The 72,089-nt window shown below is 50.0% G+C and overlaps 1 protein-coding gene across 1 annotated transcript; it reads left to right on the top strand.

Moving 5' to 3' along the window:
- The first annotated feature begins 23,744 nt into the window (after positions 1–23,744).
- LOC144951685 (myosin-7-like) lies at positions 23,745–60,383 on the top strand. Its single transcript, XM_078881980.1, has 39 exons — positions 23,745–23,939; positions 24,046–24,189; positions 25,024–25,180; positions 25,744–25,771; positions 25,969–26,065; positions 26,797–26,889; positions 27,107–27,170; positions 27,418–27,516; positions 28,105–28,208; positions 28,520–28,658; positions 30,888–31,006; positions 31,491–31,640; positions 31,938–32,108; positions 32,799–33,108; positions 33,754–33,824; positions 35,259–35,346; positions 35,521–35,638; positions 35,916–36,039; positions 37,060–37,196; positions 37,537–37,792; positions 38,552–38,794; positions 39,165–39,341; positions 40,540–40,685; positions 40,944–41,034; positions 41,215–41,358; positions 42,062–42,307; positions 42,811–42,937; positions 43,796–43,914; positions 45,211–45,407; positions 48,806–48,989; positions 50,886–51,051; positions 52,723–52,847; positions 53,918–54,226; positions 55,367–55,570; positions 57,046–57,171; positions 58,252–58,422; positions 59,086–59,190; positions 59,452–59,547; positions 60,243–60,383. The coding sequence occupies exons 1-39, from the start codon at positions 23,745–23,747 to the stop codon at positions 60,381–60,383; spliced, it is 5,781 nt and encodes a 1,926-aa protein (XP_078738106.1).
- Positions 60,384–72,089: the final 11,706 nt, after the last annotated feature.

Raw genomic sequence — 72,089 nt, 5'->3', positions numbered from 1 at the left:
AGAGAGCGAGAGATTTGTGTTGTATTATTGGGCCCTGGCAGTGCCGGACGAAGCCACTGCGGGGCTTGTAGCATGATGTTATAAAGGGGAACTAAATAAAAAACACGTAAATATTAAAACACACATTTTTTTTCACTCGCACTGCAAAATAATTGATTTTTTTTATTTGCTATACCGCCCAGATAATACGACAAATCGCTAACCTTAAACACCCGGTCGTTCGTAAGAGTGGAAGGCGGTGTAGTACTATAATAATAGAGCAAGTGCAGAATCACTGAACCGGAGTTGATAGCTTGAAAGCATTTAGCGCGGGGCCCTTGAAAGTGCGGGGCCCGTAGCTACTACATATGTAGTAGCTTCTACATGTGTAGCTACTACTTGTGTAGCTACTACATGTGTAGCTACTACATGTGTAGCTACTACATGTGTAGCTACTACTACATATGTAGTAGCTACTTTTGCTACGAGGATCATCCGGCACTGGTGATGGTGGTGGTGATGGTGGTGGTTGTGGTGGTGGTTGTGGCGGTTGTGGTTGTGGTGGTGGTTGTGGTGGTGGTGGTTGTGGTGGTTGTGGTGGTGGTTGTGGTGGTGGTGGTTATGGTGGTGGTTGTGGTGGTGGTTGTGGTGGTGGTTGTGGTTGTTGTGGTGGTGGTGGTGGTTGTGGTGGTGGTTGTGGTGGTGGTTGTGGTGGTGGTTGTTGTGGTGGTGGTGGTGGTAGTGGTTGTTGTGGTGGTGGTGGTGGTGGTAGAGGTTGTGGTGGTGGTGGTTGTGGTGGTGGTGGTGGTTGTGGTAGTGGTGGTGGTTGTGGTGGTTGTGGTGGTTGTGGTAGTGGTGGTTGTGGTTGTGGTGGTTGTGGTAGTGGTTGTGGTAGTGGTTGTGGTGGTGGTTGTTGTGGTAGTGGTGGTTGTGGTGGTGGTGGTGGTTGTAAGTAAGTCGCAGGACCGCGAGAAGAAGCTCCACACGCCTGTCCGTCAATCGCTCGCTCGGGCAACAGCGTCGCCTGAATGACGGAGCTTGCTGAGAATCACGTCAGTAACTCTCGGGGCGCGTTGCGACGATGCGATGTTTTGGGGGCGTTTTAAAAACGGTGGCAAGTTTGGTCTCGGGCCTATTATTTCGAGACGGTGACTCGGTTTCAGAGAACGCAATTAATCCCCCCGGAGATTAATGTTCCTAATTTGCGACAGTTATTTCCTTTATCTTCAAATTATAAAAATGTTTTGTGTGCGCGTGCGCGTGTGTGTGTGCGCGCGTGTGTGTGCGCGTGTGTGTGCGCGTGCGTGCGCGCGTGTGTGTGTGTGTGCGTGTGCGTGTGTGTGTAACTCGGCCTCCGACTGCGTTACCACTCGTGCCAAAGCGACACCACAAATAGAATCGAGGTGATGATGATGATGATTCGATGGGTTGGGGGAGCAGGTTGCCCGCCCCCCCCTCCATCCCCCGCTTACCCCCCCACCTCCCCGCCCCCCCCCCTCCATCCCCCGCTTACCCCCCCCACCTCCCCGCCGCCCCCCCCTCCACTCGGCCCCCCTCCCCTCCCTTGAAAGGAAACTGAAACATGACGCATCTGTTGTTCCACGAGACGAAATTATCACGCCGGATCAGAACAATAGCACGCGCTCACAATAGCGCGCGTCTGCGTGGGGGGCAAAGTGGGGCGAGGAGGGGGGGGGGCGAAATGGGGGGGGGTGGTGGAAGTGGGGGGGGGTGGAAGTGGGGGGGGGTGGAAGTGGGGGGGGGGGTGGAAGTGGGGGGGGGGTGGAAGTGGGGGGGGTAGCAGACGTAGCCCTCGAAGCATGCATACGTCCACGTACGCACAAGACAACGATCCCCGTGTTATTGTAGCTCTAGACAAGCTGTCAGCGAGCGCCTATTAAGGCCGGAAGGGCACGCGAGACAAGGCGGTGGATGGCCGGCAGCAACCACGCCCGGCCGCCTTTGTCTCCCGAGTGACGATGTGTACTACGCACCGCACCAGGTACTCATTCGAGGCTGAGTCGACCCAGGGGGAGACCCAGGACCGGTTCAGATAACACTGGTCAACAAAAAAAAAAAATTCTGGCCTGGACTTTTGCAGCTGTTCTAGACTAATTTCAGGGTGCTGATTCCAAATCTGATCTCAGATTTGCTCTATCACATCGATTGTTATGCTATCGGCTTATCCCATTTTCATTGATTTTACCCGAAATTAACTCACTTATGATTGCAAGTTGTTGCGAGTCAGTGACTGCTTAAGTATTAAAATATGGTGCTGTATTTTTTAGGATAGTGTGTTTATAATATCATGTTATGTAGATACCCACCTTTATTTAATATTTTTCTTTTGCAATTTTTTTTGAAAATGCAATATTTAACATCTCAAAAACCTGATGTGATAGACAAAAACTGATGCCAGATTTGGAATCAGCACCCCAAAATTACCTTAAAACCGTTGGAATACCTTGTGCCAGAAAAAGTGTGTTGACCAGTGTAATCGTCACCGGGTTTCTAGCGCAGCGCGCTAACCGCCCCATTCCCCGCAAAGATAAAGATCCCCCGTGTACCCTTCACAGACTGCTGGGGCAAGTGCTGCTAGCGAGTAGCAGCTATGAAGGCCGGCACGGCACACGAGGGGGTTGGGTGGCCAGCACCACGCCCGGCCGCCTTTGTCTCCCCAGTGGCGATGTTTCTACACACCGCTCCGAGTACTCATTTAAGGCTGAGTCGACCTAGGGGACGCGCAGGAGCGGTTTAAATATTCGCAACCGTTCTTGGTCCATGTGATGTGTGCCCGCATGCACACGCATGCTGGTGCATCAACCCACAACGAGCCGCATGCACACGCATGCTGGTGCATCAACCCACAACCAGCCGCATGCACACGCATGCTGGTGCATCAACCCACAACCAGCCGCATGCACACGCATGCTGGTGCATCAACCCACAACCAGCCGCATGCACACGCATGCTGGTGCATCAACCCACAACCAGCCGCATGCTACTCGTAACAAACCGCCATTCGCCACCAGCTGGCTTTGCCACGGCGTTAGTGCCAGGCTAGGTGCACTTTGAGGCTCACTGCTGGCAGGAAGAGGTCACGGGACAGACCAAGGCGCCGTGGGTTTTGCTGACCGAGATGACTTGCTGCGTTTTATACCGCCCGGCGGTCCGCTCGTTGTTGTGAGCGTGGCTGCCTCTGCCCTCCGTTGTTGTTGGAGGGCGACTGCCTCCAACTGCCCAGCAGCAGCAGCAGCAGCGTCCTTCGCGAGCCTCATTCGTCAACACACGCGCAGAGAATCGGTCCCGATATGTCTCGCCTCTGATGAGGATCCGTGACCGAGTGTCAACCCAGGTGACCACCTTGCCTGGTATGCATGAGGTTGTGGGTTTGAGCCTGACCCTGACGCCTGCTGTATCGTGCCAGATAAAGCAAGTGCGGAGCCTCTAGCATGATGTTATAAAGGGGCACTAAATAAAATAAAATAAAAACACCTTAAATAGTCAAACACACATTTTTTTACTTGCATAGTAAAGTAATTGTTTACGCAGATTTCCAATCGGGGCATCAAACAACAACACAAATAACAACAACAAACAAAAACAACAAACAACAACAGACTGTGGAAAAGTTGAACCACGGCGCTCTTTCAAAACTCAGGTCTCCGTTGTCTCACGCATCCAATGCGATGAGTTCGTTGCGGTGGAGACAAAAACGACAAAGAAAAAGGTCCCCCGTGTAGCCTGTAACAGACTGTCGGGGCAAGTGCTGTTAGCGAGTAGCGCCTATGAAGGCCGGCACAGCATAGGAGGGGGTGGGTGGACAGCACCACGCCCGGCCGCCTTTGTCTCCCCAGTGGCGATGTTTACTACACACCGCACCAGGTGCTCATTTAAGGCTAAGTCGACCTAGGGGAGGAGGCCCAGGACCGGTTCAGATAATCGTCACTAATTTTGGCCGTGAGCGGGAATCGAACTCCGGGTCGCCAGGTTCGTAGCTCAGAGTAGCGCTAACCGCTGCACCACCACTCCCTACCGCGGTAGAGACACACACGCACATACAGCCACACACACACAGACGCACAAACGCACACAGACACACACACAGGCACATACACACGCACACACGCACACACAGACAGACACACACGCTCACACACCCACAGACACATACACGCACACACAGACACAGACAGACACACACATACACAGACACACACAGACACACCAGAGACACACACAGACACACGTACACACACACACACAAACACACACACACAGACAGACACACACACGCTCACACACCCACAGACACATACACACAGACACACACAGACACACTCACACACAGACAACACACACACAGACACACACAGACACACACAGACACACACACACGTAGACACACACCACACGTAGACCGCGGTGACGACCCGGTGGTTACTGCGAGACAGGAACCACGCAGACAGCGGCGTGACGAGTCGAGACGTCTCCAGACGCCACCGATTGTTGTGGCTGCTACTGCCGCTATTTTAGTTGAGTGGATGTGGGTGGTGGGGGGGTGGTGGAGGGGGGGTGGAGGGGGGTGGTGGGGTGGAGGGGGTGGAGGGGGGGTGGAGGGGGGTGGAGGGGGGGTGGTGGGGGGGTGGAGGGGGGGGTTGAGGGGGGATGGAGGGGGATGGAGGGGGGTGGAGGGGGGGGTGGAGGGGGGTGGTGGGGGGGGGTGGTGGGGGGGGTGGAGGGGGGAGTGGTGGGGGGGTGGAGGGGGGATGGAGGGGGGGTGGAGGGGGGGTGGTGGGGGGGTGGAGGGGGGGGGTGGAGGGGGGTGGAGGGGGGATGGAGGGGGTATGGAGGGGGGTGGAGGGGGGGTGGAGGGGGGTGGAGGGGGGGTGGTGGGGGGGTGGAGGGGGGGAGGTGGAGGGGGGTGGAGGGGGGATGGAGGGGGGATGGAGGGGGGTGGAGGGGGGGGTGGAGGGGGGTGGTGGGGGGTGGAGGGGGGAGTGGTGGGGTGGAGGGGGGATGGAGGGGGGTGGAGGGGGGGTGGTGGGGGGTGGAGGGGGGGGGTGGAGGGGGGTGGAGGGGGGGTGGAGGGGGGTGGTGGGGGGGTGGTGGGGGGGGTGGAGGGGGGAGTGGTGGGGGGGTGGAGGGGGGATGGAGGGGGGTGGTGGGGGTGGTGGGGTGTGGAGGGGGTGGAGGGGGGGTGGTGGGGGGGTGGAGGGGGGGGGGTGGAGGGGGGTGGAGGGGTGTGGAGGGGGGATGGAGGGGGGGTGGGGGGGGGTGGAGGGGGGTGGTGGGGGGGTGGTGGGGGGGGTGGTGGGGGGGTGGAGGGGGGGTGGAGGGGGGGGTGGTGGGGGGGTGGTGGGGGGGTGGAGGGGGGGTTGAGGGAGGGTGGAGGGGGTGGAGGGGGGGTGGAGGGGGGGTGGAGGGGGGTGGAGGGGGGTGGAGGGGGGGGTGTCACCTTGGTGGTGGTGAACGCTCTCAGGCGCGTCACGTTGAATTTCTCACTCGAGGTCCCCTCTGCAAGACCCTTAACAGCGGGGGGGGTGTAGTGGGGAGGGGTTAGTGTGGGGCAGTGGGGGGGGCAGTGGGGAGAGGGTGAACAACTCTTTGACTTCATCTGAATGTTCGTCTCCCGCTCAACGCCCCCTCCCCCACCCTCCACTTGCCCCCCCTCTCACTCTCCTCTCACTTGTCACTTCATAGTGGTCCATAAGTGCTATGAAGAAGGGCCATTGTCCGAAACGTCGCCGATTACATCTATTTTTGTATTTTAAGGACTCAGCGTGTGATTGACGAATTGCGTTGCGTGTTTAGCAATGAATTGGACTCACTGAATGGCCGATTGCGTGCTTGTGTTATATTTTTATTTTCCAAACGGACTGAATGGCTGAATGAATGCGTGTACGATCATTCAGTGACTGCCTATTTAGACGAGTGACGGAGCGATCGAATCACGATCAGGTCGACCACATTGGGCCACGACCTCGCTCACGAACCGCACCGCAGATCAACAGAGACGGTGGCCACCGCATCGTCGTCATCGTCGTCGTCATCGTCATCATCGTCATCATCTTTGTCATCATCGTCATCAGCATCGTCATCATTGTCATCGTCGTCATCAGCGTCATCATCAGCGTCGTCATCATCGTCATCATCATCGTCATCATCATCGTCGTCATCATCGTCATCATTGTCATCGTCGTCATCATCGTCGTCGTCATCATCGTCATCATCATCGTCATCATCATCTTTGTCATCATCGTCATCAGCATCGTCATCATTGTCATCGTCGTCATCAGCGTCATCATCAGCGTCGTCATCATCGTCGTCATCATCATCGTCGTCATCGTCGTCATCATCGTCATCATTGTCATCGTCATCGTCATCATCGTCATCATCATCGTCATAATCGTCATCATCATCGTCATCATCATCGTCATCGTCGTCATCATCGTCATCATCGTCGTCATCATCGTCATAATCGTCATAATCGTCATCATCATCATCGTCATCATCATCATCGTCATCATCATCACCATCGTCATCATCGTCATCGTCGTCATCATCGTCATCATCGTCGTCGTCGTCGCGCGGCGCTCCCAGACGCGCTGCGTCTGCGGCCGTCTGGAACGCTCTCTCCTCCTTCACGACGTTGAGTAGGCCACTGGGAGCTGTGGCACCATCTAGAATCGAGATCGACGAACTCGTTTCTTTACAACTGATTTTCGTGTCTAGTTTGTTGTCCTTCCCCCGCACCTCCGATTAGCACGGTTGGCTACGTACGGCGCGAAAGAAGTTCAACACACGCACACACACACTGACTGGTGTCACATCTCTCCTTCACGTAGCGCATTCATTCGCGCCCGAGTCTATTCGAATATACGAGGTGGGGGGATGATGTTGGTGGTGGTGGATGGAGAGAGGCTCCCCATTCGGAATGGAGCCCCCCACTCCACTCCACGTTGCTCCAGCAGGGTCACGGGGGGGGGGGGGTCACGGGGGGTGGGGGGGGGTCCGCGTCCTCGACAGCTTCTGCTCGCTGAAGGCGACGGATTCGTTATCGGCGGCGCGATAATCCGCCTCTGGAATACCACGTGGTGAGGGGTCGAGAGGAGGTCGAGACTGGGGTTGAGGTGGGGGGGTGATAAAGACCTCCCCCCCACCATCACACCCCCCACCACACCCCCCACCACACTCTCCCACCATCACACCCCCCACCACCATCACACCCCCCCCACTACACCCCCCACCACACCCCCCCACCATCACACCCCCCCACCACACCCCCCTCCACACCCCCCACTACACCCCCCACGACACTCTCCACCACACCCCCCCACACTATCACACCCACCCCCCACCACCACACCCCCACCATCACACCCCCCCACCACACCCCGCCCCACCACACCCCGCCCCACCTGCCACTCAACCCCACCCCTGCCAGATCGCCTTCTTCACCAGACTATTGTGGTGGGAGCGCTGTTAGAGGGTCACCTGTTGAGGCCTCGCCCAGACGGCTGTGTGGTGGTGTGGTGTTGTGGTGTGGTGTTGTGGTGGTGTGATGGTGTAGTGGTGTGGTGGTGTGGTGGTCCGAACTCACTCCGGCCCAGTCTCTATCGCCCCCATCGTCCCCCCCACCCCCCACCCCCCCCTACCAGCAGCGCTGGTCAGAATCAAGACGTTGTATTTAGACTCAGAGCTGTCAACCCATCACGGTTTAGCCCCCGGATTGTTGTACAGGGAAATCTAACGCCCAGGTCCATACGGCGTAACAGCCGTGCCAATACGGGCAACAAATACATGTGTGTGTCTATTTGTTGGAGTTTCTCCCCCTTGTGATGGGACTTTGTAGGATGAACGTTGAGATTTATAAGCGGCACGGGGTGACCAGCAAGATCTGAATTGATCTGTACTAAGGTAGGGCACTGACAAGGGGTTGACAGGTATGCATACTGGAGGAATCCAATTAGCTATAAAGCTCTTTTTGGGTATATGTGTCGCTATGAGTCTCTGTGTGTTTCTATGAGTCTCTGTGTGTCTCTACGAGTCTCTGTGTATCTCTATGGGTCTCTGTGTGTCGCTATGAGTCTCTGTGTATCTCTATGAGTCTCTGTGTGTCGCTATGAGTCTCTGTGTATCTCTATGTGTCTGTGTGTCGCTATGAGTCTCTGTGTATCTCTATGGGTCTCTGTGTGTCGCTATGAGTCTCTGTGTATCTCTATGGGTCTCTGTGTGTCGCTATGAGTCTCTGTGTATCTCTATGGGTCTCTGTGTGTCGCTATGAGTCTCTGTGTATCTCTATGGGTCTCTGTGTGTCGCTATGAGTCTCTGTGTGTCGCTATGAGTCTCCGTGTATCTCTATGGGTCTCTGTGTGTCGCTATGAGTCTCTGTGTGTCGCTATGAGTCTCTGTGTATCTCTATGGGTCTCTGTGTGTCGCTATGAGTCTCTGTGTGTCACAATGGGCTGGACGGATCGAGTGTCGAGCGGATGATATTTCAAACACACATTCTGTCCTTGGGGGGGGGGGGCGGGGGGGTAAGAAGGACGGGGAGGGGGGGTCAGGATCGGGATAAAAGGGGTCCTGTGGGGAGAGGGTCAATAACTCGCGTTCCTCGCCACTGTCGCCACCCGCTCTGTCCTTTAACGGGAATTGGCCGATACAATGGAGAAGGGCACGTTATATATATTTAATTCTAATCGTATACACATGTTTCCACTGGGGGGTGGGGCGAGGGAGGGAGGGAGGGAGGGAGGGGGAGGCGGGGGAGAGAAGTTGGGGGGGGGGGCATCGGGGTGAGCGGAGAGTCGGGGAGAGGGTGGGGGTCGTGTGGGGAGAGGTGAGGGGTGGGGAGAGGGTGGGGGTCGTGTGGGGTGAGGGGTGGGGAGAGGTGGGGGTCGTGTGGGGAGAGGTGAGGTGTGGGGAGCGCGGTGTGGGGGGGGGAGAGAGGCGAGGGGTGCAACGGCCGGTTGAGGCTGGGAAAGTGATGGGATGGCGAGGCGCGTGTGTGGGGGAGATGTGGGGTGTGTGGGTGGCGGTGAGGGATGGTGGTGGTGTGTGTGGGGGGAGGGGAGAGATGGTGGTGGTGTGTGTGGGGGAGATGTGGTGTGTGTGGCTGGCGGTGAGTGGTGTGTGTGGGGGGAAGGGCAGAGAGGTTGAGTGGTGTGTGTGGATGGCGGTGAGGGATGGTGAGTGGTGTGTGGGTGGCGGTGAGTGGTGTGTGTGGATGGCGGCGAGGGATGGTGAGTGGTGTGTGGGGGAAAGGGCAGAGATGGTGAGTGGTGTGTGTGTGTGGGTGGGGGTGAGGGATGGTGAGTGGTGTGTGTGGCTGGCGGTGAGTGGTGTGTGTGGGGGGAAGGGCAGAGATGGTGAGTGGTGTGTGTATGTGGATGGCGGTGAGGGATGGTGAGCGGTGTGTGTGGGGGAGGTTGCAGGAATCCAGCACTCATGCCGATTTGGCACGGAGTCCACGTGGCCTCGTGTTGCAGTCATACATTAATATTAGTACGACTCTACCCACCTGCTCTCGCTCGCCCCACGTCTCCCGCACCACAGAACAATTGCTCCACTCACGCCCCCTCCATCACACACCCCCCCACCACCACCACCAACCCCCACGCCCACGAAATACAATTGTGGCTCGGAAAATATGAACGGAACGCAGACACGAAGCTCAACACAAACACACGGAGAGTGACACGTACGGCCACACATCGACATTTACGCAAAGACAACGATCCCCCCGTGTAGCCTCGAACAAACCGCAGGGGCAAGTGCTGTTAGCGAGCACCTATTGAAGGTCGGCACGGCACACGAGGGGGTGGGTGGCCAGCAGCAACCACGCCCGGCCGCCTTTGTCTCCCTAGTGGCGATGTTTTTTTTGCTACACATCGCACCAGGTACTCATTTGAGGCTGAGTCGACCAAGGGAATCGAACTCGGGTCCGCCGGGTTCGTAGCGCGGCGTAGCGCTGACCGCTGCACCACCGCTCCCCCGACATGCACAAACACCCAGAGACGGCACGGGGCATGCACACAAGACAAAGACGAGGCAGAGACGGCCCAAGTGTAGCCTTCGCAGACTGTTGGGGCAAGTGCCGCTAGCGAGCAGCACCTGCGAAGGCCGGGACAGCGCACCACGGGGTGGGTGGCCTGCACCGCACCTGCGATGAACACGATCGGCTCCGTACGGTGCAAATGAAGTTCAACATACATACGACGCCCGGCCGCCTTTGTCTCCTGAGTGGCGAAGTTTACACACCGCACCAGGTTCTATCACTGGTCAACATACTTTTTCTGGCATAAGGTATTCCAACGGTTGTAAGGTTTTTGAGATATCAAATATTTCATTTTCAATAAAAATTGCAGAAGAAAAATATTAAATAAATGTGGATATCTACATCAAATGATATTATAAACACACTATCCTAAAAATACAGCACCATATTTTAACACTAAAGCAGTCACTGACTCGCAACAACTTGCAATCATAAGTGACAGAGTTAATTTCGGGTAAAATCAATGAAAATGGGGTATGCCGATAGCATAAAAATGAGATGTGATAGAACAAATCTGAGATCAGATTTGGAATCAGCACCCTGGAATTAGTCTAAAACAGCTGCAAAAGTCCAGGCCAGAAAAAAAGCTTATTTTTTGTTGACCAGTGTATTTAGCACGAGTCGACCTCGTTAGTGGAGACACGTGACCGGTTCAGATAAATCGTCGGGCCGCTGAAGTTCGTAACTCAGCGCGCTGATACACACAACCCAACCCAACCGCTCGCCGCAATGCACACACGCATATCCTCACAGAGACACACACACATACAGGCGAGCACGGCGAGGCATGCGGGAATGACCGATAACGTTCCAAAAGGAGCGCGTGAAGATAACGCGGCAAAAAGGGTCTCCTTCAATGGATGTGGCGGTGACCGGCACATCACCACGAAGACGACCACGTCCGGCTCGAGCGAGTGTTTCTCCCGCACGGGTCCCGTGAGCACGGTGGGCTACGTGCGGTGCGAAAGAAGTTTGACGTGTGCGTAGAGAGCTCTGTGGCGGTGAGCGGGGCTCGATTAAGACCGCTCTTACGCAGGCGCGCACGCAGATTATCGCCTTGTCAAGGGGCCGCGCTCGCTGACCCTGTTTATGACATCGCCCCACGAAGGGTAATGGCCATGGATGGTAATGATGGTAAGGAACGCGCATGAAGACTTGCGTATGATGATGCACCCAGAGACATGATGATGATGATGATACATCCTGATACATGATGAGCATACGTCCAGAGAGATAATGATGATACATCCTGATACACGATGATGATACATCCAGGGATGATTACAATGATGATACACCCAGAGGCATGATAATGCACCCAGAGATGATGTTACATCCCTGTATATGATACACACCCAGATATATGATGAAGCCAGACATGGTACATCTAGAGAGATGATGATGATGCACCCAGGGATATGATGGTTTTACTGGTAGGAACCTCCTGGTTACACCAGCCCACAGGGGATTATTGTGTCCGTCCGTCCTGCAGGGATGGGCTGGGTAGGGGGAGAGGGGCTGGGTGGGGAGGGTGGGGAGGGGCTGGGTGGGGAGGGGCTCGGTGGGGAGGTGAGGGGCTGGGTGGGGAGGGTTGGGGCTGGGTGGGAAGGGGCTGGTCACCCCGTGGTGCCCTTATAAAACTCAACGTTTAACCTACTCACGCCGGCTTGCGCCCGCCCTCACAGTCGGACATATTTGTGGAATACACCACGCCACCGTTGACCCTGGCCATTGACTGAGCAACCCAACGTTCCTACCAGCTCCCTCCGCAGGAATGTGTACAGTAACTGGACACAGGGGGGCCCAAAGACCCAAGAGGCCAAGCAGCCAGCAACGAACAGCACTATTGAGCGTGTAATACACGGGTTAATGCGTTCCTTGATTCGAGCGAGGTCGTGAGGAGCCGAACGAGAAGCGTTGTGACCAGGGCCGGAGTAACCCTTAGGCCCCCGATGTTTTGGAGGCCCTCCTTTAGGCCCCGCGTTTCCTTGTTGAAGTAAACAGCTGAGCGACGCGAGCAAAACCACGTGGACATTTATTTCGTCTTTGAATTACGATGACATCGATCGGGACTCCGCCGCAGCTGAATATAGGAACAAAACACGTTTGAATGAATGGAGTGTTGCGAGTTATTTAACGTTTGATGAATGTTATCTTGAGTGGAATACATTTGTTCATTTTTCCATAGGTCAATACATACATATATTTGATGACTTCATGTAAAGTTTGCAGTATGTAATACATATGTAATGACGACTTGATGCACTTCTCTTGAGATGGCACTTTATTGAAGATGCGTTCGCTTGACATCAGGCGGAGACCCCCACTGCAACAGCCCCGAGTCTCCCGCACATCTCCCTTTTATATACCGACACGAGGCCACGCCCCCCTTCTCGATCATTCTCGCCGACTCTGGATGCTCGCTCCACCGGCAGACTCCACCGCCCTCTTCTGTCGCCTGACCACGCCCCCTTCGCGAACATTCCCGTGGCCACCAGTCCCTTCACACTCACAGCTGACTCCCCTGTCATTACCTCCCGTGGCCACCAGTCCCTTCACACTCACAGCTGACTCCCCTGTCATTACCTCCCGTAGCCACCAGTCCCTTCACACTCACAGCTGACTCCCCTGTCACTACCTCCCGTAGCCACCATTCCCTTCACATTCACAGCTGACTCCCCTGTCATTACCTCCCGTAGCCACCATTCCCTTCACATTCACAGCTGACTCCCCTGTCATTACCTCCCGTAGCCACCAGTCCCTTCACACTCACAGCTGACTCCCCTGTCATTACCTCCCGTAGCCACCAGTCCCTTCGCACTCACAGCTGACTCCCCTGTCATTACCTCCCGTGGCCACCAGTCCCTTCACACTCACAGCTGACTCCCCTGTCATTACCTCCCGTGGCCACCAGTCCCTTCACACTCACAGCTGACTCCACTGTCATTACCTCCCGTAGCCACCATTCCCTTCACATTCACAGCTGACTCCCCTGTCATTACCTCCCGTGGCCACCAGTCCCTTCACACTCACAACTTACTCCACTGTCATTACCTCCCGTGGCCACCAGTCCCTTCGCACTCACAGCTGACTCCCCTGTCATTACCTCCCGTGGCCACCAGTCCCTTCGCACTCACAACTGACTCCCCTGTCATTACCTCCCGTGGCCACCAGTCCCTTCACACTCACAACTGACTCCCCTGTCATTACCTCCCATAGCCACTAGTCCCTTCACACTCACAGCTGACTCCCCTGTCATTACCTCCCGTGGCCACCAGTCCCTTCACACTCACAGCTGACTCCCCTGTCATTACCTCCCGTAGCCACCAGTCCCTTCGCACTCACAGTTGACTCCCCTGTCATTACCTCCCGTGGCCACCAGTCCCTTCACACTCACAGCTGACTCCCCTGTCATTACCTCCCGTAGCCACCAGTCCCTTCGCACTCACAGCTGACTCCCCTGTCATTACCTCCCGTAGCCACCAGTCCCTTCACACTCACAGCTGACTCCCCTGTCATTACCTCCCGTAGCCACCAGTCCCTTCGCACTCACAGCTGACTCCCCTGTCATTACCTCCCGTAGCCACCAGTCCCTTCGCACTCACAGCTGACTCCCCTGTCATTACCTCCCGTAGCCACCAGTCCCTTCGCACTCACAGCTGACTCCCCTGTCATTACCTCCCGTAGCCACCAGTCCCTTCACACTCACAGCTGACTCCCCTGTCATTACCTCCCGTAGCCACCAGTCCCTTCACACTCACAGCTGACTCCCCTGTCATTACCTCCCGTAGCCACCAGTCCCTTCACACTCACAGCTGACTCCCCTGTCATTACCTCCCGTAGCCACCAGTCCCTTCGCACTCACAGTTGACTCCCCTGTCATTACCTCCCGTGGCCACCAGTCCCTTCACACTCACAGCTGACTCCCCTGTCATTACCTCCCGTGGCCACCAGTCCCTTCACACTCACAGCTGACTCCACTGTCATTACCTCCCGTAGCCACCATTCCCTTCACATTCACAGCTGACTCCCCTGTCATTACCTCCCGTGGCCACCAGTCCCTTCACACTCACAGCTGACTCCCCTGTCATTACCTCCCGTAGCCACCAGTCCCTTCGCACTCACAGTTGACTCCCCTGTCATTACCTCCCGTGGCCACCAGTCCCTTCACACTCACAGCTGACTCCACTGTCATTACCTCCCGTAGCCACCATTCCCTTCACATTCACAGCTGACTCCCCTGTCATTACCTCCCGTGGCCACCAGTCCCTTCACACTCACAACTTACTCCACTGTCATTACCTCGCGTGGCCACCAGTCCCTTCGCACTCACAGCTGACTCCCCTGTCATTACCTCCCGTGGCCACCAGTCCCTTCGCACTCACAACTGACTCCCCTGTCATTACCTCCCGTAGCCACCAGTCCCTTCACACTCACAGCTGACTCCCCTGTCATTACCTCCCGTAGCCACCAGTCGCTTCGCACTCACAGCTGACTCCCCTGTCATTACCTCCCGTGGCCACCAGTCCCTTCGCACTCACAACTGACTCCCCTGTCATTACCTCCCCGTAGCCACCAGTCCCTTCACACTCACAGCTGACTCCCCTGTCATTACCTCCCGTAGCCACCATTCCCTTCACACTCACAGCTGACTCCACTGTCATTACCTCCCGTAGCCACCATTCCCTTCACACTCACAGCTGACTCCCCTGTCATTACCTCCCGTGGCCACCAGTCCCTTCGCACTCACAGCTGACTCCCCTGTCATTACCTCCCGTGGCCACCAGTCCCTTCGCACTCACAGCTGACTCCCCTGTCATTACCTCCCGTGGCCACCAGTCCCTTCGCACTCACAACTGACTCCCCTGTCATTACCTCCCGTGGCTACTGGTCCCTTCGCACTCACAGCTGACTCCCCTGCCATTACCTCCCATGGCCACTAGTCCACTCACACAGCATGTAGGTTCTATTGTCATTACTCATATGTAGGCACTTCCTTCCTATCAACCTTAATCAATGAAATGGATGTCATCAATAAAAATGTTGATCAAATGTTTAGAATGATGTCATTTGTAATATTAAATTGTTGTCTTTTTTTTCTGACTTTGGCTGATCTGATGCAACCGACCTCCTGCATAACAGAAACTGATATGCAGGAGGTCCTGGCTTCGATCCCGACCCTGACGCCTGCTGCTGTATATTTGGAGTTTGCGTGTCTCTCTCTCTCATCATCACGGTGGCTAGGATATGTTAACTACCTCGCCTGGTGTACAGAAGGTCGTGGGTTTGATCCCGACCCTGACGCCTGCTGCTGTATATTTGGAGTTTGCGTGTCTCTCTCTCTCATCACCACGGTGGCTAGGAGATGTTAACTACCTCGCCTGGTGAGCAGGAGGTCGTGGCTTCGATCCCGACCCTGACGCCTGCTGTTGTATATTTGGAGTTTGCGTGTTCTCTAAGTGGTCGCATGGATTTGTTTCCCGGCCCTCCGGTTTTCCCCTTCACATTTAGAAACACGCGTTTAGATTATTTGGCTGCTATAAAGTTCCACACGATAAGCCAATTATTTGAGCGATCATTTGCGGCCAGGTCACTTCTGAAAAAGAGCCATATGGCTCAGTGGGCCTTAACTGGTGACATAAAAATAGATGGGCATGTGGGCTCATAAATGTATTGTAATAAACGATGATAAAAGTGTTTTAATAAGCGTGTGGTATGGTTTAGTAGCGAATTATAGATTTGAAATTTTCGTGACTGCAAGGATCCATACTCTTTGGTTCTTTCGGTTGTCCCACCTGATGATGATTGCTTGTGTTGCAATCGAAACGTAGTGATTTAATTTTATTTATTTGTATTTTTTCACTTACGTGGCTTTACCGAAAGATTCTAGATTTCAAGTTTTCGTGACTAGTTTTTTCGGTAAAGTCACGTAGATGATAAACTTTAATAAGAAAAAATAAGAAAACAATTATTTAATAGAGTTATTTTCATTTTATTTATTTATATTTATTTATTTTTCACCTACGTGACTTTACCGAAAGAACCAAAAAGTGTGGTTTAGTAGCCAAATTATCTTTAAATTGCGGGTGACAATCACCTCTTAGGCAGAGAATGTAAGAGATCACACATGTCCTGGATAGCTGTAACAGGAGCCCGCGGAGGATGGTAGCAGACAGCTCAATGGAAACAGTCGTTGCATGACAGCTGGACCTTGATCATTATTATTAATTCTAAATCCTTTGGATGCGATGTGTATTTAGCCACTGAACAACTGTAATTGGGGTTAGTGTATTTCAGGATATCAACTGATGGCGTGAGCCTGTTATTTCTGAAGACGTTAAATCCATCAATTTAAATGTCATGGTCAGGATTCGTTGAAGTTCTTATTAGCCGCTGCAGAAATCCTTAGAAAGTCGGAGTTAAGCACAGACATATCTAATTCGAGTACATTTTAGGTCTCGGATTTCTTACATTTAAATGCAATATGCCGACTCCTTTACAATAAGTAAACTAATTATCATCTTAGAAATTATATTCGTGGTTCTTTCGGTAAAGTCACGTAGAAGGGAAACAATAAAATAATAAAAATATAAAACAATAAAATTCTCACGACGTTTCGACTGCAACACAAGCAATCACCATCAGCTGTAAAAAAAAACCTGATGATTGAAATAGAGACTGGGTACTTCACCCCAGATATAACAGAACGTGTGCGGTGTGTGTACTAGGAAGAGGTGTTCAGTGTTAAATAATGCTTTGGTCGGGCAAAGACTGCTACTGCTGATACTGATAGTAGGAACGATACCGCTAATGATAACGGCGATGCTGCTAATGGCGACACTGATCATTACGAGCAAAGCAAAAAATGATTAAATAAGGGAGGAATGAGAGATTAGGGTGAGATTACTGATGCATCCTCCTTCTCCCACACATACATTTGACCCCTCCCCCTCGCTCATTTGTCCACATCATGAATCTTGTTTAAAATTAACAACCAATCATTCTCTCCCAGGAGGGCAGACAGGATCAGTGGAGGGGGGGGGTGAGGAATTGAGGGAGAGGGGTGGGCTCCTAATAAAATATAGACCTAGGCCAGACGCCAAACCAGGATGATTGTATTAACATGTGAAAGGCTGTGCCAAGTGTCACAGATAAACAAAGCCCTGCTCGTCAACTCATAAGGCAACAAAAGGCAGTGGAACCTCGCTTGCCCCCCACCCTCTCCCTTCCTTCATCCATCCCTTCCTCCTTCAATCCATTCCTCATTCCCTCCTTCGCTCCCTCCCTCCCTCCCTCCATGCATCCCACTCTCCTTCCCTTACTACTATCATCTAACCCTCCCTACCTCTGGGGAGCCGGAAAAGCCCTCTGTACCAGCGTGGACGGCACCCTCGTGTTCACATTCTGAAGCGCTCGCTCGTCACCGCGGCGTGCGCGATGACAACCACCACCACCACGTGACTTTTCTTCCGTGTTGTGCGCGGTGCTTTTAGCGCCACAGCGCGTGGATTTGTAGCGTTTATCTTCATTTGTTTGCTGGTGACTTTGTGTGTTTCACATCGAAATCGCCTCCAGTGCTTTTGCTGCTGGCGGCAATAAAAGTTGTTTAAAAAGTCAAAAAGTCTGTCCATCCTCCCCTCGCTCCATCCCTCCCTTCTTTCCTGCCCTCACTCCCTACCTCGAGCCCTCTCTCTCCCTACATCCATTCCTGCAACCATTCCACTCTCTCCCGTGACCTCCGCTGTTGGGAGTAAAGGTTAAGATCACTGCCGTAATGGAGATGAGTCACGTTGCCCAGAATGACTCCTGTCCAACCCCCCCCCACCACGAATACCTAACCCCCACCCAGCCGCACTCTCTACCCCGAACCTCCCACCCACCCAACACTCCCCCCCCCCACAGCCGACAGAACGATAGAGACAACAAAAAACAATGGCACTGGGAGCAGGGGCAAGGGGAGGTGACATTTGGAGGACAGTGGGAGGGGTTATTGGGTGGGAGGATGGAGGAAGGAGCATTTGGAAAGTGCCGCATGTTTACTTTTGCATGACATCTGATTTCTGAAGAGTGATACGACATTGTGCGTGCCCAAGTTTTGGTAATCAGTTCGTTGGTGGGCATCGGGCGTTCTTAGAATCTTTACTTATCTAACAATAAACTCAAAGTGTAGTGTCCGTGCCTCCAGTGTATGATGGGCATTTGGTCAGTTAGTTACGTGATGAACAGATTGCACACTTACAATAGTCGATTTAAAGCTTTCGTGACTGCAGGGATTCATCTTCTTGGTTCTTTCGGTAAAATCACGTAGAAGGGAAATAATAAAATAATATAAAATAAAACACAATAAAGTCATGTAGAAGGGAATTAATAAAATAATAAAAATAAAACATTATAAAATATTATGTTTTCTTTTTATTATTTTATTATTGTCATGCTAAAGAAAACATAAAATATTATGTTTTATTTTTAATCTTTTATTATTTCCCTTCTACGTGACTTTACCGAAAGAACCAAGAAGACTCACAATAGTGTTAATCTTTAATTTCCCCATTTGCGAAGGACATATTCGGCAGCTGCTGTGCATCGTTCGAACACACGATTGAGTGCAGCCCATTCATTGGCTTCTATGCGTGCTGAAGCCGGCTCTCGTTCCTGCGTCGGAACTTGGAGGAGTTCCTTGTTCAGGACGTCGCAAGCCACCCAGCTTTGCCACCCACCGATTGCTTTATCGTCCTTATTTGCCATCAGGGGTCTTTCCACACGAGATCAGAAGGGTTTGCTGAGACTTCTTAGTCCACGAGCCCAGACCAGATGTTTAACTTCTTGGTTAACCACCACCTGGGGTGGCAAGACTTTAGCGGTTGAAAATTATCGAGATGGAGTGAGCCATCAAACAATTCAGTCTAATTAGCCGTATAAAAACATTGGTACGAGTAAAGTTATGATATTTAGGTTGTACAAATCGCTGTTCTGGCCCAGTGACTATTCATCTGGCTTGGCAGTGCAGATTGTATCTCTTGCTGTATTGGTCGGGGACAATTTGAGGAAGGGAGGGGGCATTGAGTGGAGAGCATTTGGAGGAGAGCAATGGGAAGGCAGATTGTGGTGGGGGGGTGGGGACATTTGAGGACCCGCGAGAGGGCATTGGAAGAGAATTGGGAGAGCAATGCAGGCAATGGGAGGACACAGGGGAGGGGCATGGGAGGACAGGGGGGAGGGGGCATTGGGAGGCGAACAGGGGGGGAGGGTTATTGAGAGGACACGAGGGAAAGGGCATTCGAAGGAGGACACGGGGAGGGGGCATTAGTAGGAGGACACGGGGGAGGGGCATTGGGAGGAGGAAACGGGGGGGGAGGAGGAGGAGAGGGCATTAGGGTCATTGAGAGGGGAGGGGGGGGGGTATTTTGCTTAAAAACCGCGCTGCAGGGAGGATCACGCATTCTCAGTTCTGCCTACCTATCAGAGTGAGCGAGTTTGTGGCGTTGTGTGTGGGCGAGTGTGGGATGGGTTGAGTGTACACGGCCGCCCAGAGGTTTCGAGGGGCCTGGGGCAATACAATGTGCCACCCCCCCCCCCCCAATTTCATTATCGACGAATACATCAACAGGCCCATTGTGGGACTCTATTTTGTGTGAGGGCCGGGACAAATTGCACCCCTTTGTCCCCCCCCGCCACACTTCCCCCCTCCCCTCCCCCCTCTGGGCGGCCCCCTGATTGTGTGTGGGGGTGTGTATTTGGTGAGTGTGTATTTGGTGAGTGTGTAGGGGGGGGTGAGTGTGTGAGCGTGGTGCGTTTGGGCTGAGCGTGCGGGCTACATCGGTGTCGAGTGCGGTGCGTGTGATGGGGAAGAAGTTAGTGGGGTCGGGTGTGTGGTGGTGGTGAGTGCTTGCTTGCAGCACTTGTTAATTTGGCCAAAGTGGCATAGTTATTGATTTTAAGCTTTCGTGACTGCAGGAATCCATACTCTTTGGTTCTTTCGGTAAAGTCACGTAGGTAGAAATAACCAAATAGTATGGAATAGTTATCTTTCTATGTAAATACGCGTGTGTGCGTGTGTCCATATATTTAAAGTATATTAAGGGCGAGTTTTTTAAAATGTACTTTTTAAATCGCGTTTTCGAGGACTTTTTCAAATGTTCGGATCGTCTACACCGCGTACTAATTTAAATCGTCTGAGCGCTAACAACAGTGACACGATACAATACAATGCAACGTCACGCCACTTTTTTTCGTGACAAAAAGTGACGCAATTTTAGCGACGTCACGCTTTTAGGCCCAATTGTTCGATGCATTTATTGGAATGATTCCAAATTTTGGAACATTCCCTGACGTGTATGTTTATTATGTATGTGTTATATTCATGTGTATACATGCGCACGCGTGCGTTTGTGTATCATCACGTAACGTTGAACGATGACGACGGGCTTTCGGGAGACATTCATCGAGTCGTGGATCGAGCATAGCTCCCACGATGATGACGATGATGATGCGTTGTCTGCGCAGGCTGTTCTGGCCACGTGCCCCTCCGCTGCACATCACCTGTGACCTCATCACCAAAGAGGAAGGTAAGAACGGCCAGCGTCACAATCATCATAACTCATGATCACAGACATGCTGATGATGATGATATTGACGCCACTGATGATAACTGCTGCGGTTTTTGCTCCACTGTTGCTCTGATGCTGATATTGACTCCGCTGCTGTTGATAACAGCTGTTATTTCCAGCCTACCGATAGTAGGATCAGTCATCAGTTAGACTGATGATGAAATTAGTGCTGCTGCTATTGCTGCTGTGGGAGACGGTACTGATGACGCTGTTGAGTCTGTTGTGGCTGCTGTTGATGGTTAAGAGGTTGATCCTATTTCTGTTCTGATGCTGCTGATGACACCGATGCTGCTTTGTACCGTACGTAACTTAAACATTTATAGCACTTTGTAAATCCACGCCGTATCAATCATAAGTGTTGTTTGACTCGTATTTCAACACGCTGGCCCAGTGCGAGTTGGTGAAGTGGTGGGGAAAGAGCCACAGACACCTGTGGAAACAAGAGCTTCATGGCTCATCGGATTTCTCCAGGATAAATAACGATTCTGATTCTGAGGATCGGTTCAGATATTCTTTAGAGCGGCCTTTTGCGTTGAGTTTGATGTTCTTCCCCCGCACCTCTGATTAGCGCGGTTGGACACGTGAGGTGCGAAAGACGTCCAACATGCATACTGATGATGATGCTGATACTCGTTGGTTCTTTCGGTACAGTCACGTAGGTATAAAATAAAATAATGATTTTTTTTATTTAATTTATTTTATTTTATACCCACGTTACTTTACCGAAAGAACCAAAGAGTATGGATCCCTGCAGTCACAAAAACTTCACATCTAAAATTGATGCTGCTGATGCTTTTAATGATACTGATGCTCATCATGATGATGCTGGTTCTGCTCATGATTCTGATGATAATTTTACTGATGATCCTGCTTATGATGATGACAAGAGGGTAGCCCGTCCTACAAGCGGGGTTATCTTTCCCCATCGACTCAATCCCCTTCTCACAACTATCCCCCCCCCTTCCTAGTAATGTCTCCACCATTGGCTCTGCCCCTCCTCTGTGAGCCACTCTCAATACTCACCAGACATGGGACAATACTCACCTGCCACTGCCACTAGATACCACTCAGTGGGTATCAACGCCTGTCACCCACCACACTCACCTGACCCCTGACCCTCACCAGACTCACCTTCCCCCAATCCCACGACATCACCACCTGACCCTCACCAGACAGACCTTCCCCCAATCCCACGACATCACCACCTGACCCTCACCAGACTCACCTTCCCCCAATCCCACGACATCACCACCTAACCCTCACCAGACAGACCTTCCCCCAATCCCACAACATCACCACTTAGAAGTCGTCCACGTGACCCTCAGCAGATACACCTGGCACCTCAACCACTCAGGAGACACTCAACACACGCCGCTCTGCTGACACTACTCTCACCACACCGGTCTGTTGAAACTCCGCGCAGACATCGAACCCACCGCACATCTTGACACCGGCCACATAGTTCACACACAACCTCGACAGACCAACTGAAAGAAACACTCACCGACACCTACAGCACGACACACACTCAACACAGTACCTCAGGACACCACATCAGTAAACTACACCCTCAAATAGAACTACACAAAACTGCGCTCTGCTACACCATTGCACTGCACCACAGTACATCACACATCACAACTACACTACGCCACTACATTAATGCATTGCACCACTGCACTACACTGCACACCCCTACACTACACCCTTACACCACATCACTACACCACTTAATTCCACTACTACACCATTTCATTACTCCACTTAACGTCACTGCACACAACACCTCTCCACCAAACCGCACAATCACGTGCGACCTTAGTTCACACTCAATCACTCACTTATCCCTCATTCACTCGTTCATTTCTCAGTCACTAATTCCAATCATTCACTTAAATCCTCGCATTCATTTCACCAAATTAATCATTCCTACCTCATTCATTTATCTCATTCATTCTCACATTATTCATTCAGTCATTCCACTAATTCATTCACTCTCTCAGTCATATCATTCCTTTCATAAACTCATTTATCCCTCATTTTCTCACTCACTGTCTCATCTATGTATTCTTTCCTAATCTTTTTCACACGTGCCCCAATGCATTCTCTAATTCCTTCCTCATTCAGTAACTCATTTCACTCATTCATTCACTCCCTCAATCCTCTCATTCGTCCCTCATTTTCAGTTGCACCATGCGCTGTTCTGGCGAAGAGCAGCAAAAACCTTGGCACCGTACGTACATAAGCACTTTAGATGAAGGGTGTTGGATTTCACAGCACATATAATCAGAATTGTAACGGACTTTGACAAGAGCTTTTGAGATTAAATTTGTTTCATTCCTCAATTCTCATTCTTACCTCATTCAATCACCGGGCTCCCTGATGCTTGCTCTCCCATGACTTCCTGCAGGACCAGCTGTTACTAGGGATACCTGTTGCTAGGCTAATGCTTGATCCTTGCTGCCAGCAGAGCATTACATTTTGTCGTAACAATTTAGCGTTACGGGGGTTTGAATTTTATATTCCCATGAGCGTCTTTTTTTTTCACACCCGATAACTCGGCAGGGTCGTGGAGAAAACGTGTTTTGCTTGCACATCTACAGACGGGCTTTCCATCAATACCACATTTGTACACGTAACTTGAAAATTAAGTATGTGTACGCAGTTTGTTCAAAGTGGTACATACACATAAAGGCAAACATCTCGATACAGTATATAGATGATTTTGGTGCTGCTCATGATGATGATGTTTGTGATACTGATGCTGCTTATACCGATGACGCTGATGATGCCATTGCCCCTGTATGATTATACCACTGTGTATGATGCTTCTGCTGATGTGTATGATTATACTGCTGTGTATGATGCTGCTTCTGCTGATATGTATGATGCTTCTGCTACTGCTTAATATGATGCTTCTGCTGCTATGTATGATGATGCTTCTGCTGATGCTCATGAAGCTGCTGTTGATGGTTACGTTGCTTGCAATTATGCTCAGTTTGGAGTATCACGATGATTGCTTCTGCTGACGATACTGATAACAGTGATGCTTACGATGCTGACAACGCTGCCGCGTATGATTCTGCACATTCTAAAGGATGGCTGACCTGTCGGAGTTCGGAGAGGCGGCGCCCTTCCTGCGCAAGTCGGATAAGGAGCGTCTGGAGGCCCAGACGCGGCCCTTCGACATGAAGAAGAACGTCTACGTCCCTCACCCCAAGTGCGAGTTTGTCAAGGCCCTCGTGCAGAGCGTGGAGGGCGGCAAGTACACCGTGGAGACGGAGGAGGGCCAAGTGAGCTCTGCACAACGCGCGCACACACACCAGCGGACGTCCGCTCACACCGCTCGTGGACACGCAAAACATTCGCTTGCCCCGTCTCTGATTTGTGCGCGCGCAGACGGTCACCGTGAAAGACGCGGACGTGATGCAAATGAATCCGCCCAAGTTCGACAAGATCGAGGACATGGCCATGCTGACCTTCCTCAACGAGCCGTCCGTGCTGTTCAACCTCAAAGAGCGTTACGCGGCATGGATGATCTACGTGAGTGCCTCGATATTGGCCGTATCGTTCGTACTAGCAGAGGCACCGGAAAGTAAAACGCGCACACACAGCAAGGCTGGTGTCAAGAAGGTAACACAATTCTGGTCTCACGTAGAAACACGGCCACGCCTCCCGGATGAGCGATAAGACGACATTTCCACCAGACGTTTGCTTTAAAATAGAGGCACATTCACCTAAACCAGGGGTCGGCAACCAAAATAACAAGAAGAGCCATTTCTTTCCAATTCGGTACAAAATTCAGTATTTCAAGAGCCGCAATGCATCTATGTACATACGTACATATCGTCAAGAAGCAGCCCGTAAAGAGCCGCATGCGGCTCCGGAGCCGTAGGTTGCCGACCCATGACCTAAACGGTGCATCATAATCGGTAAGACTAGGGTACTCATTGAATATTTCAACACTCCACTCCGTTAAGAAATGGAGCCATCGCTTCTGCAAAATTAATTCAGCTGCTGAGAAGAGGTAAGTAAGGGGGTCATACGATGTAGCAAGTTAGCGATACGGATCTGCATGGTGCTCGGTAATAGAACTTGCCCAAACGGCCTGTGCAGGCTACAAGGGGGATCTTAGTCATCGTTGCGTGTGTGTAGTTGGTGCATCTGCCAGTCATCTCAGTCAGTCAACCCATGGCACCTGGGTCTCTTTCGCACCTCCGATTAGCACGGATGGCTACGTACAGCGCAAAATGAGTTCAACACACATACATACACGACCCTCCTGTCAGCGGGCCTTCGACACATCAAGGTGCACAGGTGCCGTGGTGAGGTCACCGCCACTTCCTGGTGAACAGCTGTTGTTGTTGTTGTGTGCAGACGTACTCGGGGCTGTTCTGTGTCACGGTGAACCCCTACAAGTGGCTGCCCGTGTACAGCTCGCAGTGCGTAAACGCGTACCGGGGCAAGAAACGTGCAGAGGCCCCTCCACACATCTTCTCCATCTCCGACAACGCGTACCAGTACATGCTCACGGGTACGTGTACACACAACAACAACAACCGCCATTCGCCACTAAGTGGCAGTGACGACACCACGACGCTTGTGCCAGGCCATGTGCACCTTGAGGCCACGTGAAGTGTCGAATGCCCGCTGGCAGGAGGTCACGGGGCAGACCCAGGTGCCACGGGACGACTGACTGAGATGACTGGCTGATGCACCACCTGTGCCCCCTACTGTGTCAACTTGTTGTGCTTTAGCCACCCGGCGCTCCGCTCGTTGTTGTGAGTGTTGCTCCTCCGCCCTCCGTTGTTGTTGGTGGGCGACTGCCTCTAACTGCCCAGTAGCGTCCTTCACGAGATTCCTCCACAGAGGCCGATCTTGACACCGCTGGTACCAGTCATCGGCAAGTCCACTCAGCTCCACGTCCTCCTGTACCACATCGATCCATCTCTTCTCTAGCTCGTGCCGCGCCCGTTTACACATACTCTACACATACTTGTACACAAACACCGTTTGCCTTCCTGTCTGCATACCTGCCTTACTAGCTGCATATCTGCCTTACTGACTGTCTATATATCTCTGATTTACATTCCGCAGACAGAGAAAATCAGTCCATCCTTATCACGTGAGTTTGAATCTAGCACAAAGGGCATGCTTCGAGTTCCTGACAAGTATGGGGATGCGATAAATGTCTGTCTGTATGTCTCTGCTTAACGTGTCCGATTGCCATTGTGTTTTTCTGTCGGTCTGCCTGCTTGCGCGTCTGAGTGTGTGACTGAGTGTCTGCGTCCATCTCGCTGTGTCCGTCTCTGTGATGGACAGTGGCGAGTCCGGCGCGGGGAAAACGGTGAACACGAAACGTGTCATCCAGTACTTCGCGTCCATCGCCGCGGCGGGAACCAAGCGCGACGCCAGCAAGGTGGGGGGACGCGGGGAGAAACGGAGAGACACAGGGGACACGCAGCAGGGGCATGGGGAGAGACACAGAGACGCCGAGAGACAAGAAGGGATACCAGAAGACACAGAGAGACAAGGGGAGACATAAGAGACATGGAGGGACCTGTGGAGTCATGGGGGAAAGTTGGAGGATACATGGAGGAACACCGGCTGACACGGGTAAACATGGAGAGACACGGAGGAATACTGAGACACGGGAGGACATGGGGAGACACGGGGGCCTAGAGACATACGACGAGACATGAGGTGACAAGATGGATATTGAAGACTGCCCTTTGGAAAGGAGCCTTGGGGGTAAAATCAAGTGCAGGTAAAACTTTAGTCTAGAAAAGCCTCATTGAGTCTCAATAATAATTCAGGAAGGTCCTGCTCCACTAGGATACTTGGACAATTCCAGGAACGAGAGTTGGGCTTTGTTACGGTGGGGAAACTGGAGAACATGGAGAAGAACCTGCCAGACATACAAAGGGTGAAAACTCAGAAGGTCAAAACCGGTCCAAAGTTTTCTAGGTTAATAATGGGCTACTGGATAATATTGTATAGAAAGCAAACAGGTCGAAGGACTAAACACACTTATAAGCTTTCATCCATAATTCTCCACAGCAATGCATGCGTTTTTACACATAAAAATTCCATACAGATGGATTTAATAATCCACTGCGATGAGTGCGTGAACTCGTGTGATCTTCGCAGGGAACCCTGGAGGATCAAATCGTCTCGGCCAATCCCGCGCTGGAAGCCTTCGGCAACGCGAAGACACTCAGGAACGACAACTCCTCACGCTTCGTGAGTCTCTCCGAGAGGGTTGCCACTTACCGTGACCCTTGAGTCTGACCTTGATCGTGACCTCGACTCCCGACCTCTTCCCCTCCCTGTGTCACCGTGCAACGCGTGGATGCGTCGTTTCAGCCTTCGTAGGTGCACGCTAACAGCACTTGCCCCAACAGCATGTGAAAGGCTATACGGGGGATCTTTATATTTGTCTTCGTGTGTGCGTGTCCAGGGAAAATTTATCCGCATTCACTTCGGAACGACCGGAAAACTGGCGTCCGCCGACATTGAAACCTGTGAGTCCACGCAGTTCCGTTGAAGATCGTTCTCATACTGGGTCGGGCTCAGATCTATTGATGGTGCCCAGCCATTAGGGGCATCGTTTATACCCGTTTGCCGGTTTACTTATCTGTATACCAAGACTGCCTGTCTGTATACATATCTGTATACCTGCCTATCTACCTATCTGTATCTCCACTTGTCTGTCCGTCTGTATTACCTGTTGGTCTGTGTGTATTACCTGTCTGTCTGTGTGTCCATCAGATCTGTTGGAGAAGTCTCGGGTTACGTTCCAGCTCAAGGCTGAACGCAACTACCACATCTTCTACCAGATCCTGAGCCAGAGGAAACCTGAGCTCCTGGGTACAAATGACAAGAACACCACTACCACCATCATCATCATTGTCATCATCATCATCACCATCATCAGTACCACACCACCATCATTCATAATTCCTTTATTTTGGGTTGTGTCGTGTAGGTATAATGCCCTTTTTAACTATAACCCTCCACCACCTGACAAAGCCAACCAAATGAAGTTGTCACGTGGGGAAATATGCGCATTGACTTACCATCAAGCAAATTTGTTCACTGTATATTCCACGCATCACTGGAGATCACGTTCATTATTGCCGGGCGTTAACAAGAGCACAGATTTTGACTTAAAGCTTTCGTGACTGCAGGGATTCATATTCTCTGGTTCTTTCGGTAAAGTCACGTAGATAGGTTCAAAGAAAATAACAAAAAATAACCTATCTACGTGACTTTACCGAAACACCCAAGAATACTGTACGAGTAATTCCTGCACTATATGGACGTGTTAGTATTTTCAACGTTTGTTTTATTACATTATAAAATTGACCACTACCATCATTGTTATAATTCTATCTCACCTCTCACCACCCATCTCCCCTCTCCATTTCCTTCTCTCCCTTCTCTCCCCTTGCCCAGAAATGCTACTAGTGACCTCCAACCCGTACGACTATGCGTTCATCAGCCAGGGCCAAGTCACCGTGGCTGGATTGGATGATGGAGACGAGCTCATGGCTACAGATGTGAGCTTCCTCCCATTTCTACATTTTATCCACCTGACAGAGAGGATGATGAGTTGCTCGATCTGTTCATCTGTCAGTGCTCCACCCCCTAAAATGCTTTTCCAATCTACCCAGCTCCTCCCCTCCTGCTCCTCCTGCTGATGCCTAGACGGCGCTGGTGATAATGGTCATGATGGTTGTAATGGTGTACATATTGGTGATGGCGGTGATGTCATTGATGGTGACAGTTTGGCTTTCGGTCACCGTTCTGATGGTTGTTGAGGGCGGTGATGGCGGTGTTGATGGTGGCGATGGTTGCGACCTCTCCGCAGAGTGCCTACGACATCCTGGGCTTCGTTCCAGAGGAGAAAGCGAGCGTGTACAAGCTGACGGGCGCCATCATGCACTTCGGCAACATGCACTTCAAGCAGAAGCAGCGAGAGGAGCAGGCGGAGGCAGACGGCACTGAGGGTACGGCGACGCAGAGCGATACGCGAGATGCGTGGATACATGTGGAGACACACCGAGACATATAGAAACACTGGGAGACACAGCAGCACTCATTACACACAGAGTGCTTGCCACAAATGAACCAAAATACCTTGCTGATCTCATCAAGGAGCATAAACCATCACGCAAACTCTGGTCATCCTAACGGCAGCGGCTTTTGGCTAGCCATCGAACAAAGACGGTCACTGCATCTCGCACTTTCAGATGCGCTTTTGCGGCCGTCTGGAACGCTCTAACTTCCGATATTAGGAAGCAACTTGAGCTATGCACTTTTAAATCTATAGTGAAAACGAATTTCTTTAAAACCTTTTGTGTTTAGTTTGTTGTCCATCCCCCGCACCTCCGATTAGCACCATTGGCTACATGCGGTGCGAAAGAAGTTCAACACACATACCATAGCGATCGTCTTCTCAACTACTTTTGAGGTGGTTGAGAAGACTATAAACTGGCGTTTCTGACTTACAAAAGCAGCTCACCCGGAAATCCACCATGCCTAAGTGAAAGGTACGTATTCAGAGTCGTGTGCAGCGTTCGTGTGCCGCGCCAACCCTGGAAGTGATTTTTAAAAAACACCGTCACAGCTGAGTGGCGTTTCAGTTAATCTGCGCCAGTCGTCCGGAACTCACTAAGACTGGGGGCTACCGCCTTCAAGTGGACAGGTCCACCACAGCTCCAAGTAGTCTCAAGAAACACATTCCTGCGGAGGGAGCTGGTAGGAACGTTGGGTTGCTCAGTCAATGGCCAGGGTCAACGGCGGCGTGGTGTATTCCGCAAATATGCCCGACTGTGAGGGCGGGCACAAGCCGGCGTGAGTAGGTTAAACGTTGAGTTTTATAAGGGCACCACGGGGTGACCAGACCCTCCCCACCCCTCCCACCTCTCACCCTCCCCACCCAGCCCCTCCCCCCCCTCCCCACCCTCCCCACCCAGCCCCTCCCCACCCTCCCCTCTCCACCCAGCCCCACCCCTCCCATTTTTGATGCACGACGGACGGACACAATAATCCCCTGTGGGCTGGTGGAACCAGGTTCCTACCAGTAAAACCTTTCGGAAGTGTCATTTTAAAAAATGAAATGACCAACGTGCGCCTTATAATCTCTGGAAATTATGGCCATATATACATGCTGATTATTAATTTTACTATTCCTGCAAAGGAAAATAAAAGACAGTTGTCGTGTTCACACTCTTCTCAGAATCCTCCCGTAATCGGAGCACCAACAGTAATATGCTTTTTTATGTAATAATAAAGTGGCAAGACGGTATGTATTATGATGTTTTTTTTCATGTTCTATATGATATAAATAATGGTATGATGGATTAATTACATCGATAGGAAGAGAAATTGAAATTTCAGAGCTATTTTAATTTAACGGTGTCAGTCTTCTGTATTCGTTAGTCCCACCTCTTTGGTGTCGCTATTATGCATCTTCCAAACTTCTTCTGCCGTTTATATTCAACATTTATTTGTTACACTGAAAAATCCCATGTAGGCAGTTACCCTGCTAGTTTTGATGGCAACGGCTTGCAGCAGCAGCCACCAACAAAAGAGTTTTCGTTGGGGTGGAGAGGAACCCAGCCAGCAGCCAGCCAGGAAACTTGAGCTGTAGATTTATTGTTAAAGTAGCTGCGATAATTATTAATGGGGGAAATGCGAGGATACGCTGGGGCATGTGGTGACATGCACATCGAGACACACTGGGACGTTTTTTTGGGACAAATCGAGACATGAGGACATGCGAAGGCACATGTATATACTGGGAGACATTTTGACATGTGGGAAAGCATGGTGGGGACAAACAGGGCTACATGTCGGGCACTAAAGGACAAGTCAAATTGGCAAGCAGTCAATATTTAGAAATGTTATGATACAAGTCCAGTTTAGGAACACCCAAGTCCAGTGAAGTCACCGGACAACTTCAAACTTGGCCGATTTTCTCTCGGGTAAGTCCCTAACAGCAATACAAATGTATTTTTTTAAGTTAATATTATATCATGTTGACTAGCGTTATTACAACCCTCCATTACAAACAGATATAATGTTAATAGCACGATTGGGATAAAAAAAACGGGCAGCGTCCAACAGATATGAGCTATGGGGAGTGGTGGCGCAGACAGATGGACAGGGCTAATGCACCAACGTTGGAACTTGTCAATAAAAAACGACGTGGGGGGGATCTTTGCCGTTGACAGACGCCGATAAAGCGTCGTACCTCATGGGCCTCAACTCGGCCGACCTCATCAAGGGCCTGTGCCACCCCAGGGTCAAGGTCGGCAACGAGTACGTGACCAAGGGTCAGAACGTGCAACAGGTGGGCGGCTCCTGGTGGCGACTTCCAAAGAGAGCGAAACCCCCATTCACTGTACACACCGACTGTGACATCACCATTGCCACCATTATCAGTAATCTTCGTGATCATATCCATCATCTGTTTCATGGTAATAATGTAATCGTGAAGTTCTAAATACGTATCATCTTCATCACCTGCTTTACACCATCATTGCACTCATCTTAATTATTCATCATATTTTCTTTAATTACTGCATTGGTTCATTTACATGCAGTACAATATCTGCACTACGGAACCTGTTTTTCTAGCTCATGCATTATTTTTCAATGGAAATCAATCTAACAGGGGTGTAACAGTCGAACCCGGACCCCTGCTCTGCCATACTGCGCATTCACGCATCCACACTTGTCAATTACTACACCCACCTCACAACCCCATCCTCACCTCCATGGACTTCCGTGCCCCACCAATATATTTACCCACCGGCCACCGCTGCGTCTGCCAGGTGTCCTATTCTATCGGTGCACTGGCAAAGTCCGTGTACGAGAAGATGTTCAACTGGATGGTCGTGCGCATCAACCAGTCGCTGGAGACCAAGGCCCCGCGACAGCACTTCATCGGTGTGCTGGACATCGCCGGCTTCGAGATCTTCGACGTGAGGACACCACCGTCAACAATGCCACCTGCCAGCCCTGCATTCATCACCACGACCACCACCTTTAACATTCACCACCTGCCAGAACCACCCATCACCGCCACTGTAAATGCCAACACAATCACCACCATCGCCACCACCACCACCACCCACAAATGACATCAGCACCACATTTAGCATTGCCACCACCAACACCATCACCACTACCATCACCTGCCTGTCCGTCCATCTGTCCATCCATCCACTCACCCATCCGTCTGTTTGTCCATACGTGTGTCCCTCTCCCGGTGTGCGCAGTTCAACTCATTTGAGCAGCTCTGCATCAACTTCACCAACGAGAAGTTGCAGCAGTTCTTCAACCACCACATGTTCGTGCTGGAGCAGGAGGAGTACAAGAAGGAGGGCATCGAGTGGACCTTCATTGACTTCGGCATGGACCTGCAGGCCTGCATTGAGCTCATCGAGAAGGTGGCTGCCGCCGATGATGATGCCACTGCTGATGATGCTGCTACTATTGATGCTTGTTATACTGGTGACAATAATAATGATCGTGGTGATGGCGATCTTCATCATCTACGACAATGGCGATAATAATGCCAATGCAAAAGTGGACAATGCTGCTCAGTTTAACACATATGCTTTCCTGACCAATATCATCCATAAGAGGTTTTTTTTTTGGGTTAGATCGCGTAAATATTTAAATGCGTCATTAAACCCGCCACAACCAAACACAGTCAGCTAGTAAGGGTTGTCACGTAAACAGAACATGCCAATTCGTCACTAGTACAGTGACAGCCCAATATCTCCACAAATCTGGCTGTCGCCTGATGAAGCTGGTTGTAATTACTGGCGAAACATCGTACTCAGATTGTAAATGTCGTGGCTTGGCTCTCCAACACATCGGTGTGCTGCACGAGTGACGAGTTCTGTTTACGTGACAACCCATACTAGTTGGCTGTGCCGGGTGGTGACGGGTTTAACGACACATTTATATATTTACGCGATTTAGCAAAAAAAACTCTATTATGGACAATGCTGCTGCTGGTAATAATCGCAACGCTGCTCTTCATTCTGCCACTGCTGCCGCTTCTGTTACCGCTGCTGACGACAATTGGCGACAATATCGATGACCACACCGTTTGCCTGCGTGCTCCGCAGCCCATGGGCATCATGTCCATCCTGGAAGAGGAGTGCATGTTCCCCAAGGCGTCCGACCAGAGCTTCAAGGCAAAGCTGTACGACAACCACCTGGGCAAGTCCAACAACTTCCAGAAGCCGCGCATCGTCAAGGGTAGGCCGGAGGCGCACTTTGCACTGGTGCACTACGCCGGCGTGGTGGACTACAACATCACTGGCTGGCTCGTGAAGAACAAGGACCCGCTCAACGAGACCGTGGTGGGGCTCTATCAGAAGTCCTCGCTCAAGCTGCTCTCCTTGCTGTTCGCGAACTACGCCGGCGCAGATTCCGGTGAGCAAGTCACGAATTGCTGTAATGTTTCAATCGCTCGCTCGCTCGGATCGAGCATGCCAACCGGCTCGATTCATCCACTTTAAATTTCGATGTAAAGCTTTCGTGACTGCAGGGATTCATCTTCTTGGTTCTTTCGGTAAAGTCACGTAGAAGGCGGTGTTCATTGGGACGCTGTCTTTCCGACAGCTCTGTTTCTTCACCTGAGGACGGCTACTTGCGTTGTGGCCGAAACGTCGTGAGAATTTTTATTTTATTATGTTTTATTTTTATTATTTTATTATTTCCCTTCTATGTGACTTTACCGAAAGAACCAAGAAGAACAATTATAGGTCATTAAAACACTTTTTTTTTTATCGTCGAACATTATTTTGTATTCTTGGACCTTTCCATAAAGTCACGTAGAATGGGAAAAGATCCAAGAATACGAATCCCTGCAGTCACGAAAGCTTTAAATCGAAACATTCTTTTGGCAGAAGAATTACACTAATAATATCAGCAATTTAAAATGAACCGCGGTCAGTCTTTTGCATTCGTTACTCCCTCCCCGTCGGTGTCGCGAGCTATTACATGACTGCAACTACAGGTTTCCAAGGGAAGGAAGCGAGCGATGTGACCACCTCCCCCTTCCCCCCCTATCCCTAGCCGCGGACACTTCCAAGAAGGGCGCCAAGAAGAAGGGATCTTCTTTCCAGACCGTGTCAGCTCTGCACAGGGTGAGCAAATCAACGGGGCATACGACTGCGTAGGTACTCATACTCGTAGGTTTTTTTCTGTAAAGTCACGTAGGTAAAAAAATAATAAAATAAAATAATAATACATTAAAATAAATCAATTAAATCACGGACGTTTCGGAGGCAACACAAGTCTCTCCGTCTTCAGGTGGGACCGTCACAGCTAAATTTACTGTATCAAGTAAAGGAGAAATCCAAGAGACAAGATCTTATATACTGGTTAAGAGGAGAGGGGAGGGGCTTATCTAAATGTGGTAGTCAGGGAACGGTGGGGGGTGGCTAGAAGGAAGGGTACAATTAGAGAAGCTGTGACTTCTTGTCTCGTTGTCTGTTAAAAAACTCTAACAGATAGGTGAAATTCCTCCCCGTAGAGGGCATTCATTCTAGATTTGAAGCTTTCGTGACTGCAAGGATTCATACTCTTAGGTTTTTTTGGTAAAGTCACGTAGGTAAAAAGTAATAAAATAAAATAATAATGAATCTATTATTATAAATAAATATACGTGCTACACCGATTGCCGCTCTATTCTCTGAACTCGGCAACCCATGTTCGATTCACGGGCAGGCAAACATGAGTGGCAAGTGATATAAAGACGAGATCTACCTTCATTCCTTCCCCCCAACCGCCACCTTTACCAAACCACAAATGACCACAAGTGGTCTTAATTGCATTTTTTACGTTAGATGTTTTTTAAGGATGTGGGGGTCATTCTTAATTTCATTTCCAAGTCTGCTTAATTTCATCTTTGTAAGATACCCGACTTCTGAAATTTTCTTTCATATTCTGCCACTGAAACAAATCAGTGATGCCTTCACAACTTCCAGGCTTTATTTTTGGCAATAACAGTCGTTTGTATGTGGTCTTTAATAGCCATACATACAACTGGCCCCTGCTTATCTAGACATATTAATCGAGCCAAAACAAGCTGTCGGAGGACGAGCATTTAGATCTAGAGCTCCCACGGGGTGAAGCACACTCCCACTGCACGTGGGACAGATTTCGTTCCAAATGTTTAATTCCTGATGACGTTTGTTTTGGCTTTTCATTTGGTTTAATGGGCCGTAGTCGATTGACACTCTCCAATGTGTGACCACTCCCTCCTATGGAGGGACCCTGGCTTCTGTACGGAGCTGGGAGTGCATTCTGGCGCACTGTTGCTCTTGGCTCATGTAAGGAGCTGAGAGGTCGACCTGGTTTACACTATGTATGTTAAACTTCTTTCGCACTGTACGTAGCAAACCCAGCCTTTTAGATGTAAGTTTGTTGACTTCTGCACTTAAGGGCCCGAGGCTTTTACTTAGTTCGCTTATGCCTTGCGCCGCCACTGACCGCTTACAACATCATCACCTGTCGATCAAAGTTGCGCTGTGAATGGTGACAAACTCACGCACGCTCGCTCGCTCTCACCATCACAGGAGAACCTGAACAAGCTGATGACCAACTTGAGGTCCACGCATCCTCACTTTGTGCGCTGCCTCATCCCCAACGAGGAGAAGAAACCAGGTGAGCACACACACCTGTACAGAGATTACCGGTGTAGCCTACGTAGACTTGCCGGGGCAAGTGCTAGCACCTATTACACACACTGCCTTGCTGTGTACACCTGGGCTCTCCCAGTCACTCACCTGCTTCTCATTCACACCCCGTGTCCCACCCCCCATTGCCGTGCCCCCCCAGGTGCGATGGACAACGCCCTGGTGATGCACCAGCTGCGATGTAACGGCGTGCTGGAGGGAATCCGTATCTGCAGGAAGGGATTTCCCAACAGGATCCTCTACGGCGACTTCAAGCAGCGGCAAGTCATCGTCATCATTAGATGCATCATCATCACCATTGTTGTTTTATGTAATATCATCGTTATCATTGTCATTATCAGCTGAAGTATCGTAATCATCCTCGTCATCTTGTTCAGATGAAGTATCATCGTAATTATCACCATCACTGGCAACTCCTACAACATCCCCACTACCACCATCGCTGTCATGACCATTCATTGTAATGACGATGATGTCTCTGACCCAACCACCCCCCCACCCCGCACCCCATACCCCACCCCCTCCACCACCGCACAGGTACCGTATCCTGAATCCGAATGCCGTGCCTGAGGGACAGTTCATGGACAGCCGAAAATCGGCTGAGAAGCTCCTGTCCACCCTCGACATCGACCACACGCAGTACAAGTTCGGACACACCAAGGTGCGAGAGGGCGCCTCCTCAAATGATGATGATATGATGATCAAGATGATGATGGTCATCATGATCATGACGATCACAAATGCGTGCCTGAGTGAGTCAGCGACCGTGTAATCGAGTGAGCAATTATTCGCTCGTTGGTGTACAGACTTTCTGGTTGCATAAAGCATTTTTTTAAAGCGTCAAACATTGGAGTATTTATTTCACTTGTGCCACTTAAACTGACAAGCCACGGGAAAAAAAATCCACTTTCATTTCCAGAGGCAGGCCACAATATTGTACAACCAAGCCGCGCCAGAGCCATGCCAAATCAGCCCGGTGCGGGTTCAGGAGGCACCAGGTTTTTTTCCACCGCAAAACCTAAGCCGCGATGCTAACGTCAGCGTCACGCATGCGAGTGATGCAACAAATGAAATATATCAATAAACCCGCTCCTGGCCCTGCTTGGCCCTAAGCCATGTTCAGATGTCTTGTGAGGCCAGCATTTGATGATTTAGCTCCGACTCGGCTCAGTCAACAGAACTGGCTCATTTAGGATGTGATAGCGGAAAAGGGAGTACAAGAAACCACAGCACGACTGCTGTGGGATCTGGCAGACGGAAGGAAGCGATGGGCACGTGTGGAATCGGAAGTTGAGTGTTTCCCTTACCCGACCCTTGGAAGGGACGCCACGTTCCTAGGTTTCCAAGGCGACGACCCCTCACCACCGGGTGGTGATGCGGTCAGGCGATGGCACGCGTGCCGCTCCTGTGTGTCACAGTGGACGTTAAACATCCCGTGACATTGCTTTGAAAATGAAAAGACCACGTGTGCCGGCATCACAGTCAAAATTACATACAATTCTCACCAAAAAAATTGGTAAGTCGTATATATAAAGATCGCTGCCCTACCGGCAGGCAAATGCCCACTAACAGGCCGGTGCTGCGTACATCTTATGCCTCTCAGGGACCGATGCGATGAGAGGTGCGGTATAAATATGACCCCACCACTCTCCTCCCCTCCCTCACCTTTAACCCCGTGCAGGTGTTCTTCAAGGCCGGTCTGCTGGGCACGCTGGAAGAGATGCGTGACGACCGCCTCTCAAAGATCATCACCCTCCTGCAGGCGCGATGCCGGGGGTTACTGTCACGCAAAGAGTTCGCTAAGATCATTGAGCGCAGGTGAGAGGTTTCGCCGAACAACATTATTTTGTATTCTTGGATCTTTCGGTAAAGTCACGTAGAAGGGAAAAGATCAAAGAATATGAATCCCTGCAGTCACGAAAGCTTTAAATCGAAACATTCTTTTGGCAGAAGAATTACACTAATAATATAAGCAATTTAAAATGAACCGCGGTCAGTCTTTTGCATTCGTTACTCCCTCCCCGTCGGTGTCGCGAGCTATTACATGACTGCAACTACAGGTTATTCGAGGGTAGATCTATGATTGTGGTGGTGGATGATTGATGTGTGATGACGACGATGGTGAGTCACCTTCTTGTATCCGTCGCCGTCGTTACAGGGACGCGCTGCTCGTCATCCAGTACAACATCCGCGCATTCATGGGCGTCAAGAACTGGCCGTGGATGAAGCTCTTCTTCAAGATCAAGCCGCTGCTCAAGAGCGCCGAGACCGAGAAGGAGATGCAGAACATGAAGGAGGACTTCCTGAAGCTGAAGGAGGCCTACGCCAAGTCGGAGGCACGCCGCAAGGAGCTGGAGGAGAAGTCGGTTTCGCTCCTGCAGGAGAAGAACGACCTCGCCATGCAAGTGCAGGCGGTGCGTGAGACAGGCCGGCCTGACCGGGACAACGATGATAAGGATGTTGATGATAATGGTGATAATGATGGTGAATGACTCATATACAAGACTAGTTTTCGCACAATTTCCATGGAAGTCGTAATATTCTATAAAGTCTGTGAAATCTTGGGAAAATAGCTGTAGAAACATTACATGGGGTGCTTTGTTTTCTTTCAAAAATCCTGTATATTGCCCTACGTGCCAAAATCATAGCCCTAATGATGACTATGGTGACGATTATTATGGTCACGATAACGAAGATGATGCTCTATGGGAACCTCATTTGCCAGTAAAAATATGATAATTGGTTTTTAACCCTTCTATCTCGCAACAAAACTGACACCTTTTTACAAGGAGTCATGTTTGCATAGACCGCAATACCTGTGCGCCGTTTGGCGTCATCTGGTCCAACCCATGTGAGACTAGGCTCTAAGGAAAGCTGTCTCGGGTGTGGACCAATCAACTTCAAGGACAGTGCACATTATCAGAGTTATGTCTTTTGTTTGTATTATGACTGCAGGTATTGCGGTCTATGCAAACATGACTCCTTGTAAAAAGGTGTCAGTTTTGTTGCCAGATAGAAGGGTAAAAAACCAATTATCGAAGATGATGCTGTTCACTGCAGGCCCTCAGCTCAGCTCAACTCACAAAAACAACTTTCCTTCCACCACTGCGCCTGCCCTCACCACCATGACATTCATCTCCACCTTCCACCCCCCTCCCACCACACACACACAGGAGCAAGATAACATCGCGGACGCCGAGGAGCGCTGCGAGCAGCTCATCAAGAGCAAGATCTCTCAGGAGGGGAAGATCAAGGAGCTGACGGAGCGACTGGAGGAGGAAGAGGAGATGAACGCCGAGATGACGGCCAAGAAGCGCAAGCTGGAGGACGAGTGCAGCGAGCTCAAGAAGGACATTGACGACCTGGAGCTCACGCTCGCCAAGGTGGAGAAGGAGAAACACGCCACGGAGAACAAGGTGAGTGGCGGACCGTGCGTTCGACACTGTACTACCAACTCATCCAAGAAATCTAGAGCGGCTCGCTGCAACTATTTCACATTTAGTTATTTGTATCCAAAGCGAAAATAACATTTGTTCATTAGCGGTCGGGCTGGTTAAGCCAATGCTGCTGGGTTACGAGATGTTATTGCCAAAAGCAAGCGATCTCCACGAATGTCTCCACTCCCACCACCCTACCACGCCCGCTCACCCACCCACCCACCCGCTTACCCAAACATCTGACTCCGTTAATGTCTCCACGCCGTCCACCCGAGCGAGCCTGCTCACCCACGACCTGCTCACCCACCCACCCGCTCACCCACCCACCCTCCCTCTCACCGACCCACAGGTGAAGAACCTGACGGAGGAGATGGCCGCTCTGGATGACATCATCGCGAAGCTGACCAAGGAGAAGAAGGCCCTCCAGGAGGCTCACCAGCAAACGCTGGACGACCTGCAGGCTGAGGAGGACAAGGTCAACTCACTCACCAAGAGCAAGGCCAAGCTGGAGCAGCAAGTGGACGACGTGAGTGGTCCACCAGTGCACTTCACTAGGGGCCTCATGGTTCCACCAATCAATGATGGTTTTTCTTTAACATACCAAAGCCTTCTTTAACTCAGACCAATTATCACTCCTACACACACCATTGGAACCTCATTTGCCAGTAGAAAAATATGATAATTGTTTTTTTACCCTTTTATCTGGCAACAAAACTGACACTTTTTTTTTTACAAGGAGTCATGTTTGCATAGACCACAATACCTGCAGTCGTAATGCAAACAAAAAACACAACTCTGATAATGTATGCACTGTCCTTGAAGTTGATTGGTCCACACCCGAGACAGCTTTCCTTAGAGCCTAGTCTCACATGGTGTTGGACCAGATGACGCCAAAAGGCGCACAACTCAAAGACAATGCACCATCAGAGTATGAGAGCTCCTTGTAAAAAAGGTGTCAGTTTTGTTGCCAGATAAAAGGGTAAAAAAAACAATTATCACTCCTACACACAGCGCGAAATTGGCTAAAGTTGAAATCCTGTTGTCATATCTGGAATGGAGCACCCATATTCTACCTTTATCTACCTGAGAGAGTTGAACGTTAAGCAGGCAGGCTGATTGATGATCCAGCAATAATCGATTCACTCCAGTGACCGTCAGTCAGTAACCTCGTTATCACTTTTCTATCACTGCTACTATGAATGCCTCCATGGTAGGACTTGGTCTACGAAACTGTTTAACATCATTCATACTTTGTTCAACCACCACACTGCAGGTGAAAACAACACACTCACCCACTCACTCACCCAATTACTCACCCACCACACTGCAGGTAAAAACAATACACTCACCCACCACACATCAGGTTAAAACACCTCTTTCTCATTGCTTGAATTCCTGCACATTTTCTCCCATTCCCAAGTTCTTAGAACTTTGCTCAATTCAAGAATGCTTTTAACTCTATAATATTAACATATATGTTTGTTGATGGACACTCGGCATTTCGGTCCTGTGCTCCATAATAATAACAACCGTGATGATAATAATAACTTAAAAAAATCCCCACCAATCCAGATTATTGTCCCAATGATCAAAACGTTACATCGAACCGCAGGACCCAACCTGTCCACTCGCAACCTTTAACGAGCCCACCGAGAACCCAGAGAGTCCCTGTGGTCGATGTTATTTTATATAAGCACGCGTGTGTCTGCACGTACGTTCCACAGCTGGAGGGCTCACTGGAGCAGGAGAAGAAGGTGCGCATGGATCTGGAGCGCGCCAAGAGGAAGCTGGAGGGAGACCTCAAGCTGACCCAGGAGACCATCATGGACCTGGAGAACGACAAGCAGCAGCTGGAGGAGAAGTCCAAGAAGTAGGGTGCTCGTCATCATTGTCAATATCGTCATCATTGTCCATGACCTGTGATTGGTTGACACATGGCTAGGTGGTTCTAGGTTTGATGGAAATTACTTAATAACCATGTGTGCGTACGCGTGTGCTAACGTCTGTGCACGTTTGTTTATACGTGAGCGCTTGCGTATGTGTATGCACGTTTGTGTTTGTACACATATGTGAGGTGTGTGCATGTGTTTATACATGCGTGCGTGCGTGTACACGTGCGTGTGTGCAGGAGGGAGTTTGAGATGAACACCCTGAACAGCCGAATTGAGGATGAACAGGCACTGGCTGCTCAGCTTCAGAAGAAGATCAAGGAACTGCAGGTGATGCGCACTGATGATGCTGCTGCTGCTGACGATGATGGTAACAATGATGAAGATGACGACGATGAATGTGATAACACCTATGCTGCTGATTCCGTTTCTGCTGCTTTTGACGACGATGATCACAGCCACATCCATGCAGCTGGTGAAGATGCTGATGATGATCTCGCCCCTCCCCAGGCGCGCATTGAGGAGCTGGAGGAGGAGCTGGAGGCTGAGCGCGCGGCGCGCGCCAAGGTGGAGAAGCAGCGAGCGGACGTGGCACGCGAGCTGGAGGAGATCAGCGAGAGGCTGGAGGAGGCGGGAGGAGCCACGGCGGCGCAGGTGACCCCCTCTCCTCCCCAACCCCCAGACACAGAAAAAGACAAATGTCACCCGTGTAGTCTACACGTTAGAGAGCACGTATGAAGGCCAGAACGTCGCATGAGAGGGCGATGTTGGCAAGCACCACGATCAGTCACTTTTTGCCACCCCCAGTGCTGATGCTTGCCCATCGCACCAGAAACTTATTAACAGCTGAGTTGACCTCGGAGAGATCCAGGACCAGCTTAGATAATCGTCACTGATGTTATTCATCATCGAAGAATCGAACTCCACTCACCGGGTTCATAGCGCAGTGCGCTAACCACTATCCAATCACAAAATAGCCGCACAGACACGCAGATACACGCATAAGCACACACACACTTATTTCCGCGTATGGCTTGATTTTGGAATTCTCACCCATCGTCACTTTATCCCAACTATTCATAACGTTGCTCAGCTCAAGTAACATTCACTCTTGTTGTTGATTACACCATCAGCAGTGCCGTTTGTTGAGCGCGGCTTTTCCCAGAAATAAACGGCCTCCGGGCCTGTGTTCGGAGATCACAATTTAAAAAAGCAAAAGGAGACGGTGTGTGTTTATGCACTCTATGCTTATTTTTTGTATGGAATTCGGTGAACCGGCGTCCTTGGATGTGCTCCGACAGGGTTGTCTCTTGTATTTGAAACGCATTTTTATATTCACTTCTCCCCCGCAACGCAGATCGAGTTCAACAAGAAGCGTGAGGCCGAGTTCCAGAAGCTGCGTCGCGACCTGGAGGAGTCGACGCTGCAGCACGAGGCCACGGCGTCGGCGCTGCGCAAGAAGCACGCGGACAGCGTCGCCGAGCTGGGCGAGCAGCTGGACAACCTCCAGCGCGTCAAGCAGAAGCTGGAGAAGGAGAAGAGCGAGTTCAAGATGGAACTGGACGACGTCCTCTCCAACATGGAGTCCGTCGTCAAGACCAAGGTGAGCAGGTGGCAGGAGGCGTCGGATGCGGCTCGGGCCCATAGGCGTCCTGGTTTTCCAAGCACGTACAACGGAAACAGGAGTGCTGTGGCAGCAGCGCTCAGATGCTGGATTGAAAACTGGGTTTCAGCCGCACTACCATGTGAGACTAGGCTCTAAGAAAAGCTGTCTCGGGTGTGGACCAATCAATTTCAAGGACAATGCATACATTATCAGAGTTGTGTTTTTTGTTTGCATTCCGACCTCAGGTATTGTGGTCTATGCAAAGATGACTCCTTGTAAAAAAAAGGTGTCAGTTTGGTTGCCAGATAAAAGGGGAAAAAACTATTATCAGCCCAGAGCTTGCGTGTCCTTGAGTTAAGGACCTGTGTCTAACTGGCGATGATGTTGATTCTGTGGACGATTTTCATGTTTACGGTGCCCACTTTGTTGTTGATGTTGACAAAATTGTTCTTGCCGTCACTTACGTCACCGTTTCTCCTCCCCTACATCGTGGGTGCCAGTCGAACCTGGAGAAGATGTGCCGCAGCTATGAGGATCAGCTCAACGAGCTCAAGGTGTCGTCGGATGAGAACCAGCGAGCACTCAGCGACTTCACGGCGCAGAAAGCCAAACTGCAAACCGAAAACGGTGCTCCTTCCAGCATACACGCACGTCACATTGATTATCATCATCAGCATCATCGGCCGTGGTCAATCCACTGCTGGATGATGGCCTTCCCAAGCCACCACCAATACTCATGATCCTGCCATTTCATAACCCACCTATCACCCCCACACAAACAAAGGCCGTGTGTTGTGAGTAACAATGGTCCACACTCTTTGGTCCTTTCGGTAAAGTCACGTAGGTGAAAAGCAAAAAAATAAATAAACACCTAAATCACGACGTTTCGGAGGCAACACAAGCTTCCGTCATCAGGTGGAACAACCACAGCAAAATTAATTTTTACTGTCGTGTGCAAAAATAAATATTTTTGCTGTGGTTGTCCCACCTGATGACGGAAGCTTATGTTGCCTCCGAAACGTCGTGATTTTTTTTGTTTTTTACCTACGTGACTTTACCGAAAGAACCAAAGAGTATGGATCCTTGCAGTCACGAAAACTTCAAATCTAGAAGTAACAATGGTCACCACATCGCTGCATTACAATAGCAACAATAATGATGATGTAAAGGCGCCTTTTGGCATTCTCTGGTCTCATACTGGTCAGACCAGGCCCTAGAGAAAGCTGTCTCTGGTGTAGACCAATCAGTTGCAAGCACAATACAGAGATTATCAGAGCATGTTTTTGTTTGCATGTTGCCAGAAAGCATAAAACCTATTCTTATTTTTTCATACTTTGATACTGCCAAAAAAAGGTCCCAATAATGATGGATGGATACAGGCACATTAATATGGCAGATGCCTTACTGAAATATTAACTATGAACAAAAGCACATTACTCTGATGATGATGATAATAATCTGGCGCACCTCCCTCACCCCGTGTAGGCGAGCTGTTACGGCAGATGGAGGAGAAGCAGGCGCTCATCACGCAGCTGACGCGCGGGAAGCAGTCGTTCACTCAGCAGGTGGAGGAGCTGCGACGACAGCTTGATGAGGAGCTCAAGGTAAGAGAGCAGAGAAGATGAACCTTGCACCGTCACTCGAGCTGGCCTGGTGGCGCAAAGGTTAGAGCGTTGAGCCAGCACCACTGAGATCTGAATACCGATAGGGCAGATCTTGGAGGTCGCGTATCTATTAAACTATTTAAACTCGACTGTTTTTTTTTTTACCAGGTAAGGCCCACTCAGCTACATAGATATTTTGCAGGGGCGACCTGGCCACACAACGAAGTGGCTTATCACGTGGACATTTATAGCAGCCAAATACTCTTCAACGCATGTTTCTAAACGTGGAGGGTAATACCGGAGGACCCGGAGAAAAATCCACACGACCCCATGGGCGAGAATATGCAAACTCCGTATATACAGGCGTCAGGGTAGGGGTTGAACCAACGACCTCCTACATACAAAACGAGGTAGTTTACATATTGCCACTGTGGTGGCTATTGTACAGCAACTGCGAGATCTGGTGGAGGGGTATAAAGCGTTGGCGAGGTCTGTTGGCATCAGTGGCTTTGGCCATAATGACATATCGATACTAATAGTCAATGACAAAATCATAACCATTTGTCAATAATATTTCCATATATAGGAAAGAAGATATAAGTGCAATGTTGCAAAATATGTCCCGTCTTCATAGTGGAATGGACCATTGTTATTTGTGCTTGTGCACTACTCTCAATGCAGAATCACAAGATGTTTCTGTAATGTAGATGTCCTGCGTAGTTTAACATTTTTTAAAAGTGTGAAATACCAAATATACTACTCATTCGGAGTGCCAACTCTTGCTAAGCAGCAAGTGTATTTGGTTGTTTTAACCAGGTGACACTTTTGATTTAGAGCTTTCGTGATTGCAGGGATTCATATTTTTGGTTCTTTCGGTAAAGTCACGTAGAAGGGAAACAATAAAATAATACAAATATAAAGCAATATAATTCTCACGACGTTTCGACTGCAACACAAGCAATCATCATCGGATGTGAAATCCACAGCAAGAAAATTTCTTGCTGTCGAAACGTCGTGAGAATTTTATTTTCTATTTTTATCATTTTATTGTTTCCCTTCTACGTGACAGGTGACACTTGTCACAAAAATGACAAATGCAATAAAATAATGTACAGCAATGAAGTAAATAGAAATCAGAGCAAAAGTTACTTCATAGAAATCAGTGCAAAAGCAACCAAATAAAATTGAGAGCAAAAAACAACGCGAGTTACAGGAGGAATTGAAACTCCACCGCGACCACCACAACTGACCTGGCGCACCTCCCCCACCACCGCCACCACCCCTCGGCCCCCACAGGCGAAGAGCGCGCTGGCGCACGCGGTGCAGGCGGCGCGGCACGACTGCGACCTGCTGCGCGAGCAGTACGAGGAGGAGCAGGAGGCCAAGGCGGAGCTCCAGCGAGCGCTGTCTCGCGCCAACGCCGAGGTGGCGCAGTGGAGGACCAAGTACGAGACGGACGCCATCCAGAGGACCGAGGAGCTGGAGGAGGCCAAGTACGGACGAAGCTCACCACCATCACCATCACCACCATGACCACCACCACCATCACCACCACCATCACCACCACCACCATCACCACCATCACCACCATCACCATCTCCACCATCATCACCATCACCACCATCACCATCACCACCATCACCACCATCACCACCACCATCATCACCACCACCACCATCACCACCACCACCATCACCACCATCACCACCACCATCACCACCATCACCATGACCACCACCATCACCACCATCACCACCACCACCATCACCACCACCATCCTTTCCATTGTCTTCATGCAATCAGTAGCCTATCAATACGTTTTATAAAGGCCCGTGATATTAAACCACGGGCAATTTCTTTTTTTCATCACAACTACTGAGCACAGGGCCCAAAGGATGTAATATGTCAAGCAACCAGCAACAAACAGCACTCTTGAAAGTGCCGTAGATGAGTTAATTAATTTCTTGAATTGAGGAAAAATGTCGGAACTTGGGGAAATAAATTATTAGAGGAAATGCTAAAGTTGAGCAGCGCGAGGAGAGAAGCACTAAGCAGTGTTTTGACCTGCAGTGTGGTGGTTGAACACAGACTGGATGAGACAAAACAGAGTGGGTCCTCAACATGGGCAGAGGAGGTAATAGATGGGAACAGTAACCATGATAGTAGCGGTAGAATAGTGATTAACCAGGAGAGTTTTCAGCAGTGTGGTTCGTGGGTGAGAGCGTCGAGGTGGTGGACCTCTTGCAGAGGTCGCAACCGGGTACCCTACCCGTACCCGGGTACCCGTTTGCGACCCTGGTGCGGCCGGGTACGGGTAGGCCGTGAGTCACTGGTGAGTAACCGTTTGTCACTCATTTCCCAACGTCTTGTCTCTTCTCACAATTCAAGTTCCTAGAATCAACCCACCCGCGCCTGCAACATGGCTTCATCCCAGAGGTCGCAATCAGGTACCCGATACCCGTACCCGATACCCGTACCCTACCCGTACCCAGCCGGGTACGGGTAGGGTACGGGTATGGTCGAGTACGGGTACGGGTACCCGTTTGCGACCCTGGTGCGGCCGGGTACGGGTACGGGTAAGGAATCAAAACCCGTTTGCGACCTCTGACCTCTTGGCGTTTGACGTGGCACGGCTCCCGCTGGGAAGTGGCGCACGGGCGTGCTCCTCGCTCGTTTTATTTTGGAATCAAAAGTTAAAGATAAGACGAGCAAGTAGTGGGTCCGAGCGCCGCACGCACGCAAACTCACGCGGTGGACACGAGGATGCACAGAGACATGCACGCAGAAATGGACACGTACGCACACACACACAGGTACAGACGTACTCACATGTGTGTGTGCACACATACGTACACACAACAGCCTATATTCGCCACTAAGTGGTGGTGATGTCACCACGGCATTTGTGCCAGGCTAGGTGCACTTTGAGGGCACGTAAAATGCCAAGGGATAGCTGACAGGTCACAGGATAAACCCAGGTGCCATGGGTTGACTGACCAAGACGATTGACAGATGCACCACCTGTGCTCCCTAATGTGCCAACTTGCTACTTTTTAGCTGCCTGGTGCTCCGCCCATTGCTGTGAGCGTCGCTCCTCTCCCCTCCATTGTTGCTGGAGAGAAACTGCCTCCAACTGCCCAGTAGTTGGAGGCACATTATCCAGCCACTCACAGGGGGTGGCTACTTCTTCCAATATTTGAGATACAACAGCCCCGGTAAGGTCATCCCCACTTTGCTCCATGATGTAATCTGGGCTGAGGGATTTCCCCTCCTCCAAGTCCTCACAGAAATGCTCAGTAAATCTGCAGACCTGTTCTTGGGGGTCACAGATTGGATGGTAATAGGTGTGGCGCTCTAAGTAATTTTTTTATGTAAATAAAGTGATTTGTGATTGCGAGCTACTGAGCATTTTCCATCTCTGCAGCAACCTGCGACCACCACTCATCCTTGCAGCGCAGCAAGGCTCTCTCAACCTCCGAGCGAAGGCTGCGCTAAGCCTCCTCATTCTTCGACGTAGGATGTTGTGTATGGTGGTAATGGACCTGTCGCTTTCTCTCAGCTCGCCGGAATACCTCCTCCGTCAGCTAGGGTCTCTGGGGAGATCTGGACTGCATGCCCAATGAAGCCATTGCCAATAGATGAGCCAGCGTTCTGAACCTCACCCATTTCCCCCCAGCATTTGGAGGAGGGAGGGAGGGAGGGGGGCCATGCCAACACCGATGAAAGCGATGATGAAATTCTCACCTACAACATTCACCAGCTAGCCGAGACCAGGCCATAGATACAGACATGCAAACATTTTTTTTCTATCTACGTGACTTTACCGAAAGAACCATAGAATATTAATTCTTGCAGTCATGAAAGTTTTAAGTAAAAAAAAAACAAAGATAAGATTCCCCGTGTAGCCTTAACAGACTGTTGGGGCAAGTGCTGTTAGCGAGTAGCGCCTGTGAAGGCCGGTACGGCACACGAGGGGGTGGGCATCCAGCACCACGCCCGACCGCCCTTGTCTCCTGAGTGGCGCTATTCAAACATGCACACACATTCATTCAGACACACAAAGACGTGCACGCACACACCTACACAGTCATGCACGCACACAAAGATGCTCACACGGTGAACGTGAGGATGCATGCGTATACATACACAGGTAAAATACAGACGCCCCTTATAGCCTTTTTAAGATAAAGTGGTAGCTCGGTATACGTCGTTAATTCGTTCCAGAAGGTAGGACTTATACCGAAAATGACGTCTACCAAACTAATTTTTCCCATAAGGAATAAAGGAAAAAATCCGTTCCAAAGTCTAAGAGATGATATTTTATATGGCATTATACATTAATGGGGTTGTATGATATAATTTAGACACTACTTATTACTAAAATGCATACGTAAATTAAAATAAATGCATAAATAAATTGAAATAAAAATAAAACGTAACGTTACTTTACCTTGCTGAGAGGAGTTGATAGCCTACGAGGATGGTGGTGAGGAAGGGGGGGAGTCGTGAACGGGGCCTACGCGGTTACGCGGTGACTCATCCCGACCCATACAAGTTCTAGCAAGCGCGTCGTATCCCAAGCAAGACGTCGTATCCCAAGACATTTTTTTCTCGTCAAAACACGACGTATACCAAATTCGACGTATTCCAAAGCGGTCGTATACCGAGGTATGACTGTATTGGGGAAAGTGCTGGTTGCGAGCACCTACGAAGGTCGGCATGGAACTCTCGCTGTTGTTAGTCTCCACCGTGCTGATGATTATATATCACACCTGGTACTTAATTACGACTGAGCTCACCTATGGGAGGCCCAGGACCGGTTTAGATATGTCACTCCGTCTTCCTCCTCCACTTTTCCCACTTCCTCCATGTCATGCCCGTGACCACACAGGAAGAAGCTGGTGCAGAGGCTGCAGGAGGCGGAGGAGTCTGTGGAGGCCGCCAATGCCAAGTGCTCCTCGCTGGAGAAGACCAAGCAGCGTCTGCAGAGCGAACTCGAGGACATGATGGTGGACGTGGAGCGTGCCAACGCCGCGGCCGCCGCCCTCGACAAGAAGCAGAGGACGTTCGACAAGGCACGGGTCACACGGGGTCACACAGGTCACATGGGGACACACGGGTTACAGAGATCGCTGGGGTCCCACACACAATCCGTGTGTGTATGGCAGAGGTCGCAACCGGGTACCCGATACCCGTACCCTACCCGATACCCGGCTACTCGTACCCGGCCGGGTACGGGTACCCGTTTGCGACCCTGGTGCGGCCGGGTACGGGTACGGGTAGGCCGTGAGTCACTGGTGAGTCACCGTTTGTCACTCATTTCCCAACGTCTTGTCTCTTCTCACAATTCAAGTTCCTAGAATCAACCCACCCGCGCCTGCAACATGGCTTCATCCCAGAGGTCGCAATCGGGTACCCGTATGCAACCCTGGTGCGGCCGGGTACGGGTAAGGAATCAAAACCTGTTTGCGACCTCTGGTGTATGGATGTATGTATGGTATCGTGTATGTACCAGTGGGGAGTGGTGGCGCAGCAGTTAACGCGCTGCTCTACAAACCCGGGCGACCCGGGTTCGATTTACGCTCACGGTCGATACTAGTGACGATTATCTGAACCGGTCTTGGGCCTTCCATAGGTCGACTCAGCATCAACCGAGTACCTGGCCTGGTGTGTAAACATCGCCACTGGGGAGACAAAGGCGGCCGAGCGTGGCTTTGGCCACCCGCCGCCTGGTGTGCCGTGCCGGCCTTCATAGGTGCTCGCTAGCAGCATGTGCTCTTACAGTGTATTAGGGCTATATGGGGGATCTTCGTCTTTGTGAATGTATGTATCTATGCACACGGTGCTGAGCTCACCATCCGTTTGTGATCACTAGCAACACCTGCCTCAGCAGCTTGTGTGGCTAAACGGGCGATCTTTGTGTACCTATGTACTAGTCATCTCAGCCAACCCATAAAACCTGGGTCTGTTCAGTGACCTCCTACCAAATGAGTCGCAAACGTTTGATATGGCCTCAAAGTGCAGCCAACCTGACGCAAGTGCTGTGGGGACATTACCGTCATTAAGTGGCAAATGGTGGCATGTATTCTGATATGTACCTAATGTGGGGAGCGATCGCGTAGTGGTTAGCGCATAGCACCATGAACCTGGTGATCTGACTCGTGTGCGCCTCTAACTCCTGTAAAGTAGGGTCAAATGCGTGGAAGAGTTTGGCGAATATATCTTCTAGAAGGCCTATCTAGAGCTTTCTTCAGCAGTGGCCAGAGAAGGTAATTGCAGGGCTGCACCTGTGGCTGCACATTTCCTTTTTTGCCTCTCCACTCTGTGGGAAAGTTTTATCGTCTCCACTGCTGCCCCCATCGTTTGCAATTCCCTTTTCCCTTCCCTCAGACATTCTAGATTTGAAGCTTTCGTGACTGCAAGGATTCATATTCTTAGGTTTTTTCGGTAAAGTCACGTAGGTAAAAATTTTTTAATTTTATAAAAATAAAATAAAATAAAAATCACGACGTTTCGGAGATAACACAAGCTTCCGTATTCTTAGGTTTTTTCGGTAAAGTCACGTAGGAAAAAAATTAAAATTAATAAAAGTAAAATAAAATAAAAATCACGACGTTTCGGAGGCAACACAAGCTTCCGTCTTCAGGTGGAACCGTCACAGCACGATAGCTGTATCAAGTAAATGAGAGATTTCAAGAGATACCACTCCGTATATATAATGGTTGAGGGGGGGGATGGGCCAGGAACGGCCCACTTTTTATGATTATGGTAAGGTGCGGCTTGAGACTATGGCTAGACTACATAACAAAATGCTGCAAATGAGACCGAGCCTCTGCTTTTATAAATTTAAATTTTTTACCTACGTGACTTTACCGAAACAACCTAAGAATATGATTCCCTCAGACACCCTGACTCTCAACTCCCTGCCCCTCCAGCCCTTTTAAACATCTCGGCGCCGTCATCTTGCGCAGGTCCTGGCCGAGTGGAAGCAGAAATACGAGGAGTCGCAGGCGGAGCTGGAGGGGGCGCAGAAGGAGGCGCGCTCACTCAGCACGGAGCTCTTCAAGCTGAAGAACGCGTACGAGGAGAGCCTCGACCACCTGGAGACCATGAAGAGGGAGAACAAGAACCTGCAGGGTGAGTAGTGAGTGTGTGTGCGTCAGAGAGTGGGGAGTGGTAATGTCGCGGTTAGTGCTACGAACCCGGCGACCTGAGGTCCATGCCCGCTCGCGGCCAACACCAGTGACAATTATCTGAACCGGTCATGGGCCTCCCCTAGATCGACTCAGCCTCAAATGAGTACCTAATTTGGTAAGCATCGCGACTGGGGAGACAAAGGCGGTCGGGCGTGGTGCTGGCCACCCACCCCCTCACGTACTGTTCTGGCCTCGCTAACAACACTTGCCCCTACAGTCTGTTAAAGGCTATAGGGGGGATCTTTGTCTTTGTGTGAGAGTGGGTGAGTGCGAGTATACAATGACGCACTTGTGAAAAGAGTGGAGGGGTTCCCATACCTGAGCAGTTTGCTCATTGGCAGCTCCGGTTTGGCAGCAGATCAGTCGAACGTCATTATCGTTTCATTGTCTGCGTAACTCTGAGCCACTCGATATAAAAATGCAGATTTTCTTCGCCACGATTATGCCCTCTTATCTCCATGCTTGCAAAATGTAGACCCCTTTACAGGAACACCTGTGCCGGCTTAACAATTTCAGGCTGGCCTTCCCACAATACATCCTGCATTTAACCTTGCTGGATTTTCGTGGAGGTCACTACTCCTTTAAAGACGTGGTCCCATCAATGAGCTCCACCACGTGAGTTGGTTGGGTTATATAAGCCAGAATGCCCAGCCACCGCTTGAGCAAGTAACTTCTGTTTGACCACATAGAAGATAAACAAGCATGGCACAGGCTAGAGAAGACATGGGCTGATGTGGTACAATAAAATTCGGAGCTGAATGAAATTGCTGATGATAGAAGCGGTGTCAAGATTGGCCCCTGTGGAGAGGCTCGTGAAGAAAGCTACCGGGCAGTCTGGGGCAGTCTCCCTCCAGTAATAAAGGAACATGGATGAGTGACGCTCATAACAACAGAGTTTCAGGTGACTAAAACACAGCAAATTGGCACAATGGAGAGCACAGTCGGTGCATCTTCCATTCATCTCTGTCAGTTAACCAATAACACTAAGGTCTATCACGTGACCTCCTGCCAGTGATAATTTTACACATCACGTGATAGCCTCGAAGTACACCTAGCCTGGCAATGTGGTGAAATCGCTGGTACTTAGTTGCAAATGAGAGCTTTGAATGTTTTTGTGAACGTGTGAAAAAGTGTTGAATGGAAGTAGAAGCGAGCTGCCCTATGAACCCCAATAGCTGGAGTTCAATTCGCGCCTGACTATGACTAACATCTGTGGTGATTATCTGAAATCATGAGGATGGATCATGGCGAATTCAGATTCTGACGAGGTGGGTGTGCATGTGTGTGTGTCTGTGTGGGGAGTGGTAGTGTAGCGGTTAGCGCGCTGCGCTATGAACCTGGCGACCCGGGTCCGATTCCCGCTCACGGCAAACACCAGTGACGATTATCTGAACCGGTCCCGGGCCTCCCCTAGGTCGACTCAGCCTCAAATGAGTACCTGGTGCAGTGTGTAAACATCGCCACTAGGGAGACAAAGGCGGTCGGGCGTGGTGCTGGCCACCCACCCCCTCGTGTACCGTTCCGGCCTTCATAGGTGCTCGCTAACAGCACTTGCCCCTACAGTCTGTTAAGGCTAAACGGGGGATCTTTGTCTTTGTGTCTGCGCGCACAGAGGAGATCTCCGATCTGACGGAGCAGATGAGCGAGGGAGCCAAGACGGTGCACGAGCTGGAGAAGCTGCGCAAGCAGCTGGAGCAGGAGAAGGTCGACCTGCAGGCGGCGCTGGAAGAGGCAGAGGTGACGTGGGGCAGGGGACAAACACAAAGAACCTACACGGGCCGTTGGGGAAAGTTCTGTTAGCTAGCGCCCTAGTGAGGCAATGACGGCACGCGGGAGGGTGGTGGTGTGGCCAGTGTCACTGCCAGCCACATGTCTTCCCTGCACTGATGTTTTTACACACCGCACGGGGTACCCGTGTAAGGCCGAGTCGACATAGGAGAGACACAGGACAAGTTCTAATATCACTTCCCAATCACGGTAGCATTAATTCTAAATTTGAAGCTTTGGTGACTGCAAGGTAAAGTCACGTAGGTAAAAAATAAAATCAATGAAAACAACTAAATTCAATCACGACGTTTCGGGCGCAGCACAATTGTTGTCCTGATACACTCGGAATATCGTGACAGTCGTGACAGTCAGAGATGTCTTGGCACAGCAGGGCATCTGAGTGCAGGGATATTGTGGCATTCTCATCTGCCAGACCACAAGTTGGGCTTCAGCTGTGGTGGAGAGATACCAGACAAAATTGGGTAGGTTGGAGACTGATGTAGCCAGAAGGGAAACTATCAGTAATATGCATAAGAACGTTAATACTGGTAGGAACCGCCAGGTTACACCAGCCCACAGGGGATAATTGTGTCCGTCCGTCCGTCGTGCAGGGAGGGGCTGGGAGGGGAGGGAGGGGCTGGATGGGGAGGAGAGGGTGGGGAGGGTGGGGAGGGGCTTGGTGGGGAGGGTGGGGCTGGGTGGGGGGTGGGAGGGGTGGGGCTGGGTGGGGAGGGGCTGGTCACCCCGTGGTGCCCTTATAAAACTCAACGTTTAACCTACTCACGCCGGCTTGTGCCCGCCCTCACAGTCGGGCATATTTGCGGAATACACCACGCCGCCGTTGACCCTGGCCATTGACCAAGCAACCCAACGTTCCTACCAGCTCCCTCCGCAGGACTATGTTGCAGACAAGATTACTTGGAAAAGGTTTCAATTTGGTGTTTTAACATCTTAACACCTGTTTGTTTGCCAGAAAGGGGTAAAACCTATTATTTGATGTCGCTAATTTCGTTACCGAAACTCTCGCTGTCCCAACGCAGGCCTCCCTGGAGCACGAAGAAAGCAAGATCCTCCGCGCTCAGCTCGAGCTCAGCCAGATGAAGGCCGACATCGAACGCAAGCTCTCCGAGAAAGACGAGGAGCTGGAGCAGTCCAAACGGAACAACCAGCGCGCCGTCGAGACGCTGCAGACCGCCCTGGAGGCCGAGACGCGCTCAAGGAACGAGGCGCTGCGCATCAAGAAGAAGATGGAGGGCGACCTCAACGAGATGGAGATCCAGCTGAGCCACGCCAACCGCTCAGCCTCAGAGGCGCAGAAGCAGCTCAAGATGGTGCAGTCACAGTTCAAGGTGCGTGGACGGTGCAGTACAGACCAGGGGCCAGACTTAGTACAGAACTTACTCTTCAGATGTCTCTGTTCGACAGGCTACGATTCTAGCGTGATCATACATGTTGAAGAGAGCATTTTTAATTGCAAGTCAACGTTTCCGGGAGGAATCGCCCGTCAACATCATCATCGACCATGATCAATCCACTGCTTAAAGAAGGCATCCCAATGCAGTTGTGAATATATGCGTACGCATAGTAATGTTTCCTTTGAAAATAATGCTTAGACCACTGTGTCTGCACTACGAATCGGGCGACCCGGGTTCACGGCCAACACCTGTGACAATTATCTGAACCGGTCATGGGCCTCCCCTAGGTCGACTCAGCCTCAAATGAGTACATGGTGCTCTGTGTAAACATCACCACTGGGGAGACAAAGGCGGCCGGGCGTGGTGTTGACCACCCACCCCCTCATGTGCCGTGCCGGCCTACATAGGTGCTCGCTAACAGCACTTGCCCCAACAGTCTGCTAAAGCTATTTGGGGGATCTTTGTCTTCATATGCCTCTCGGTGACCTGCCCCGACCACTCACCATGTGCTGCCTTCGTTTTCCGTGACGATAGCCTGGCAACAACCACCCTGTACCACCACTGCCATCATGTGGCTCCACCACCACTGTGCGTCCCTCCATGTTCCTTGACCTCTCACCATGTATCACCACCACCACCAACAACAACAACCGCCGTTCGCCACTAAGTGGCGGTGACGTCACCGCAGCGCTTGTGCCAGGCTACGTGCACTTTAAAGTGTACCACCACCATCACCGCTGTCACATAGACAAAGATCCCCTGTATAGCCTTAACAGACTGTAGGGGCAAGTGCTGTTAGCGAGCACCTATGAAGGCCGGAACGGTACACGAGGGGGTGGGTGGCCAGCACCACGCCCGACCGCCTTTGTCTCCCCAGTGGCAATGTTTACACACCGCACCAGGTACTCATTTGAGGCTGAGTCGACCTAGGGGAGGCCCGGGACCGGTTCAAATACTCGTCATTGGTGTTGGCCGTGAGCGGGAATCGAACCCGTGTCGCCGGGTTCATAGCGCAGCGCGCTAACCGCTACACCACCGCTCCCCGCTGTCACACGCGCACTGACACACACACAGGAGGCCCAGCTGCAGCTGGACGACGCCCTGCGGCTGGGAGACGAGTACAAGGAGCAGGCGGCCATGGCGGAGCGGCGTAGCACGCTCATGCTGGCCGAGGTGGAGGAGCTGCGCTCGGCGCTCGAGCAGACGGAGCGTGCGCGCAAGCTCGCCGAGCAGGAGCTCATCGATGCCAGCGAGCGCGTGCAGCTGCTGCACTCGCAGGTGCGTCCTCATCGGTGCCAGAGTCGTCATTATCACAACCATCGTTGTTGTTGTTGTCATCTTGAGTTGTTCCACGTGAATTCAACGATCCAGGTGTTCAATATTTGCATTGCTCCATCCTGCTCCCTCCTCCCATCGCCATCTTTCTCCCTCCCTCATCGTCATCGCAGCCACCATTGTTGTTGTTGTCACATTTCAAGTTGAAATGTATTTCGTGCGACTAGGTGAGATCTCGAGGTTGCACTGCAGAGAATTGGTTATGGACAAAGTGCAAATGGCTCTGAGCTGTAGTGGAGTTGGGGCTCATAAAGTGACACATTTTGTCTGGTGTCTCCATTCATGTGGAATTTGCAAGCTATGAAATAGCTCTGAATGGTTGTAAAGTCATCTTGTAATATTAGTTTTACATTATCTAATGAATATCCTGGTGTATTTAGAATCATCATCGGTACAAAGTAGAATTAGGTAGATTTTACGCTATATTATTTATATACATTTTCTGAGTGAATTCAGAGGAAAGATTGCCCAATTGCCAAATTTTAGACATTGATTCTACCACCTGATAAATTACCAACCAATATGTTGCTCTTTCACTGAAGCCACAATCGAGTCATGTGGTTTGGAGGATGTGATGATCAACAATGACTTAGTCAGGTCTATGACTGCTAAGCAGATATTCATATTGATAAGGAATCTATTTTGTCGAAGACTGTTTGTGAAAGGGATGGTGCTATGCTTATGTCTAAACCAAGATTGATGTTCGATTGATATTAACGTAACCCTCTAGAACGCCGATCAACTGTTTCTGAACTAGGTTTTCAGATTTGGCTTCATTATATTTGAGCAGTACACGTATTACATAGAATTTTGACATTTAGGGTAGCTTCAGGAGTTTTTGAATTCCTTGCTATGGCCCATGCTTTGTTTCTTTGGTCAGATATTGCATAGTTCAGAAGTGTACCAGGGGTTATTTCTTATCTTTAAGGGGAACATGGACATTTATAATATCTAGAAATTATCTCTTGAAAGCAGACCAGGTGGATTCTATAACATTTGAATTTAGAACTTAATACCAATCAATTAAATTGATGTCACATCAAATTAAATTGATGTTTTTATTTCATGGACTTTGATTGATCTGACGTAAGCGACTAAGCAATGCTCACTGAGGTTGTTTCCTAAGATTTTTACAGCAAATATTTTATCTGGGAAGTAACACATTATTATGTTGGGAGTTAATTGAAACGAATGAATGATGTTGAAAGTATTTAACACGCTTAGGAGAACCAATTCTGAGGCTGGATGATGGTAGCACACTCCTGGTTCAAAATCCTTGGGACGAAATACAGATTTTTGGCAGAGAGCAGTTGAATAAGATGTAGGATACCTGATAATGGAGTGAGCCTTATCCTATGACTTTTTCCCCCTCCCACCTCCTTCCCACCTGCTCCCACCTGCTCCTTCGTGCTCCACAGAACACCAGCCTGATCAACCAGAAGAAGAAGCTGGAGGGAGACATGGGGACGCTGCAGAACGAGGTGGAGGAGGCAGTGCAGGAGTGCCGCAACGCCGAGGAAAAGGCCAAGAAGGCCATCACAGACGTGAGAAACCCCATGAGACACGGTCCATCCACCGCTGGATGAGCGAATCCCCACATCATCATTCACCATGATCTACTCAATGGTGGATGAAAGATTCTTCATGCCACTACCATTATCATCGCCATCAGCCATGGTATATCCACCGCTGAATGAGCGAATCCCCACATCATCATTCACTATTATCTACTCAATGGTGGATGAAAGATTATTCATGCCACTACCATTATCATCGCCATCAGCCATGGTATATCCACTGCTGGATGAGCGAATCCCCACATCATCATTCACTATTATCTACTCAATGGTGGATGAAGGATTATTCATGCCACTACCATTATCATCGCCATCAGCCATGGTATATCCACTAATGGATGAGGAAATCCCCACATCTTCACCATTATCTACTCAATGGTGGATGAAAGATTATTCATGCCACTACCATTATCATCGCCATCAGCCATGGTATATCCACCGCTAGATGAGCGAATCCCCACATCATCATTCACCATGATCTACTCAATGGTGGATGAAAGATTATTCATGCCACTACCATTATCATCGCCATCAGCCATGGTTCATCCACTGCTGGATGAGGGAATCCCCACCTCATCATTCACCATGATCTACTCAATGGTGGATGAAAGATTATTCATGCCACTACCATTATCATCGTCATCAGCCATGGTCCATCCACTGCTGGATGAGGGAATCCCCACATTGTTGTTAGCCATGATCTACTGAATGGTGGATGAAGGCCTCCTCATGCCACCACCATTATCACCATCGCCATCAGCCGTGGTATATCCACTGCTGGATGAGGGAATCCCGACATGATTGTTAGCCATGCTGTACTCAATGGTGGATGAAGGCCTCTTCATGCCCCCACCATTATAATCATTATCAGCCGTGGTCTATCAACTGCTGGATGAAGGCCTCTTGGTAGCATCACCATTATCATCATCATCTTGAACCATGATCTATCCACTGCAAGCTGAAGGCCTCCGCATGCCACAACCACCAGTGACCCGTCAGTCCGACCTCCTCGGTCGAGAATCTAACCGAGGTGTCGTGACCTGGCAGGCGGCCATGATGGCCGAGGAGCTGAAGAAGGAGCAGGACACGAGCGCTCACCTGGAGCGCATGAAGAAGAACATGGAGCAGACGGTGAAGGACCTGCAGCACCGGCTGGATGAGGCCGAGCAGATCGCGCTCAAGGGCGGCAAGAAGCAGCTACAGAAGCTGGAGGCCAGGGTACGGAGAAGGGAGTGAGGGTATTGCGAGGGGGGTGAGCATAAAGGGTGAAGCAGTGATCTTACACTCACCCCCCTTCACCCTCACCCCAGCAGATATGCTAACCACTGCATCACGTAAACACAACAGCCGCCATTCACCACAAAGTGAAAGTAGTGCCATAACAGCACTTGTGCTATGCCGGATGCACTTTGAGGCCACGTGAAGTGTTGAAGGTTCACTGGAAAGTCACGGGACATTATGGGTTGATCAACATCACTGGCAGATAACAAAGATCCCCTCGGGTCGCATTTTCAAGCTGTTGAGGCCAATCCTGTTAGTGGGCACTCATGAAGGCCAGCACGACACACAGATGATATATGAAGACCAGCACGACGCACAGGTGATACGGCCGACACTACACCAGGCTGATACTTTAACTCCATGCTGATGTATACACACTGCACCCGGTAGTCATTTATCATCGAGTAGACCTAGAGGAGGCCCACTGCCGGTTCAAATATTTGTAACTGATGTTGGCTATGGCCCGGGAATGAAACTTGGGCTGCTGGATTTGCAGCAGAGTGCACAAAGCACTCCAACCCATCAGATAGCGCACACACGCCTCCCTGCCCCAGCTCCCACACCACACCACTCACCTCCACCCCTGTGCTCCCCCCGCAGGTGAGAGAGCTGGAGAACGAGCTGGAGGCAGAACAGAGAAAGAACGCCGAGACGGTGAAGGGAGCACGCAAGTACGAGAGGCGTGCGAAGGAGCTCTCCTACCAGGTGATGCACCGCACCCATCCTCACGTGGACACACCTACACGTGTACATACACACATATACACACACATACACACTGACACGTGTACACACACATATACACACTGACACGTGGACACACATGCAACTAGTAGGTGCTGGGCCTGGCACTCATGATCCCTATCGCTTGTGAGAGTGCGTGTGTGAATGCGTGCATGCGTGTGTGGTGTGCTTGTGCACGTGTGTGTGTGTTCATGTGTGTGTTTGTGTGTGCACTGAGGGCAGACCGAGGAGGACAAGAAGAACCTGGTTCGCCTACAGGACCTGGTGGACAAACTTCAGCTGAAGGTCAAGGCCTACAAACGGCAGGCCGAGGAGGCGGTAAGAGTCGCGGTGTCCGCGCAGTGAAGGGAGCTCACGTCGATTTGATTTCATCTTTTTCTGCGTTGATTTTCCCAGTGTTTTTCCAATTAAAGCTAGGACATTATCCCCTTGTTCCCTTCTGTCCTTCCAATGCATCACGGATCAATATACCATCAACATTATTCAACAATTGCAATACTTCTGCCTATAATTACATCACCGCATCTGACCACTTCCCCATCAAACGCGACATCACCGCCACCATCGCACTGCCTAACCACAACACAACCACCGCACCACCTCACCTCACTCTAACTACCAACTCACCACCATACTATCTCACAAACTACCATTACACTGCCTCACACCACACATCACCACATCCTTACTACCCATCACCATCACCTAAACCATCACACCGCATCACTTCTTGACCACCATACTACCGCCACTTTTACAACGATCGCCACTTTTACCACCACACCACCAACACCAAAAAAATCACTACAACTACGACGACACCACCACACCACGTTCCACCACCACCACTTATGCCACCATCGCTCCTACAACCACCACCATGACCACAATCACCCCCCGTCATGATCACCACCACTCCACTATCTAACATCGCTCCTACCAACACCACTCCAACATCCTCAATCGCTCCAAACACCACCGCTCCATCCCTGCTCCCACTTCCCCGCCGGCAGGAGGAGCAGGCGAACGGGAACCTGTCTCGCTACCGCAAGCTGCAGCACGAGCTGGAGGAGGCGGAGGAGCGTGCCGACATCGCCGAGTCGCAAGCGAACAAACTCCGCGCCAAGACACGCGACGCCGGTGGCAAGGTATAGTGTGGGGGTGTACAAGGGTCTAGATGGGGTTAGAGCAGAGGTCACGACCGGGTACCCGATACCCGTACCCTACCCGATACCCGGCTACCCGTACCCGGCCGGGTACGGGTACGGGTAGCCGTTTGCGACCCTGGTGCGGCTGGGTACGAGTACGGGTAGGCCGTGAGTCACTGGTAACTGTTTGTCACTCATTTCGGGTAGGGTACGGGTACGGGTAGGGAACGGGTACTCGTACCCGGCCGGGTACGGGTACCCATTTGCGACCCTGGTGCGGCCGGGTACGGGTATGGATAAGGAATCAAAATCCGTTTGCGACCTCTGGGTTAGAGCGGTCTGTCTCATAGGGGTTAACTAACTAAAACTTTATTTTATACAGCGCTATTCACAGCACTCTAATCGTAATAAACCCAACTCTTTACAACCCCTTGACAAATAAAACTAAAAACAATTAAAGAAAACTAAATAAAAGGGAAGAAAAAAATGGGGTTTTAAGGAGGTTCACTGCGTGTGAGCTAATACGGAGGTTATGAACCAAAGCACACAAACGCAAAACATGATCAACTGATTTACCCACAGCGTGGAGCTGGGGATCGGGGGAGCGTAGGGACAAGTGGTCTTGCTTGGGAGGGAGGGAGGGGAGCACAATACCAAAAAGATTATGATGGTGTAGGGTCAGGGGTGTTCAGATACAAGGGTTTAAGTTCCCATTTCAAGTTAGTTTGTTCATCTATAGGTGACAACGCAAGAGGACAGTATGAGTCTTATTTGCAAGGTCACCAAAATGTAAAAAAGGAAAAATGAAATACGGCAATGAAGGTAAAGAAAAATCAGAACAGAAACTACTCTCACATCATAAATAAAAAATATTTCACAAAAATTAATCAAATGTTCAATAATAACCAATAATATTTTTTAAACATTCGAATTTCAGGTAGCAATAATAATAAATTCACCTATAGGTTACAAGGTGCTGTATGGGGCTAAACAAACCAATATAAAACATAAAAAAACACAATAAGAACCTAATAAAAGCACACAGTTTATTGCGATAAGATCATCCCACCAAATAAAATAAATGAATATTCCCATATCAAAAAAACATTAAGGAAGTGAAAAGGCTGTTAAGAACAGATGTGTCTTAAGGCAAGATTTGAATAGGACGAAAGACTGCAGACCAAATATTTGGTGGAAATTAATTCCACAACCTAGGGCCCACATCGAAAAAATGTACCCGTAAAAACAAAGTTTTTCACTATAAATCCTTTATATGTGTGGCGGCTAGAGTCCTCTCGTCCTCTGGCTTGAGATGGCTGCCACCTATGGGTCAGATAGATTGCCTGCCACCATTAAGCAATTGGTAATTAAATATAATTTATTTTTTCTTAAAAAGTGTCAAATTTTGGAAAAAAAATTTCACGAAAATAAATTGTCACGCACAACGAGTCTGTGTGCAAAATGTCAGCTCGATTGGATCACGGGAAGTGGGTTAAAAAACGACCCAAAGATTTGCACGGTCGTAAGCGCGCAAGCAAGTGTAGTAAGTATTCAGGAGGCTTGACGACGGGATCGGAGGCACACTTATTTATTAACACCAACTTGTGTACAGTAGCGGGTACACACAGTACTTAAGGGGTTAACGTCCCCTTTACTCAACTAACAGGGAGACACAACATCTAACCCCGCTAACCTAAGCCCAAGTCCTCCACTACGGAGCTAAGGGAGGCTACCTATCCCAGCCCTGGTCAAGCTGGGATCCCGGCACCCTGAGTCTGGGCTCTCGGGGCCACACCACTGGCTTGCCCTGGTCGGCCCTGACAAGGACAGCGAGCCAGGGGAGCTCCGGGGCCTATGCTAGCTGGTCTTCAGTCTTCGCTGGTTAAAGCTGATACTCCGACCTCGAGCCCTCCGGCTCACCACCTTTTATTGTACTCGGCCCCCGGGAGGGGCCCGTGGGGGATGCAGGTGCGGACGTCGGTGTGAGCACCTCCTCTGTGTACGGCCCTAACCACGCCCCTTGTGTTTGTTAGCCATCCGCGCCCATACACAATTACACCTCTACACAAGCAAGCAAGTTAACTTAATATAAAGGATTTAAAAAGACCCAGTCGCTATTGGAGGTTCAACCTCGGCACGCATGGCAGGCTGGAATCAGACGACCGGAGGACTCTTGCTGGAACGTAGCGATGGAGAAGATCGCAAATATACGAGGGAGCGGCATCGCACGAGGGCATTGTTGGCGAGGAAGAGGATTTTGAGCTCCACCCGAAACGCGACTGGCAGCCAGCGTGACAAGCGTGGGGGTAGTGTGCTCAGTAACAGGAACTCTGGCGGCCACATTCTGCACGTACAGGAGCCAATTAAACAGCTTCATTGGGTTGCCATAAATCAGTGCACTACAAAAGTCGATGCAAGAGAAGACAAAGGCACGAACATGCTTCAGAAATGTAGCCAGCAACCTGGCTACATTTCTGCGATGAAAGAATTAATCTTTTGTAACCACGTTGTGCGCTTAAAAAGTTAGTGAGGGATCCAGGACAACGCCAAGACTGCGACTGCCTGAGCAGCACCAATAATGTGTCCATCGATCATCACGCAGACACAACCAGCCTTGGACAGCTGGTGTGAGGATCCAAAAAGCAGCACCTCAGTCTTGTCACCATTTAGCTGGAGGCAATTAGATTTCATCCAAGCCTTGATGGTCATGACGAGAGGGAGGCGCAGAGGGAAGATGTGGCATGAATGTAAATTTGAGTATCGTCAGCATCACAGTGGAAACTAAGACTGAGGTGGCATGAAACTATGCATCGCGCGCTTTCAGATGCGTTTCTGTAGCCGTCTGGAACGCTCTTCCTTCTGATGTTAGGAAGCCACTGGAGTTATGCACTTTGAAATCCAAATTGAAAACTAATTTCTTTAAAACTGCTTTGTGTTTAGTCTGTTGTCCTTCCCCCACATCTCCGATTAACACGGTTGGCTACGTACGGTGCGAAAGAAGTTCAACATACATACAGACATGTATATACAGAACAAAAATGGGTTGGGGACGGAACCCTGAGGGACACCACAAAAATAGAACATGTGTCAGAATTTCGCTCTCCAAGGCTGACAAAATGTATTTCTATCAGAAAGGCGAACCAGTTCAGGACAGAGCCAGAGACCCCCATCTATCCTTTCAGTCACTCGAGAAAAATGGAATGATCATAGTGTCCGAAGGCAGCACTTAGGTCTAAAAGGACAAGATGCTAGACAAACCTTCATCAGAATTTAACCTACAGGTCAGCGGCGGGGTGCCAGGATGTCGGGGCAAAGGCTCAAAAGGGCAGCGTGGGTGATGTCGTGGTGCATCAGGGCGCCGCAGTCAGAAGCTCCACCAGAAGCCAGGATTGGCGAAGAGCCTCAGCCAAGGCAAATCGCGTGAGGCACAGCAAGCCGGCCATGAACCAAGCCAGGCTGGCATCGCAGCAAAGCGGTCAGATGACCCAGATGCTGGGATCAGCCGGGACCAGGCCGAAAAGAGCCAACCTGTGACTAGAGGAGCCAACCTCCAACCGGAATGGGCAATGGACCGCGAAGGCCAGCGCTGGCGACTGGAAGGCAGACGGGGGGGCCCTCGATGCAAGGGAACAGCAGCAGCAGCAGGCAGGCGCGGTGGCCAAGCAGTGGCGAGGAGATGACCCAGGCACGAGCCAAGGCTAACCAGGAGCAGGCCGAGACAGGCCAAGAGCGACAGGCCACAAAGACCAGCAGTGAGGACATGACGGCGAGTGGAAGGTCGCGGGAGAGCTGAGCTCTGGGGCGGTAGCAAGCCCCAGTTGTAGACTTGTGCTGTGAGGGCGCTAGGAGTGGGCAGTACGGAGGGCCAAGATGAGCCAAGCCGCAGCTAGGAGAGACGGGCCAAGAAGGACAGCATGGCGGTGACTGAGAGACCGCTATAGGGGGCCACTCAATGCAGGAGGTTGGGTGATCTCCGGAGTGCTCGCAGGCCCCAGCAGGCCCAGCAGCATACGAGCAAAAAAGAAAGATGAACAAAATAACAAAAACAACACCAAGAACTGAAAAAAATAAAAGAGAAAGAAAGGAATGTTTAAACTTCTAAAATACAAATGGAATGCCAGCAAGAGCGGCAACAGACGCCTCCTGCATCCCCCATGGCATCCAGGAGGCGAAGTGATTTGGTCAGAAACTAAGTGAAAACCGATTAAAAGCTTTCGTGACTGCAGGGATTCATCTTCTTGGTTCTTTCGGTAAAGTCACGTGACTTTACCGAAAGAACCAAGAAGATAAGTGAAAACCATTGGAGCTTTGTTTCCCCCTCAGTACAGTGTAATTAAGACTTGTGGAGCTTCTATGACTTTGGGGGGTTTGGTACTAAATAAGACATTTGGATAGGTAAAGGACTCTATTGTGTGTGTATGCATTAAGGATGATCTTGGCCCAACGAATCTCCTTTTGAATTGAAAGAGGGTTGGAGTAAAGATCACAGTGATGCGTGGAATAGTTTGTAAAACAAAGTGTGAGACAGAATGAAAATTTGTATTCATCGAATCCAAGATAGTTTTCGATGTTTATTTATATATTTATGGTTGTGAAACCATACGGTATATTGCCTGTCCTGTGCATTCAACGTTTTGACCAGTGTATTGATGTCTGTATATAACCGCATGCCCGTCTTTGTTTTTTGTGTCCGTGTGCTCTGCAGAAGGAAGAGTAAAGTGCGGAACGTGTGTAACATGCGTAACCTTGAATGTATACAACCTTTTTATTGGACATACAATATGATTCAATAAAGAGCATTCTCCAAGCGCAGAACATCTCGTGTCTGTATTTTCACCCGTATATGTATTCCGTGGATGGCACACTATACAAACAATTCTGCACACGCGCACATACACTAATACAGAGAAAGACCCCCTGTGTAGCCTACATAGACTTGGGGGGCAAGGGCTGTTCGTGCGTGCCTATGAAGGCTGGCACAGCACACTACGGGGGTACTCATTTTAAGCCGAGGTGACCTAGGGTAGGCCCAGGAAGGATTCATATATCCTAGATTTGAAGCTTTCGTGACTGCAAGGATTCATATTCTTAGGTTTTTTCGGTAAAGTCACGTAGGTAAAAAATTTAAATTAATAAAAGTAAAATAAAATAAAAATCACGACGTTTCGGAGGCAACACAAGGGTCTGTCTTCAGGTGGAACCGTCACAGCACGTATATATATACAAGGTCGGGCGGGTCTCTTGGGATTTCTCTCACTTGATACAGCTATCGTGCTGTGACCGTTCCACCTGAAGACGGAAGCTTGTGTTGCCTCCGAAACGTCGTGATTTTTATTTTATTTTTATTTTACTTTTATTAATTTTAATTTTTTACCTACGTGACTTTACCTAAAAAACCTAAGAATATGATTCATATATCACTTGCCACTGATGTTGGTCATAGCCAGCAGTCGAACCCAGGTCACTTTGTTTATAGCACAGTGCGCTAAATACTATGACACCTACAATAACACACACGAGACACGAATTGATGCGTGTACACAATGATACATATACACACACATAGACATGTACACACTGATAGATGCACAAACAGCTACTAATGTTCTCAGGTGAGCGGTGGTGACATCACCACATTGTCTGTAACAGGATATGTTCATGCAGAGCAGTGAGGACTGACTGACAACCACCACAAGCCATTCAGAATAATCTTCCACAGTAATAATTAGTTTTATATAGCGTCATGTATGCAAATTACATCTCAAAACGCTTAACAATTTGCCTTATACAAACATTAAAAGAGATCCCACCAACAGCCTCGTTACAAAAACGAACAGTATCATAACTGATTCAGCTTCATTAATTGAACAGACCAAACGGTTTTCCTTAAAACCTTCTGCTGCTAGACCACCCAGATTATAGGGCTTACCAAAAATCCATAAAGAGGGTACACCCCTTCGTCCCATCGTCTTCACCATTGGCTCACCCACCTACAAACTGGCCCGATATACAGTATGTCTGAGACCTTGTAGCCATTCACTGGTAAGACCACCTCTTCTGTACTTAACTCAGCTCACCTGGTATCGTCAATTAAAGACATCTCACTGTCCCCTGGTGATTTTCTCGTTAGTTTCGATGTAGTTTCTTTGTTCACCAAAGTTCCTGTGCCCGATACTATTGCAATCATTGAAGATTTGTCTCTCACTGTTCAAATAAACCTACCATTAAAATTATAGACTGATCATTTCTTTGTCAGTGGGCAAACGTACAAAATCAGCAGGGGATCAAATACTTTTTCCCTTACTGTAGGTGAGAGATGTTCTAGGATGTGTGGGTACGAGTGTCAAAGATAGATGATAGGCAGGAGTTGAGGACATCGGTGCAGGTGAGAATGTACGAATGAATTCCCAGATTGTCGAGAGCTTGGAGCTGGAAAGGGCATCCATGAGGAGGGGTAAATCTTACCAGGGGCAGTAGGAGAGGTTGAGACAAGGAATTGGTCAGAGATCACTTTGTCGAGGAAATGGAGATGGGAGGTATCGAGGCCAAGTGTGATTAGGAGGGCAAGATGGTCATGGGCGTGGGTAGGAAAATCGATATGGAGGGTGAGGCTGCAGTAGGAAAGGAGAGCAGAGAAGTCAATGGGGGTGGAGGAGAAGAGAAGTCGATGTGCAAGTTGAAGTCTTGAGTGGAAAAGTGAAGGGAACATAGGAGAGAGAAAAAAAAGTAATGTCTAGGTGGATGATTGGTGACTTTTAGCAAAAGATGAGAGTGGTGCAAGATGACGAGGTACTGTTCATAGGAGGTGAGAGCACTCGAGGAGTAGGGTATTGGGTAATGTGGTGAGTGGTTTAACCGAAGGGGAAATGAGCCGCCAATGAAGATCCATGTCTCAGTGAGGCCTAGGAATTCGCTGCACTCCTGTCGGATACGATTGTGAATAGTTATGGTCTCATATAAGAGGAAGCATATGTTTTGAAGGGAGATGGGTAGGGAATGGGAGCCAATGAGTTGGGGAGTTGAAGAGGTACGCAGTGAAACACATTCCTGCAGAGAAAGCTGGTAGAAACGTTTGGTTGCTCAGTCAATGGCCAGGGTCAACGGCGGCGTGGTGTATTCCGAAAATATGGCCGACTGTGAGGGCGGGCACAAGCCGGAGTGAGTAGGTTAAACGTTGAGTTTTATAAGGGCACCACGCGGTGATCAGCCCCTCCCCACCCAGCCCCACCCAGCCCCTCCCCACCCTCCCCTCTCCACCCAGCCCCACCCTCCCCACCCAGCCCCTCCCCACCCAGCCCCTCCCTACACTCCCCACTCAGCCTCTCCCCACCCTCCCCACCCAGCCCCTCCCCACCCTCCACTCTCCACCCAGCCCCACCCTCCCCACCCAGCCCCTCCCCACCAGCCCTTCCCTCCCCACCCAGCCCCTCCCTGCACGACGGACACAATAATCCCCTGTGGGCTGGTGTAACCAGGAGGTTCCTACCAGTATAAGTGGTTATAGGGGTCCGAGGTGGAGAGGTGATGAGGATACGAGTTTAGAAAAGTTGAAGCCATGGGAACCAGACGGTTTGGAGAAACGGCAAGAATTGAGGATGGGACAGGAAGGGTGGGAGCTGAGTATAAACTAGTGACGGTGTCCATGGTCCACGTGAAAACCCGGGGAGGAGGAGATGGCAGCTGTAACACACTAAAGTGATACGAACTCTACAGAGGTATAGTACAGACTGTGCGAAGCCTCTATTATATGCCCATATGGACGGGCATAGTATAAGAGCAATTGAGGAGAGGAGAGGGAGAAGGGGAGTTAAAAGCTTGGTCCAGGAAATACTCACTGATGCGTTCCATTCCTTGGCTGCCAGCCACCCTTGTCACTATTATTGACCACTGGCCATCATTCCTTGGAACAATGTGTCCTTCCGTGCCCACTTTATGACTAGTTTATATTGTCTTTAACATGTATATGTTCTCACATCCAGGAATTCATCCTGCTGTATCACACTGCAATAAAAAAAAAATCAATAACTTCATTATTAACACTGCCTTGAAAAATAAATATATGACTAACATTTTAGGTGAAACCTGATCTCACAACTAAGTTTTGAAGGCCCTCATAATTTTAAAGGGCAATCTTCTATTGTAAGCTGCTGAGGTCGCGATGGGTTTTCTCATTCCTCTTGCTGTATGCGTCTGTACCATTCCCGTTCTGCTGTAATGTGCACCGCTGCCTACTTTATTGTGAGCAATGTTGGCACACAAAATAAAGATTGAATCTATCTGCCCTCCCTACGCTGAATAAGGGGCATTGCCTGAAGCATCCACCTACTATGTATTCTTCTTTTATAAGGCAATATTATTCATGAATGCGGTTTTTAGTATTACCTTATATTCTAAAATTCCAAGAAATTTCTCTTACTTGATATAGCTATCGTGCTGTGACGGTTCCACCTGAAGACGGAAGCTTGTGTTGCCTCCGAAACGTCGTAATTTTTATTTTATTTTACTTTCATTAATTACATTTTTTTACCTACGTGACCTTAGAATATGAATCCTTGCAGTCACGAAAGCTTCAAATCTAGAATTGTATTACCTTATTATCTGGCTTTTGTAAGACTGTCTGGAAAGATGCAGCCCAAATGTGCCCAGAGGCAAAAGAGTCGTACAAATCTGTTCACACACACATAGCGCAGTATGCCAACCACTGTGCCAGACAAATACGCCATATAGCCATTCAGGTGTGGAGTGTGCTGTATGAACCTGGAAATTTGTGTTCAATTCTTGGTCATGCCTAACGTGATTTGTGAATATTGTATATAAATTTATACTGGTTGGGTCTCGCCTAGGGTGGCTCAGTTTTAAAGGAGCACCTGGTGCGATGAAATAATGCCAATAATCACGTTGATTATTTATCCAGGAAATCCCCACCGAGTTTCAAGACCTGTTGCACTCATATATATTTGGCGAATTCCATCCATGAGAGTTTAGCTTCATGTCTGAGGAAACTGGAGAACCCAAAGAAAACCCATCAAGCTCCACACAGACTCACTTAATAATTATATTCTCAGGTTTTTTCGGTAAAGTCACGTAGGTAAAACATTAAAAGTAATGAAAGTAAAATAAAACAAAACAAAAATAAAAATAGAATTTTATTTTTATTTTTGTTTTGTTTCATTTTACTTTCATTACTTTTAATGTTTTACCTACGTGACTTTACCGAAAAAACCTGAGAATATGAATCATTGCAGTCACGAAAGCTTCAAATCTAGAATTCACTTAATAATTATCAATTGATGTACAGGCATCTCACAGCCACCGTGCAACCTCATGCCTACAACACTTTGTATTCCAAAGCAGTCTCCCATACAATTGTAGTGGATCACATGGCAGAGATCGGTATGGGAGAGAGATGTGTAATGAGTTGGTAACTGAGTGAGGTGGCAATGTGGACTGTAACTCTAACTCAAGCCATCTGGAGACAGCGGAGGTGTTTTATGGAAAGTTCCAAAGATCTGGTCAATTAGGGATGAGATTGCAAAGGCAGTTCGCAACAACAGGGGTGAGGTAATCCGGCACGAGCCAATCGGATGATAGGTCGGTGATGTATGAGGGCGGAATTGGCACCATCAAGTCTGGTTGCAAACCGGGTAGAGCCAAGCATGTACCACCCATAGGCGTAGCCACTGGGGGGGGGGGGTGGCACGTGTCCCCCCAATGACCGGATCGAAATCCCTAATTTCGATTGGATTATTGGGGTTTATTAGTAATAAACCGGCATTCTGCGACCCCCACTGCCACTTTGTAGCATATTATTACGTGCCAGGGATCCTATGAGATGATAGGACAATAGTCTGAGTCCATAAGTGGCAATAAGTAACGACAAAGCAGTTATATAAGTGACTCAGAATTGTGCGCAGTTGCGTATACAGGACACGACTTCCCTGAAGGCATTCACCTTCATCGAGCGCGATGCCGATCACACACGGTTCGAATTCGACCCTCGATCGATGGCTGCGCCATCGCCGCACACGCGTCGAATAAAAAGCAAGGGACAAGTCCTTACATACTAACAACTCCTATCATTCTTCATTGCTGGAGGGGTTGCCCCCCCTACCTGAAAATCCTGGCTCCACCATTGCATGTACCTGCTTTCAGAGGAAATTACTGAACAAAGACTGTTGCATTTAAAGGCTCACAATTGGAGGTACCTCTGTCGGTTCTACTTCGAGACATCCAGCCGACTGCGGCTGCCGTGGTGGACAATCGGCGTGCCGTCACACAAGCAACTTACTGGGCTCATCCATGCTTAGCTTCCGAAAGATTCCACGGCGATTTGGTTGCAGGCAATGCGTTTGACATGAGGGCCGAGGAGACAAAGGGAGACAAAGGCGTGGTGCTAACTAATATACCACTTGCCCATGGATCACATAGGTCTCGACTATAAAAACACAATGGGCTGGACGGATCATGTGTCAAGCAGCTGATATCTCAAACACACATTCCGTCCTTGGGGGTGGGGCAATAGGGTAGGGGAGCGGTCAGGGTTGGGATAAAGGGGGCCGTGAGGAATGGGGGTGGCAGGGAGAGTTGTGGGAGGGGGGGGCGTCAATAACTCGCGTTCCTCGCCGCTGTCGCCACTCGCTCTGCCCTTTAACGGGAATTGGCTGCGACAATGGAGAGGGGCGCATTATATATTTAATTATAATCATATGAAAACGTTTCCAGTGTCGGGGGAGTGGTGAAGTGGATGGACGACAGGGCATCCCGGGTGAGCAGAAAGTCAAGTATGGGACGGTGAGGGCTGCATGCGGCAGGTTAGGGATGGTGAGAGGTGTACAGGGGTGAGTAATGATTAGGGCTACAGCTGTGAAGGGGGTAGTGGGGGGGGTATGAACGATTTCAGGGGGTGCGAAAATGGTGAGGGATGTTGTTAAGCGTGCAAGGGAGTTAAGGGATGGCGAGAGAGATCTGGCACACATATCTTCAACACAAAGTCTGCATTCCCCCATGCATTAGTCATACACTTTTATTACTATACACCTGCTCCTCCCCTCCCTCCTCATGTTCCACCCTCTGTCTAGCTTGCAGAGAACAATTGCCCACTCACGCTGCCCCTCGACTCACACACACAAACCATCATCCCTCACACAAAGACAACGATTCCCTATGTAGCCCTAACACACTGTTGGGGTAAGTGCTGTTAGCGAGCACCTATGAAGGCCGGCGTGGTAGACGAGAGGGTGGGTGGCGAGCACCGCGCCCGGCCGCCTTTGTCTCCCTCGTGGTGATGATTACACACCGCACCAGTTAGTCATTTGGGGCTGAGTCGACATAGGGAAAACCCAGGACCGGTTCAAATATTCGCTACTGTTATTGGTCGTGAGTGGGAATCAAACTCGGGTCGCTGGGTTTGTAGCAAAACGCGCTAACCATTGCGCCACCCTCCCACATACAGACACACAAGCACATCAAGAAGATAGCCACACACAAAGGTAAAGATCCCCCATATAGCCGACATTGACGATTGAGCACATATGAATGCCAACATTGTGCAGGAGTTTGTTGTGTGGAAAGCACCATGCCCGGCCACCTTTGTCTCAACCTTGCTGATGTTTTACACACAGCATCAGATACTAATTTAAGGCTGAGTTTATCTAGCGGAGGTCCAGTACCAGATCAGATATCACTCACCACTAAAGTTAGCTGTGAATGGAA

Source organism: Lampetra fluviatilis, chromosome 63 (genome assembly GCF_964198595.1).
Source record: "Lampetra fluviatilis chromosome 63, kcLamFluv1.1, whole genome shotgun sequence".
NCBI lineage: Eukaryota > Metazoa > Chordata > Hyperoartia > Petromyzontiformes > Petromyzontidae > Lampetra > Lampetra fluviatilis.
The sequence above is the reverse complement of the archived record's forward strand: the minus strand, read 5'-3'. Positions and strand labels throughout refer to the sequence as shown.

What these genes read in the sequence shown, in the direction of transcription:
- LOC144951685 (XM_078881980.1), top strand. Translation starts at nt 23,745, where the DNA reads ATGGCTGACCTGTCGGAGTTCGGAGAGGCGGCGCCCTTCCTGCGCAAG. An exon ending in GTACCAGTACATGCTCACGG is followed by an intron (nt 25,181 to 25,743) that starts GTACGTGTACAC and finishes TACATTCCGCAG; the next exon opens with ACAGAGAAAATCAGTCCATC. An exon ending in CGAAGGAGCTCTCCTACCAG is followed by an intron (nt 59,191 to 59,451) that starts GTGATGCACCGC and finishes CACTGAGGGCAG; the next exon opens with ACCGAGGAGGACAAGAAGAA.